General features: G+C 39.3%; 3 protein-coding genes across 3 annotated transcripts; all 3 read right to left on the reverse strand.

The window, feature by feature from the left end:
• Positions 1–5,072: 5,072 nt before the first annotated feature.
• On the reverse strand, positions 5,073–6,439 carry LOC131246664 (protein CURLY FLAG LEAF 1-like). Its single transcript, XM_058247015.1, has 2 exons — positions 6,173–6,439; positions 5,073–5,476 (listed from the first exon to the last, which is right to left on the reverse strand). Exons 1-2 carry the CDS (start codon positions 6,386–6,388, stop codon positions 5,162–5,164), a joined length of 531 nt encoding a protein of 176 aa, XP_058102998.1. The 5' UTR covers positions 6,389–6,439; the 3' UTR covers positions 5,073–5,161.
• A 12,090-nt stretch (positions 6,440–18,529) lies between these two features.
• LOC131247149 (uncharacterized) lies at positions 18,530–19,972 on the reverse strand. Its single transcript, XM_058247582.1, has one exon. The coding sequence runs from the start codon at positions 19,970–19,972 to the stop codon at positions 18,530–18,532; it is 1,443 nt and encodes a 480-aa protein (XP_058103565.1).
• Positions 19,973–40,752: 20,780 nt separating this feature from the next.
• LOC131246665 (uncharacterized) lies at positions 40,753–57,224 on the reverse strand. The gene is made up of 5 exons (XM_058247016.1): positions 56,888–57,224; positions 42,946–43,044; positions 42,736–42,844; positions 42,209–42,280; positions 40,753–41,141 (listed from the first exon to the last, which is right to left on the reverse strand). Exons 1-5 carry the CDS (start codon positions 57,052–57,054, stop codon positions 41,022–41,024), a joined length of 567 nt encoding a protein of 188 aa, XP_058102999.1. The 5' UTR covers positions 57,055–57,224; the 3' UTR covers positions 40,753–41,021.
• Positions 57,225–72,089: the final 14,865 nt, after the last annotated feature.

Below are 72,089 nucleotides of genomic sequence, written 5' to 3' on the forward strand. Positions count from 1 at the left end.
TCTTTTAATCTGTAAAATCAAATGTATATAGGGTTTATTTGACTCTTACAAGGTCTTGGAAGGCAGTAATAGAGAAAGTAGTATGAAAATGTCTCCAGCTGGACGGCACAGCCGTGTGGTGATAAGACCCCACTTCGAGTCTTAGTGCCTTTTGATGGGTGAGACCTCCAAGCCCATTAAAGGAGATAGAAAATTTTCAGAAGAGGACGCCACCTTTATGCATTGGGATAGAAAATTTTCGGAAGAGGACGACACCTTTGTGCATTGTTTTAAAAGGCTATTTGTTTTTCTATGGTGACTTAGTTCTGACCTGCAATTTCTCGTCCACGGTTGTGTACTGCTTCAACTAATAAGGTACACATCACTTTGTTTTTTTGTTTCTAATTTTCATACTCATAGTGTGTAATATTTTAAAATATTCTTTTACTACTCAAAAAATTATTTATTTATTTATTGAGTTTTTGGTGCAAAATTCTATTAGGTGGGCCATACATGATTATCAGCTTATATTTGACCGTTGGATTGTTCAAATTGAGCGATTCAGTAGTCCTCACTACAGTTGCGATAATTGCAAATAAGTTTGGGATGAGACACTTGAACCGTGGTCCCTATAGATAGTTATTAAGCCGGATATGAAAACCTATGATGTGGAAACCCTAAATGAGAGAAATATAATGGATAAGCTTTTCTAATCCTCTCTCCTATAAATATATGTTTTGGTCCCATCGTAAACACATAAGAAAAAACTCTAGTCCCATTGAAAATTTTTCTAAAAGTGTGATGCATGGAAGACCTTGCATCCCTCGACTACGACACAGTATTAGGAATGTCTTCCCAATTAGATACATCTTTAAAAATTAAGTATTGAACTTATATTATTGATGCATAGATCATCTGTTAATTACACAATATACAATTCATAATTTGGAGTCTAGGTGGATAGAGTCTTTGAGTTGCTTGGGTCTAGTTCCATAGCTCATGGTAGGTAGGCTACATTTCGACATTGAGATTATCAGTTCGAGTGCTCTTGTGGTGGGTGTGTAAAAACGAATTAAAAAATTAAAAATTAAAAAGAAAAAAAAGAAAAAGTTCTTCTAGTCAATTTAACTCGGGTGAACATCAAGTCAAGCTTTTAGGTTTTTAGCTAGACTTGTGCCAACTGCACTGTGTGAGGTCCAACCACTAGTAATCATATGAGCAGGCCCACATTGGCCATGTTTGACAAAGATGGTGTAATCAAAGGGAGAAATTCTTTGACCTTGGCAAGTGTAATAATGGGTTTCTACTATTATCATATGCGAAAATTTAATTGAAAAATGGCTTAGCATTTTGCCCTAGTTCTAGCCTAGAGTCCTTATATTTTTGAGCACTTGATAACTAATTTTGATGATTGACTATTAAAAGAGAGTCCGCATGCTCCTGATGGACCACAACATGAATTAATGGTGTTCCATTCCTTTGCTTTGTGCAAGTGTGGCCCATGCTTTTGTTATCCCTGAATAATTATCTAAATGGGCTCAATTATAGTTGGGGATGCCCTAAGTTTCTCCCATGCTGAAATAATCATAACCCTCGATCAGTGGTCCACAAATGAATCACAAAAATTCCATCAGAATTTAGCAATCCGGAAGATATATACTTCATGTGGTATCGGTCACCAGTGGCTGGTCCCATCAATTCAACCGTCTAGATTATCTAATCGGGGGCCCTTGTGTATATGGAGGCGCATGAGGAAACTATTAATGTTGGACGCACCGTCAGGACCGTACATTCAAAAGATCAGCCCAATTAAAAAAACTCAGATGGGCCAGACTAATAGAAACAATGCAAGGGCCAAAACCTCTAAGTCCACGCGTTGTGGCCCGCATGAGTTTTGAATCCAGCTGAGTTTCATTTATCTTCCCTTCATCCTGATGACCCACACCTGATGAACGGGTTCGATGAAAGATGCACATCATAGTGGCCCCACAAACAAAACGACAGTTAGTGAGTCATCCCCATAGATTGTTCCAGGTTTTGTGGCCCCCTGAGTTGTGGGTCTGCATAATTTTTTTGGATCCATGGCCTAAAACGAGGAACACACCTGATGGACGGAGTGGATTTCAAAGATAAGATAGGTGTTGTAGAGGATTCCTGTCCTTACATAAACGAGTTACTCATACCATATGCCTAGAAGTTCGGTAAAACTATTCGTCTCAATGCATATACATCCCATCACGCGAGGTTGGCGAGCGGAACGGCTAGATTCTACACGCATTCACATGTGCCAAACTGGCACATGTCTAGGTGGACCACCGTACCGACTATTTGGCCAAAAACACGTGGATTTAACCATAAGGTAGACCACATATGCCATCTCTACCTGAAAATTGAAGACCCTGAAATTTTGAGTTGTTGACCTGATCAGGTATTTGATGGGTCCCACCTGATGCATGGATCGGATGTGGTGTACACATTGTATAGAGGGTTGTGATTGGTTGCACCAAATATCACGAAATGTCATGATATCTCGGTCTAATTGGATCAAAATTTCATGATATCTGATGCAGCCAAACACACCGCAGGAAAAAAAAAAAAAAAAAAAAAAATTCTAAATTACGTGGCATAAATAAAATTCAAATTAAACTGTCCAAATCATGTGAACCAGTTTAGATGTACTGTGAACCAAATATTAGGCTTATTTTATTATCAGACTATCAGATTAGTAGACATTTATTGGACGGTTGAAAATGAAAATTATCCAATGATCCTATTTTAACAAGCAGGTGTACACGATTTAGAGGTTATAATTTTTTTATTTTTTTCTTATTATTATTATTTTTTTAATAACTTAGCCAAAGTGAGCTCCACAATTTAGTCAGTGAATTCCGCGTATACAATGTCTAAGTGCCTGTGCATGAAGTGTCGTGGTCAGCCAGAGCATCAAACAATTTCCCTGAGTTTATGAAAAAACAGGAGGTGGTTTTAAATAATGAAAAGTGGGCTTGTAGAACAGTGATCTGGACCATTGACCTGTTGCATCCCACCACGGACAGGTGGAAGATCTTGGCCATCAATTTTGAATTTTTTAAGTTGAATGTTGATGGTTGTTGTAATCTCAATCATTTATCCATGGGCCACAACTCCAAAGGTAGAGATTGTCCATGGGTTAGATTCTTGGAGGCATTGTCCATCTACAAAGGAGATACAACGGATGAACAGACCAACAGTCCATATTCAATGGACTCGTTCGGCCCTCCTGATAAGTGGGCCATCTACTAGAAAATGTTCCATAAGATAACTGTCCAAAGTGGCTTGATCGAGTATGGATAGGCCGGACTGTAAAACCGTTTTGGTCCGGTCTAGGCCGAACCGACCTAATGTGGTCCAATTCTCGTTTGCTTTTCCATAAGCTGTTCTAACCTCTATTTGTATGCCACTAATCAGAAGGTTAGGATCTTCAAATTGAGATGGTTTTTCACCGTCAACAGTGATAAGATCAACGGTCTGGATCACTGAACCATCAGCTCCATCTGCTTGGGTTGGCTAAAGCCTACAGACGTCCGTTATGAATATAATCGTGTACGAAAACCGTAGCAAGACCAATATTCATAGTACATAAAAAAACTGGATGGTTAGGATCTTCCAATCTGCTTTTTATTTATTTATTTATTTTTTATAGCATGCACCATTCAGGTGGGGTCCATCAGATCAATCTTCCAGATCACAGGATATGGAGCCCACGTAAATGGGATCACGCGCATCGTGGAACTACCGTAGGCTGACGGCCCTTAAAGCATTGTAAGTTATAGTGCTCGTAGTTGCACGGGAACACTTGGAACAGTCTAACCAATCCATCCGAACCGTCCAAAAAGTCCAGCACACATTTCTCAGGATACCATCCTATCCATTCATACACTGTACTTCTTTTTTATGGCATCCAACCGTTAGTATTTTCTTTAACATATTTTTCGGCTGGAAACTCTTATAAACATATAAGAGATCTCGACCTTCCATGTGATTTTTGTACGACAACCATGAAATGTGGGCTTATGCCAAATGGTCGGTCCGGATCGACCGATAGGACCGTCCAAATGCCCCCATGCACGTAGGAAAACTGAGAGCACTGTATCATCTCTCTGCACTGACGTACACGGATTGCCACCGACGTCCTTGCAGAGTACACGCGAGTTGAAATCCTGACAAGTGGGACCCATGGTTAGCTAATCCAACCATCGGTCTATTTAAACTACGGTGGATGTACTTCGACTCAAGAACCACGTCAGTACCATTATCCTAACCTTACTAATTATGTCCTACATATAGACGGTTGAAAACAGAAACACAACATTCAACGTCCAAACTCAAGGAAATTTTCGGGAACATGGTCCACCAACATCAGGCCCAGTAGAATAACGGTCTGGATTATTGATCTGTGGGCCCCAGTTGTCAGAAATGAAAACGCACGTAGACTGTGCGAAGAAGCATGTTTTAGTTTTCTTCAGAATCAAACGCAGAACGAGGCGAATATATTCACAAGAATAACAACAACGAGAGAAAACTAACATGCGCATGACAATGGCAACAGAAAAAAATAATAGTATTTGGAATATAATACTAGAAGTTGAGAAAGAGGGCTATATAAAAAGTGAGGCCCATTACTGGGTGATCTGGATCGTTCAACTTACTTTTCTCACTACAGATGGACGAGGACCCATGAATCTCCAAGATAAGAAGATCCTACGTATCTGATATTTTGCCCTTTTCTCTATTGAATCTGGACCGCTGAATATTTTCTTGACCGTTTATTTTTAGATACTGACAAAGCACAAACAGTTTCATAGCAGAATGTGGTCCACCAACTTCATGGCCCACCTGATGGACATCTTGGGCGGCAGAAAGGTGGGCCCCACTTTTGGAAAATCAGGAAGTATTCCATGGGAGTACAGAAGGAAGACCACGCGTCGCAATCATTAGCAATTTTCTTCTTTTTATATTGTATTCAGTCCGTTCTCATTGACCATTTTGCCCCTAGCTCTCTCTGCAGCTCCAATGGCGCCAGAAAGAAAGAAAAAAAAAAAAAACAAAAAACAAAAACAAGAAAACCCAATTCGCTTCACTTCAAGCCACACTCAAAAATCCAAAAATAAGATCAAACAACTGACAAAAGTAAGAAAAAATCTCATAGATATCCGTTTTCGGACCGATCGAAATGCAGGAGTATGCCATTGCATTTGGGGCATTCTTCTGCTGTTTTCGGCAGCATGAAATACATCAGACAGCTCTTGCAACCTGCAACAACAAGTACATGGTTGTCTTCATCTTCATCTTCATCTTCATAGCGATGATAATCGTCTCGCGAAGAAGAAGAGCTCTTGTCACTTTCATCCGAACTGTCTTCTTCAGAATAAAAATCTCCTTCAAATCTTCTTGCTTTCCTGGGATCTTCCGTCAATTTCGTACCGTTCCCCCAATCTATGTAGTAAATCTCCCCCGTCTGTAAAAACAAGTCCATCAAAAACAGAAAAAACGCAACAAGCGTCAAAAGATCAATAAAAATGACTTAGAAAAATAAGAAAAGACAATAAAAAAGTCGACGAATAAGATGAAGATCAAAGACCCAAGAAGATAAAAATATCAAAGATTCGAAAGCCAGAAAAATCAAAGCTTTTCTTCCCTTTGCTTCTGAATATATGCAGCAAGAATCTTGAATTAAAAGGACCCAGAAAAAGGAAAAGAAAGAAGAAAATCTGAAAAGCTTTTTCTTTTAAAAATGCTTCTGACAGAAATATATGCAATTGAAAATAGCAAAAAGACCATTTTGGCCTTTTTTTATGTGTTGGAAATATAATGAAATCATTCAATAAACCCAACAAAAATCCTGAATAAAAAAGACCCAACCAAGTAAAAATCTCAAAGATTGAAAACCCACAAAAAAAAAAAAAAAAAAAAAAAGAAAAAAAGAAAAAAAAAAGAAAAAAGGAAGAAGTAGAAGAAGAGACATCCGAAAAGCTTATATCCCTTTTCCCTCTTCTCTGTTTTTCTGCTTTTATCAGAGAGAGAGAGAGAGAGAGAGAGAGAGAGAGAGACTAATGAATGCAATACAAAAGAACAAAAAGGCTATCTTGACAAAGGGGTTCCAGCAAAGGAAAGGAGTTGCATTTATTTGAGGGGAATGGGCATTTTGGGTAACCTTTAAATCGAGGAATTGCTCCCATCGGTATGGAAGAGAGATGTCTGAATTGAGTTCTAAGGTGGTGAAAGCAGCAGCATCGGCATCAGAAGCATCAGAGCCGTCCATTGAATGATGATGGTTTTGTGTGGGAGGAGATGTGGGGTCGCTGAGGGAGCATTTCTGGAGAGATCTCTCCAAGGAGGCTGTAACCGTCGCCATGTTTGGAGCTGTCATTGGAAGAGAGAGAAAGAGAAAGAGATGGAAAGCAGAAAGAAATGAAAAGGATACGGGGTTTTAAAGAGGAAAAGAAAAAAGAAAAAAAAAAAAAAACGATGGGCTACTTTGGGACATCCCTGGGAATATTTTTAAAGTTGCGCTCAAAAGATGGAAAGATAAGTTATAGGGTGCTGATGAATTAGTAAGCGTACGGTGTACAAGTGGGGCCCATTTTAAGTGATCCATACCGTTGAATTTATGGGCCCCATTGTGGATGGTCGAACTACCTCAAATTTTCTAAATTCAAAATGATATCCATCAAATATTTAACCTTTTTTCTCGACCATTGTTTGATTTTTTCTTGACCGTCTATTTGAGGACCAGTGATCTAACGGTTAGAATCTTATGAATGAGTGGTTTCTTTTTATGTGTCTCCCATCAACATTGGAATTCATTATATATATGTTTCGATGATTAGGTTACCTAATGGTGGGCCCCACTTGCATGGACTGGCGCATCAGTGCGTGACAATCCATCGGGCCTTTATAATTTCTGAGAGAGAGGGGGCAAGGAAGAGATACAGGAATGGTTATTGCAAACGGTTTCTCGCGCGTGGAAATAGGTCACAGTTATATAAGATCAGAGCCGCTTGTTAGGAAATCCAGACAATGTAGATGACACATCCAAAAATCAGGACCGTCCCATTTTTAGATGGGCCAGAATTATATAAAAAAATAATAACGATTCAAGGAATTTACCAATGGTTCAGAATAATTTACGTTTGTGGCCCACCTGATGATGTATTTCCTAAATTTTAGAAGTATTGTATCTACAAAAATTTACGATTGCCTTCCGTACAATCCAAGACACGTTTGGCTCTTTTGCACGTGCTAGGCGAATCACTCGAGCGAATACCATTAGCAGAACATGCGCTACCAGCACATGTATTCGCGCGCTCGGTCTATACAGCTGGGGTCCTGATTTTATGATCAGCACCGTTGATCTGCTGGGCCCAATGTGGGGGATGGTTGATTCCTAGAAGATTTTCTTTAGTGAGGTGGTACTAATTATTTAATTCTTGCCCCACATATAGACGGTTAAGAAAAGAAACAAAATGATCCATTCAACTGAAAAGAACCATATATTAGTGGCCAGGATCTTTTAATTTCATGGTTCATCTAGATGGGCTCGCCATATTAATCCTCTAGATTACACATAATTTCTAAATCATGGCCCCATTTCTAATATTCATGATTAAAAAAGAAACACAATCCTACCTGCAATTGACCGTTCGTTTTTATTTACACAGGTTCTCAGATCAAGGGGTTGCGATTTTCCGATCCTCTTCAATTTTTGGCTACCCTCAATTCAAAGTAGGACCTACCTGATGATCGGTTCAGATCTTATATGTGTTGGTAAGGAGTAAATAATAGCTTTAAAAGGGCAAACTCTTATTTTATTTTATTTTTGTTAAAAAATGTAATTTTTCTTCTTTTTCGGCCGTTGGTGATTACTGTTATTTTCCTCCGAGTTTTACGTGCTCGAAACTCGGACCAAGTTCGGCTGACTAGGTAAAAAACGAAAATTACCTTAGTACCCTTCAATTCACCTACGTTACGTGCGCATCAATGCAGTGAAAGGTAAATAAGCTTCTTCTCTTTTTTCTTTTTTTTTCTTTTTTTTTTTTCAAGTGGGTGGATCAAGTTGGGCCTACCACAGCTGGGCCACATTGAATCTCGGCCATCAACGAATCAGATGGATGACTGACGGTGCAGATGGTCACAGGGGTAATTTTGTCATTTTAGAAATACATATGTTATTATATGTTCGGAACTTTGAATAGCCTGTGGAAAATTGCAAGTAAATCAATATCTTCTTTTGAGGCAATGAAGAAACTTTCACTCGTTTTACAAAAGCAGATGAGTGCTTAGTCAATGAGATTTGGTAAATGACCAAACTACCCATCTTGGTTTCAACGGAGTAGATGACTTGTTTTATATTGTTTTAGAGAGTGAGAGGATGGGGTTAGGTAATCCTCCAATATGATGTAGAAAGCGACATAAACACATGGACGGTCTTAATCAACTGATTTTGAACGTCCATCCACTCTAACCCATTATTCAAGGGCTGAATCTAAAAAATAATAAGCTGATCCAATGATCATTTCTGTCCCATTTCTATTTTCCAACTCATGAACTGATTTTGAGATCATTTATCTAATCCAAGTGAATCTTGAGACCCATAAACAATTTAAGGTTAGACCCACTGATTGGACGCTTAAGATTTGTGTGATGAAGAGTGGCTACCATGTGGCCCCACTATCCATGCATCTACCCACAAAACCATGGTGATTCAATGTGTGCCATTCTAGGAGCTGTATTATAAAACTTTTTTTTTTTTTTGCCTTTTCTTTGAGTAGCTTGTTGGACCACTAATATTTTTATTTTACACATTTACACATACTGAAGTTGGTAATTAATTTGAAAAGCGAAAAAAACTACACACACACATATGACATATGTATATATGTATACATGTGTGTGTGTGTATAGACACACACACACACACATACATACATATATATACATACATACATACATATATACATACATACATACATACACACACATACATACATACACACACATACATATATACATACATACATATATGTATGTATGTATGTATGTATGTATGTATGCATGCAAGTATATGTATATATGTATATATATGTATATATGTATATGTATGTATGTATGTATACACACACACACATATAGGAAGCTCACTAGCTTTCTTTTATTTTGTTAGGAAGATAATCTTGAGTGAGAAGAGCATAGTGAGTTATTTGAGCCCTAATCTTTGTAACTCGGTTTGAGTTGACTCGGTGGAACTAGTTAGCCAACAAAATCGCGCACAATGGAACCTTCTCGTGACCGAATATGTTAATTATAGAAAATGAAAGAGAGGTGGTGTGGTAGTCCAGCCAGGTGCATTGTGGCGCAATTATTTTCAAGATTTTTTTATGATTATTACCAGTGCGTTGGTGTGATATCTTCAAGGAATTAAAATGAATATTGCGGTGCATACATCGCCTTGTAATTATTGCTATCCGCGTTTTCTAAGTTTAGGTCATATAACCTCTCCGAGTAAGTGTATTGGATTCCTTCAAAGGCTATGGACACATGTAGAGCTTGACGATTTTTAGGGTGATGACTAAAGGAAGAGATTCTATTAACTTAAAACCATTCAAATTCCTTCGTGGGCTCAATTGGGTCACCTGATCACTATGGACCATTTGATGTACAGAGGGTCAGGATCGAAAGAAATTGAGCTATTAAGGTTGAGATAGGGCAAAAGTTACCAAAGAATAACATTATGACTTGCTATGAACATAATTTGTGATTAGTTATTGAAATCGTTCATATAAGATATTATTAAAAATATATTGTACCCTCAAATACTTTAATGGACAAAGTTAGCTGGCTCCAAAAATGTCGTTTTTAGGTTAGGAGTTTCATTTGAATTTAAATTTTATTACTATTAGTAAAATGCAATTTTACTATTTAGCTATTTTAAGTTTGAAGAAATCAATCTTATTTTAAGATCCTTTTCAAGTCATCTAAGAGAGTTTGAGTTAATTTAAATGTCTTTTACATTTTAAAAGTTAACATCTAGAGAACAGTTGGGAGTTAATAACTTAAATAAGCCATATTAACTCTGTTAGAACGAACAAATCATTTTCACCAAGTTTATTTGAATTTTAATGATCTTTCTCTTCGAGCCAGTTTGTTTCACCAATTACTATAGCAAATTTTTTTAAAGTACAATGATAACAAAATAACTTTACCACTTTCTTAACAACATTTACATTTGTCTGCCTATTATTGTACTTTATATTGTGGTGATGGTAAAATTGCAGTGATGACATTTTTATATTATTTTAATATTAAATCATCATAAAAAATATGGTGATATCATTGTTTAAATTTGAGATTTTTATAATAATATCTTGAAAAATTACTATAATTATAAATTCTTTTTCATGTCTCTTCAATATATTTGTATTTAATTAATGATTTTTGTGTTCAATTTGATATTGGTAAAACCGTAATGATGGCATGTTTCCTTTACATTAGTGGGGGCATAGGTGAGACAAACAGACCTTTTGATGATTCAAGGTTCCATATGTATTCGATGCTTATCAGAATATGATGAACTTTTTCTCTCGTTCTTTCCATACTCCTGCTACATACTGTTGGATGGAATGTGATCATGTGGATTTCACACCAGGTTCCAAAGTATCCTACTTAGATAATCACATGCCTTTGATTTAGGATTTCTAAAATAGACAATAAATCCATTTTTTACTTTTACATTCCATTTTGTAAGGACTCTTGTGGACTGTTCTTGGCCCTCAAAAATCATGATCAGATTATCACAAACATCTTATTAAGGGCTTATAAAATTGATGGTAAAACCATTTTCAGTCTTACCATCTACATTGTAATCATCCAATAATAGCGATTTTTATGCATTGGCCCACCATCATAGCAAAAGGGCCTAACTTAGCTTCTACTCCCTGCAATACGGCCCAAAGAATCAATCTGAAAATAACCTAAAAGAAATCTGACCTTGGATATTCCCTACTGCCTCCCCTTTCGATTTTGCTGCCTTTTTAATATTTTTGGCTTCCTCTTTTCACACACCCAACAATGTCTAAGACTCTAGCATGACTCAAGTAGTTGAGCTTTTTGTTTATTATTTATTTATTTATTGTAAACAATTACACTCACACCCACACATACTACATGGGCACTTTAAGTAGTTTAGTTTTTTTTTCAGACACAACCCTTTCTTTTCAGCTATGTAAGGTTATCCTGCCCGTGTAAAAGATAGGCCACACCATGATGGTAATTTGGTCTGAAAATCAGTCCTAGTGGAACACAATGCTCAAATGAATACAAAGCTTACAGGTATGGTGATCCACCTGAGCAGTACTGCCACCGTTTGCATTAATAAGATTCAATGCATGTGATGTAAGACAGTCTTGGAATGACTCGATTGAGCGCCAAGACGGCATAAATTTGGGCGGGAGAGGTTTCAAACTATTAAAAAAAAAAAAAAAACCTAAATGGGCACAATAGCTTCTAGCAGCTATAACTTTGTAATTAGTTCATTGACTTTTAATTGGCTATACAAAATTCTTCCGCTTCAAAGATTAAATAAGAGTTCGAAGTTAAAATTTACTATTTTTAATTAAGTTATATTTTTTAAATGTTTGTAGGGTTTTAAGAGTCTAGAATTTTAACATTTAATTAACACTTCATTCGGTAATATTATTTTTAATTTTTATTTTAGAGATTTATCTTTACTTATTGAGTGAGGCTTATTCTTGAAAAGAGGATAGTGATTTTGTTATATATTACCTCAATGGGATCATATGCATAGGAAAGAATTTAAAACAAGTGATTTGGGTTCCTCTATAAGTCTTGTAGAGTAAGGTCGCTTTGAAGTGTCATGTGTGGGGCCTATAGAGTTGTGTGTATGGTGTCCAACTTGTATAGCAAAGTCTAGCCATAAAATATGGACACCTAAATAAGGAGGCTGATCTTTACAATAAGGTGGGCACCGCCTGAGTGTGGAGGTTCTTGGATGGTTGTCCATTATTGTCTATTATGAGGCCCACCATGTCAGATGATGGGATGTCTCGAAAATATTTGTTTTAATCATTAGGTGGGTCACACCATAGTAAACAATGGAAACCATCCAAAAAAAACCTTCAAATTCATGTGGTGGCCTAAATGATGATGGTTGGATTGGCCTGATCTTTGGGGCGTCCAAATTTCACGATGGGATTGATCTGTTGGATAGGTTGAATGCCATACAAACACCCTAGTAGGCCCCACATACAACCTGTAGAATAAAGCTTATTCTACAAAAACTTGCTGAGGAACCGGCCTCAATGCATCTATTGTATTTTATTTTTAAGATTACAACTAATTGCTTTGGCCACCCACGATGTAGAACGGATCACAGGCACTTTCATGCAAAGATGGACCAGCGAAGGAGAGGTAGAAATGATCCGGATAATTATAACCTTAAAACAGTCCTATCTCACATATCGGAATGGGTTTTTGGGCGTATCATTTTGAAATATGAGAAGCTACTTTAGCGAACCAACCCCGATATTTCAGGTTTCCCATACCAGATCTGTGAGATTCCATCAGATCAACGGTCAAAAGTCTATTTTATTTTCATTTTTACTATAAATAATAAGTTTTAATTTCATCGTAACCTTCGATCCTTTTTGTTTTAGGAGTGGTGCCCAACATAAAAAAGGGCTTAGAAAAATCGGCCAAATCACGTCCTTCCCTGCATCAATCCAGGTCGACAGACTGATCATCATCTAAACTTTCCATTCGTTTCATACTTGTAGAACTATCGTGCGAAAATTAAAGAAGCCACCAATCACTAGTAGATCTCTTTTTTTTTTCCCTGTTAGCTTGTTAGTACGCCCACTGACAGTTCACACGTCACTGTTAGCCACCCCTCCTACTAGGGAATCGATATCAAGACTTCAGTGTTGAAACGAGGTATCTTTCGCTCAGTCTACCGCCTGAGCTATGGATCACTAGTTAGATCTTGACCACACGACCAATAACATGCAAAAATAGATGGTCAAGATCAATCAGAGAAAAATAGGCCCGATCATCAACTTGGAGCATGTTATCTGTGAACCCCACTTCGTATTGCGTATGACTTCGGAGAGACAATTCGGTCAGACGATGGTAGCCATCTGATCTGTGACTGGTAACATGAACGGTTAGAACAAAGTATACCAACAATCAAAGGGTCAGGATAATCCGATTGGTGTAGTTTTGCATCGTAACCTGAAAAATACCGTCAGCTAGACCCGTACGCACCTTCTCCACATGCAGCACACGTGACAACTAATCAGTGCAGAACATTGGCTTTGCTTTTAAACCATCCATTCTTTTTGTACAGGGTGGCCCACCTGACCACTGGACGAGCCTAATTCTTACATATGACAATCATCATGGTGGGGGCCACCTTATGCACTGCTTGGATGTAAATGCATGTTTGGGGGCTAGTTTATCTCTTACCTTTCATTTATCGTCCAAAAGAAGCCGAGGATGGACGGTTAAGAACATTACCATGCGATATCTAGGTTATTATGACCGTTGATTAAGTGGTCAGAGCCTATGGACATGCACAAAAATTGGATGATCGTAACATTTATATGGATGGATCATCCAAAACTTGACTCTGGATCGGAGGGTTAGTAAGATATAATATAGAGGTTTGCCAAGCGTAGAGGTCGGCATCGAGTTGAGTCGGACTGAGTTGGGGCTGATCTGACTCAATCCAGTTTTGAAATAGGCTTGACCTGAACTTGACCCGACTCGGTACCAAGTCCAACATGCCTGACCCAATTCGAGTCCAGGTACGGATTGAGTCAAATTGAGTCGGCATCGAGTCAGTGGATATCTACGGTCTGAAATCACAACTCGAAACCAGTATTCACTTGCCAGCATTGCAGCCTCTCCATCAGCCACACGGCATCACAGATTTGCAACGTAAGATCTGAGTATTTTTTTAATATATATGTATGAGTCGAGTTTTGGATTGAGTCGAGTCATTAGGTGACTTGAACTCGACTGGATTTGAGTTCGGATTGGACGAAGTCAACTCGACTCGGATTGAGTCAGATCTAAACGAGTGGGACGAGTCAAGTTTATCAAGTCAAGTCGTCCCATGCCCAGCTCTAGCCAAGGGTGCGTTTGGTTGCACAAATATAATGAAATTTTATGATATTTCAAAATTAACTGATATTTTATGAAATTTGGTGCGACCAAACATACCCAATGTGTGTATAAGATTGTTCATGTACGCTCCATGTATATCCACTTTCTCAGAGTCATCAGTACTCTCGTCATGTTCTCCAAAATGTTTGAAATAATTTCACAGCTTATAAAAACTTGCCAAAAATGATTTCAGCAGTCCATATATTTTATAAAGTGGGACCCACTTGTTGATTTGACTTGTCCTGATTTTATTGAGCATGGAAATAATTCACCCTACCTACTATAGGGCTTGGAACTCATGATAATCAGCCACACATGGATATGTGAATTGTAGACAATTAAGATAGCTTATCCACACCTTTATGGGCTTAGCAAAGCTTTCTAATTTATGTAGGGTTCACAAAATTCAAAACCTGGATGGTCGAAAACCTGAATGATTGATCAAACGGTGGTAGATGGACGGGACGTGTTGACACATTAGAGGTGGAAATAGTCAACATGAGAGGTTTTGTCTATTTGTTTTAGAGTTTGGAAAATATTAGGTAGGAAATGAAACGAGGCTTTCATTGTTTGGAACTTTAATTAGTTTTTGTTTGAAAGAAAAATCAAAGAAAGTGATTTTGTTGAAAGCCCACGCCAGTCGCTTTCTAAGAAATTTTTTGACCTTAGGCTTCCATTTCTTCCTCTGATATGATTGTTTTACCTACGCTTCTAGTATAATCAGCATCGAGCCTCCATTCTCGTAGGAGTTGATTGAAGCGTTGGGATCAACCCATCAAAGTGATTTTGAAAGGGATAGACCCGGCCCAAAGGTGGGACATACATCATAGATGGTCCTCATTGATTATTGAACCTTTTCTAGTATATATAATAAAGTCATTGTTGGGGCCCGCCCGAAGGATTGTTCACCTTAGTTTCTCTTGAATAAAGCTTTATATTAAAAAAATTAATTAAAAATAAAAATAAAATCAAGTCATTGATCATGCAGTTGGGATTATCCCATCAATGTGACTCTTGTTAGGAGTGGACCATCAAAAGTGGCTACTTTCTATATTATCAAAATCAATATTGATGACACAGAGCAGGGAATGAAATAATGAGAAAAAGATTATTGTCTTCCTCAAGTAGATAAAACCTTGAATCTATAAGGCAGTTCTTTAATGTACAAGATGAAAAAGAAAAATTCAAATTGTATTATTCAATAATTCATCTAGAATACTTGATTACACCGTTTGTGTGAAAGACTCAAATCCTAATAGAAATCCTTATTTAATTAGAATAGAAATTATTTAAAATATTATTTTCTTTCAAAAATAAATTTTTATATTAATTTTAGCATATTTAGGAGTAATTTATAAAAAAGATGAAATCATAAAATTTTAAAAATAAAGAGATACAACAAAAATAGAAATTATTAAAAATAATTTTTTTTTTCTAAAATCATATTTTTGAAATGGAAGTATACGTTTTCTCATGAAATAGATAGACATGACCCACTATGGGTTAGTTGACCTCGGATGGCCTGCTACATAAAAATTTATACGTCATGCGTTATGTGACGATACTCAAATTAAAAGTTACGATTGATTTATGGTCCAAACTTTGATTGACGATATCTCCCTATTTAGAGTAAATTTCTTCAATTTGAACATGCCTGATGCCCAGTTACATCATGCCTTATTTAAGACTAGGCTTGGATCTAATGGACTATGTTGCCTTATTCAAGACTAGGCTTGGATCTAATGGACTATGTCCATTTCCGTTTGGGCTTCTTTCAGTCTAATAATGTAAAGAAGGCATATGTAGCATGTCCTACATCAAATGATCGTACCATTTCTAGTGTAATCAATATAGTTCATACATTTTTCAAACCATTGATTACATTGTTAGGATCACACATCCAAAGCAATTTTTGGTAGGCATTGGCCATCCAAGGTGCTGCCACATATGATGGACAGTTCGGATCAATAATTTAACATGCATTTTTACTATAATTAATATAAATCTTGCATTTTCTAAGCTATTAATTAACGGTTAAGATCATCCAATCCAAGTGGTTTTTTTATAAGGACGCACCATCAAAGATCGTGCACATGCTAGATTTTTTTGGTGGAATCAACATGATTCACAAAGCCATTGATTAAATGATTAGGATCATCCAATCAAAATGATTTTTAAGAATGATGGGCCACATATGATGGAAGGTTCAAAACAATTATTAGCCCATTATATTATAATAAAAATGAACAATCCATTCTCCAAACCATTTTGATTAGATGGTTAGAATAACCCATCAAAGTAATTTTTAAGGAGGATGGCCATAAATGATGGACAATCCAAAAACCATTATCAAGCCCATTAAATAACCAATTTTAACCATTCATTCTCTAAACCATTGATCAGATGGTTAAGATCATCAAATCAAAATGATTTTTGAAAGGGATTGGCCATCAAAGGTGGGCTGCACATACTATATAAAGATGGTCTACATAAATGATTAATCCTTAGTATTATCAACATGATATTTCATTCTCTAAACAATGTATTAAAGGGTTAGGATCATCCTATCAAAATGATTTTTGAGAAGGATGGATCATCAAAGGTGGTTTGCACATTATGAATGGACCAACTCAACAGTTTAACTTTTCCAGTGTAATCAATATGGGCATTCCATTCTCCAACCCATTAGTCAAATAGTTAGTATCATATTAATAAGGATTGGCCATTAAAGGTAGGCAGTATTGGTCCAACAGGGTGGATAATCCATATCAATGATCATACCTTTTCTACTGCTATAATTAATATGGGTCGTCCATTCTCGAGACCTACGCCTATTTAGTGGTATTAACATAGCTAGGGCAAAGAAAATAATTGGTAGACTATAGAAAGGAGAAAAGGAGAAAAAGTTTGCCAAGAAACTTCTGTGCACCATCAAATAAGTTAAAATATTTTACTTCCCACTTTTTTATTTCTAGAAAAGTCACATTTTCTACAAAGAAACTTCCTAGCTCCCAAACAGATGGAAACTGATTTTCCAACTTGGCTTTTTATGCCCTCTCCTTTCTCCTTTGGATTTTTCTTCTTATTTATTTATTTATTGATTTTCAAAAGGAGAGAGAAGTTTGATTGCATACATACATCCACACATATATATTGCTATATTGTATGCTGAGGTTTTAGCTTTTGGATATGGGTATTCTTCAAATTGTTTGTGCCACGTTCCTCACCTTAATGGGGTGTAGCCACAAAAATAAAAAATTAAATTTTTTAAAAAAAAAAAAAAAACAAGAGAGAGAGAGAGAGAGAGAGAGAGAGAGAGAGAGAGAGAGATTTTAAATTTGTAACCCTTTAATTATTTGACTATATTAACAATCTGTCTAGATTTTAAATAATGAATGGTGTTAGTGAGATGATACATTTTCGTAATATTTTATTAATATAAATAAGAGAGAGAGAGAGAGAGAGAGAGAGAGAGAGGGAGGTGTTTATAATGGCCTCACATAGTAATCATGTATAAAAAAATTTACACTTACGAGGCATTCTTATCCAATGCCTTGCTCCGCTGCATCAATTAGACTATAAAAACAAAACCATATGGTGACATATATATATATATATATATATATATATATATATAGAGTAGTCATGCTCACGTACACACCTGTGTCATGGGTGCCTAATCCGAACAGTCCATGTGATGCGGAATCCCATGAAATCATAGGGGACAAATTTTCACTCTTATCTAAAATTCTGATGGGTCATAGTAAAGAGAATTGCAAATCAAGGGATGAAACTATTTTCATTTTTCATGGCCTAATAAAGTTTTTGATCAAACCAAAAAAAAAAAAAAAAAGGGGCTCATGAGGTTTCATGAGGTGCTACTTCACATGGACTATTCAAATTTTGGAGTCACATTACGTATGATGAGTTCTCCAAAGAGTTCACATGAGTTCTGTGTGAATTGGTGCGTAGCTGAGCATTTGGTTGTATGTGTGTGTACACACACACACACACACACACACACACACACACACACACACATATACACACATGATCTAGCAATTTTACAATTTGACTTTTTTTTTTTTTTTTTTCTTTTACTGACAAAATTTCATTATTGGAAAAGATTTAACTTACAGAGCACTGCACAATAATTTCAGGTCCCCTCGCAACCAAAATAAATTGAGAGGACCTATCATAAGAGGACACATTACGTCCACATATATACAAGAAAAGCCAGGAAATGAAGAATGTGAAGAAGCTCAAAACTCTATCTGGAGGTTCTAATCGACCCTAGCCCGACCCTATCCAAGAAGATCATCCCCCGGACCTAAAGAGGAAGCGTCCTAGAGTTGTGGTGAATTGAAGATTGTTGGAGCAGACTCCCAAGACGGGCCAGATCGTTCGCAGGACCATTATCTTCTCTGAGAGTGTGAGAGAAGGAAAAGTGGCCCAGCCGGCGTAAACAATTAATTCTGGATATCCAAGGTTCCCGCTTCCATGGAGTCTTGGACTGAGTGGTGAGGCTAGCAATCACCAAATTGGAATCAGACTCTACTATAATCTTATCCAAATCTTTTTCCAAACAGAGTAGCATCCAATCATGAATAGCACGAAGTTTCGCCAAGTTGATAGAGTCAACCCCATAGGCCGCAGAAAAACCCAATAAAAAGGCCCCGATGTCATTCCCGCAGATTCCACCCCCACCTGAGGGGCTAGGATTAGATAATGCCGAGCCATCAACATTTAATTTGACCCATCCAGGGGACGACAATCTCCATTTGACAAGGACAGAGGCAGCACGCGTCTGAGTAAAAATCGACTTCAGGGGAGGAACTCTGCGAGGCCATTCTAGACTGTCCATTTTCTCTGTGCCAATTACCAGCTTAGCCCACCATCTGACACGGACCACAGACTTCATGATGGTCATTGGCGAGTTGTCAAAAACCGCCTCATTCCTAGAGCGCCAGAGCTCCCAAAGAATGAGGATAAGGAGCAGGAATCTGACTATTTTGGGCGCAGCTTCTGGCGCCGCTGCAGATCTCCAATGGGCCAGTTTACCTTCAACTGTGTTGTGGATCAGAGGAGGGACTCCACACAGCCTACCGAACGTGGTCCATAGGACTCTTGCATGATGACCGAACAGAAAAAGGTGAGCAATTAACTCCGATTGCGGACTAGCGTTCTCATCTTCAAAGCAGCAGCAACACCTGGAGGCGAGGGCAACACCTTTAGCTTGGACTCGGTTATTGACCGGGGTAGCATTCTGCAACACTCTCCATATGAAGACGGAAAATTTTGGAGGGAGCGGGGCTTGCCAGATCCAGCTAGCCCATTGAATAAAAGGGGATGAAGCTCTCGACAGATTCCAAGCTGACCGCAGGGAGAATGTACCTGAAGTTTCGAGCGGCCAAATACAATCAGAGATAACATCAGACGTTGTAAATCCTCCATTGAAGATCTCGTCAATAAGCTGCTGAGGAAGGAAAGAGAACACCCGGGAGGGGGGAAGAGGCCCTGAGAGGCCAAAGACATCTTTTACTTGAAGATTTTGCAGCTCTGGGGGAATCGGGCTGTCAACCAGACGCTGGAGGGGGTCCCTGACCATCCAGTTATCGGTCCAGAAATTCAAATCTCCACGGCCAACACCCCACTTGACCGTTTCCATCAGGAGAGGCAGCAGGGATCTAACTCTTTTCCAAAGGGGCGACAGGTTAGCGGAGGGCGGTGGAAGAACATTGGAAAGGATGTCTCTGTTATGTTTACTTCGCATGAGTTTCCCCCAAGGACCCGAATGGTCTCCAAATTTAACTAACCAAGCTAACTTTAGACGGTGTGCATCCATGACTTCTTTCAATTTTCTTACTCCCAGCCCTCCTTCCTCGGTGGGTCGGGTGATCTTTTTCCACGCCACCCAGTCGTGTTTTCTTTTCCCTTCAACCCAGTCCCAAAAGAAATTAGAAAAGCTTTTTTCTATCTTTTTAATCACCTAACTTAGGATATGCATCGCTAACATGATATGAATGGGAAAACTTCCCAGAACATGCCGAATTAACGTGACCCTACCTGCTTGGGAAATTTTGCAATTTGACTTGGATTATGAATAGAACTTCTTATTCAATCGGAGATTAAGGTGAAGCCCCCCATCGCAGACCCTATGGCCCCGCATCTGGAGGGCCGGATGGTCTAGGATACACTAAAGAGGAATGGCCAAAAAGCTGTTTGATCAGCAAGCCAAGCATCATACCATATGGACCATCCATTGGCAAGCCAGGGGGCTCTGTGCAATTTTGACAGATATCCCAGGGTTGTGGAGGAAAATTCCACGCCTGCCAGTGGTTTTGTGCAGATATCTTAGTGTAGGAGAAGAACTTTTCATTACAAAAACGGGGGACTCCGTGCTGTTTTGACAAAGATCCAGGGATGGCAGAGGAACTTTCTCTACTAGGCAGGAGGCTCTGGGTTAACATTTTTCCTACTTTTTGGCTTAACTACAAGGCCATTTTGGTACTTTCACTTTCTTTTCAGGTAGAGGCATGGATATAAGATTGTTTAGACGTTTGATGAATTGAGAAGAGGAGAGATTTAAGCTTTTCTCTTCCTTCCTCGTTGGATGAGCAAAATCTTTTATCCCACTTTCACTGCCCTTTTAGCATGTTGCAATTTCTTTTGTTTGTTAATGTTTTTATAAATTCCCTTATAAAAACATTATCAAAACAGATTTTTTTTTATTCGCAATTTGAAAGGGTTGTTGGAATGATAAAAATATAAAATTACAGTGTTGTCCTCATAAACAAATTGTACATTTTGTTAAACTTTTTTGTATATAGAAAATGAATATACCATGTCTCCAAATATTACTCTTAAAAAAATGTTTTGTTATATTGCTTACTCAAATAGATTAAACATGTTAAAAGTCTTGCATGATGCATGCAAAAATAAAAAATAAAAAATCAGTGCTAAGTATTCGGCATGCATGCATAGTCATCCATACTTAAAAACTTAAATTATCACATGTGCTCATCTTAATCTTCAAGTGCATCGCATATACCGTGTGTATCAATCAGTATGCAAATGCACTATAATACCATGTGTATCACCAGCCAATATCTTAGGGGTCATTTGGCAGCATAGATTGCTTCTTCTTTTTTTCTTTTCTTTTTTTAATTTTTACGCACACATCCCACACGGGCACTCAAACACAAAACTTTATGGTCGAAACATTGAGTATATACCACTAAGCTATGCATTGAGACCCTGACAACATGGCTTTGGTATGAATTATTGGTCATGAAATCCATATGAATTGGAATTCTCAGTGGTAATTGTTATTATGCATTATGCAGATGGAATCCATCAGCAAAAAAATTGTTGGAGTGAAACCACGTTAGCATGCATCAAATAGATTCTATAAATTCCAACGTGTGGCCCACTTTTATGTGAAATCCACCCTACTCACACCATTTTAGTCATAAGGCTCAAAAATTGGCCTGGTCTACATGAGTAGGTGGGACATATAATGGAAAATAGTAGAAAAATGGACAATCATTCTTAATTTTTTTTTAGGCCCACCACAATGATTATATGAAATCTACTTCAATTGTATGGCAAACTAAAATTTAAGTATTCGGATAGAAAAAGTAAAAAAAAAAAAAAATCAACCTCCCTACATTATTTTGATTCATAAGACCTAAATGAATCATAAACCAAGTTATTTTTTGCATCCTGTGGCTAAAATGAGATGACACACCTAGTGATCAAAGTGGATTTCACATAAACATCAAGATTGAGCCCATTAATTCTCGAAGTCAAATTAGGATGATTTTCTTGACGAAGTTGTGATGCACATGGTCTATCGTGATTTATGCAAAATACACCTTGATCACCAGGCACATTACCCTACTTTAGTGGTAAGGCCCAAAAATCAGCCTGGTTTATGATTCGGGTGAATCACACGATTAGAAACCATACACCCTTCAAACTATTTCCCTTCATATGGCCCACCTAAATCACAATAGGCCTAATTTTATCCCATTGCTTAAATTTTAGCTTAACATCTAATGGCTGAAGTGAATTTCACATAATTATTATGGCGGTCCTAAAAAACCAAGGGTGGGCGCATTCCTCTCTCAACTAGTTCTCTTCATATAGCTCATTTGAATCACAAATTAAGCTGATATTTAAACCTCATGGCTAAAATGGAGGTGACTCAGTTAGGGATCGAGGTTGATTTCACCTAAGCATTATAATGGGCCCACTAATTCTTAAAGCCCAATTCAGGTGATTTTCATGAGTGACGCACCATATAGAATTTATAGTAATTGGTCCATTTACCATCTCTATATACCCCTTCCAAACACTATCACTTTTTGCTATTAACCATCAATTATCACTAAATCTATAATGCCAAATAACCCCTTAATCTCCTTTCGCATTTCAATCGCATGGAACAATACACCAACGGTCCAAATTCAACTAAGAATGATTCTTCTAATACGAAAGCTTCTAGAAAAGGGTAGGGCACAACAGACCAACGGTTCATGTACCAAACCATACCATGGGCCCCACTTGTTATGAAAGTATTGTGGGAGACGTGAGTGGAATAAGATAGTTGAAATGACTGAACCGCATTAGGGGTGTGGACTATACATGTGCTATCGACACGTCGACTAAACAAAAGATCTTCCTTCCCGCCACTAAGGGAACATTCCGACATGTTTTCCAAATTCGAAAAAGGGAAATGGTTTGATACTCTGGCAGCGTATGCCGCTTCATAAACAGCACTCAGTTGTTGTACATGTGGTTTGAATTAACTCTAAAGTAATTTATGGAATCACTGTCTTTCAGCCATTTTCCCAAAATCGGAATGGTTGAACAATCCTATCCTACGATTCGTGCACATTTGTAATACTTTTCATTACCAACCGTCCAATCAGTGTCCACCAATCTCTGATAGCCACATGATCAATTATTTTAAAATTTTTGCTTGTTACAGATTTATACTGGGACCCATAATTTGAAATGTTTATTTTAATTATTATATGCCAATATCCAATTTTTAAAGTAATTTCTAAAGGCCTACCTATCGGGAGCGGATTAGGTGCAGCCCTTGCTGTGGGGCCCACCTTGATGTATGTATTCTACATTTACATTTACGCCGTTCATCTGTTTTTACAGGTGATTTTAAGAGATGAGCCCAAAAGTGAAGTAGATCTAAACACTGGTGATTGAAGGATCTACTATTAAAAAAAAATTCCCAGGGCTCACTGTAACGTTTATGTAATGTTCAGTTGCCATGTAACCTGTTGTTAAGATCACATGTACATGGATGAAGGCAAAAATCAAATATTAGCTAGCTTGATCCAAAGCTTAACTATGTTGCAAATTAATGGACCGTCTTCCTGAGGTATGCTCCACTTGAGAATTGGATTTGCTCCATTTTCAGGATCATACTCTAAACTAATATGAAAAAAAGGATGGATGGCATTGATATAGAATACATACATCAAGGTAGGCCCCATGATAAGCGTTACACTATCTTAGATGAATCCGGGGTCTCACTTAATTTAAGCCATCCATATGAATAGGATTTTAATTACATGTCATTTGCTTAAGTTTAAGGGCAAACTCGTGATAGATAAACTACACTAGAAGAAACAATTTGAAATTAATTCACAACATTAGTATAATTATGGACCACAAATAATTCTTCTTCTTCTTCTTCTTCTTTTTAAAAAATTATTATCTTATCGTAAGTTCAAGACTAACTGATTAAAGTAAACAGATTATATCAGCCGAGGGGTGACCCTAATAATTGATTTAGTGGGTGCGTACCCCATTCTCAAAAAGCCTTCTTGAGTACAAGGAAATGATTGGCAAAGGAGTATTTTCATCCGAAGCATGTCAAAAAGTGCTTATAAGACTAAAAGGATATAGCTTAAAATTTTGATGCCAACACTTACATTACATCATAATTCACGGCTATTTATAATTAATGACTCTAGCTCATTCATGGCACTCTAGAATAGATGAGACCCCAACCTCACCGGAGAGGTGCGACCCTTATCATTGGGCCCACATTAATGTATCTAATCTCTCTATATGTTGTCCATCCTTCTTTTTTTCAAATAATTGTAATGCGTGCTTAAAAAAAAATGAAATAGATCCAATTATTAGATGGACCATACCATAGGAAAAAGTGGTGATTGACTATTAATGAGCTACAAAAGTTTTGGATGAAGCTAATATTTGTTTTTACCCTTTGTCTAGGCTTATATATCCTTATCAATGGATTGCCATGAAAATAAACACTATGAAAACATTAAGGTACGCCCTAAGAAGTTTTTAATGGTAGGACATTTATTTAATCACCATTGTTTCCTAGAGTATAGTCCACCAATGATTTGGATCTTCTTCATTTTTTTGGATCATACCCTATAATGATCTAGAAAAACAAATGGACATGATAGATATGGAATAGATACATTAAGTTCGGCCACATAGTAAGGACTGCACTGTCTTGGGTGAGGCTGGGTCTCACCAAATCTGCTCCCCAAACTTTTTCATGGTAGAATATTAATATCATCCTCCATGTGACAGTGTAATGCATCAATCTGAGACATTTATCTACTGGGCTACTTTTTCAGGGAAAAAATCATTCTATAGTAAAATCCCTTTGGTAGGGCTTGCTGAAAAGCATTGGGAGCATATTAGGTGCAGCCCTAGCGATGGCCCACCTTGGTGTATGTATTCTACATCTATACTGCCCATCCGTTTTTTTCCTTATTATTGGGCATGAGCCCAAAAAGGTAGCAGATCCAAATCTCAGGTAGACCATACAAGAGAAACAATGGCGATTGAACGCCTCACCATTAAAAACTTCCTGACTCACCGTAATGTTTTGGTATTTTTTTTTTTTTTCCATACAACCTGTTGATAAGGTGAAACAAAACTAGATAAAATGAAAAGACAAATATCAGCATGATCCAAAACTTTTGTGGTGCACAAGAATTTTTTTTTTTAATGATTAATTACCACTATTTCCTATGGTATGGTCCACTTGAGATTTGGATATGCTTTGTTTTTTGTATCATGTGATAGAATGATACGGAAAAAGGGATGGATGGAGTGGATGTAGAATACACACATAAAGGTAGGCTCTACAATAAGGGCCACACGTGATCCAATGCTCAACCTGATGAATGTGTTTGAGTTGGGCATGTGAGTGAATAGGGGAGGCCCATGTGAAGATGACCGTACACCCCAAGGCAAGCCATCAGCCAACCTGTTGGATTATGTGTTGAAATAGGAGATAGATGACTAGTAAATTTTGAGCCGAATTGTGACTGAGTTTCTCAGCTTGAAACAAAATTTGCTATTCTTGCATAGCATCCCAAGTGTAATAGGAATTATGGACAATAGGCCTCCAAAACACAAAAATTATTACCCAATCTTAACAGTGCACTCGTTGTACACAAGCTCAAAGTAGCATGATCAAAAGCATAGACCGAAATGAGTTAACTCAACAAATGAACTCAATTACCCATATACTTGTTTAAAGAAGCAAGAGAACAAATTTTGAACTAATAAACTAGATTAGAGTAAATCTAGCTATAGACCAAAATTAGGTGCATAAAGAACCGTTTCTAAAGATTAGGATAGTTGGGCTTAAAGCTATTTAGTGCAATCATTCAAATAGGCGCATCTCTAATTTAAAATTTTATGCAAAAATAATAGTTCAAGTCTACTCTTATGGTAAATTGTCAAGGTGAGTGTACTCTCAATTCACACATAGATCCAAATTCGACCTGAACTGACATGTGTGACATAGGTTAGGATTAATGGCATAGCCCTAGTGTGACCAAATTCAAGCGAAAAGACAGAAAAAGCAAAAACACATTTTCCACAAAAAATATATATAATAATAATAATAAAATTAAAAAATTAAATTAAATTAAATAATAAAATTTATTTAAAATTTCTTTTAAATACAGCACAACAAAGCATGCCACAGGGGTGGGTTGAATGAGGACGTGGTGGCAAGTCTTTCTAGCTGTGCATTCATTTGTGGCCCACCAAGCATGAAGCGTGTCCAGAAAAGTCTCCTTTAAAACCTGCTCCCATTCATGGAACCACTTATACAGTGTTACAGATTGATTCTACACTACTCTTTGGGGCCACCATGTTTTATACGTGAAATCCACTCCGTCCATCAGTTTATAGCCATCATGTTAACCGTACATACTCATTCTAATAAAATCTCAGATGGACCACGCAAAGTTCATTGTGTACGGCTGAGTATTGGATCGGGCTGATTCTCACGTGATGACGAGTTTGATGAAAAATACACCGCCATGGTGGCCTCCACACATAAACCTATGGTTAGCATCCATCCACATTGTTCACTGTGGTATGGCCCACTTTCATTGTGGCCGCAGAGTGCCTGTGTGTAAGATGTTGCAGAGATTCTTGTACGAATTTTCGGATCTCGGTCGGAGGCTCTCGAGTCTAGAACCACAAGCAGAAAGAAGGTGCAACAACCGAGCTCCTTGGACCGACTGTGATGTATTTTTCAAATCCAGTCCGTCCATCATCCGTGAATAATAATTTTAGGAAATTATTCGAAAAATAAATCCAATTCAATAATCAGGTGGGACACATCACTGGGTACAATAGGAACGGGAAGACTTACCATAGGGATCTTCCTGGGGTAATCTCGTTATTTATAGGTCATCCAAACCTTTCACCAGGTGATATCCACCAGGAACAAGAGATATTAAAAAATTATTCTGATCAATGATTCATGTGGACCACACTGCACGAAATTAAAGGGATCGGTAGTGATTTTACATTGTTCCCATTGTACGTCCCACCTGAGTTTTGTATCCTTCTTTTTCTATGTACCTTCAATGTAAGGTGGCGCATGCGCAACTAAAGGATGGAGTGGATATCAGGTGAACATCGTGGTGGGCCCCACAGAACTCGGCTGCTGTACCTGCTACCTACAACAGGTGTGCATCCCAGCGGATTAGGTGCGGCCTGGCCTCACCCAACACGGTGCGGCCCTAACAGTGGGTCACACCTTGATATATATGTAGTATATCCACGCCGTCCATCCGTTTTTCCAGATCATTTTAGGCACGGCACAAAAAATGAAGCAAATATAAATATCAGTTCGACCGCTACAGGAAACAGTAGTGATTGAACGCCAATTGTTAAAAACTTCTTAGCCCACCGTAATGTTTATTTTCCATCCAAATTATTGATAAGGTCACACATACCTCGATGAAGAAGAAAAAAACAAATACAGCTTGATTCAAAACTCCTGTAGCCCATAAAATGTTCTTAATAGTCAATCACAACCGTTTACTGTTGTGTGGTCCACCTGAGATGTGGATCTGCTTCATTTTTTGATCCATGCCCTAAAATGATATGGAAAAACAGATGGACAGCATGGATATACCATACATACATTAAGGAAGGCCCCATGGTTAGGGCCGCACCCAATCGGCTCCTGTAAAATGATACGAGGTTTAAACGATGGATGGCTTGAAATAGTTCAATTAAAAGATTCTCTTGAGAACAAGTCTCATCGTATAACCGGTTTGCATCATTAAACCATGACCCAGATCCAAATCATTGGACTACACAATTATGATGAATTGAAACAGCTCAGTGTATTTAAACCGTACATTCTTTATCTATAATAATGGGCCACTTGATGATTGGACTGGCCGGGTCAAGTTTTGGGGCCTAAGGTGGGCCATGACCTAACTGTGGGGCCCACCATGATGTATGTGCTTTACATCTAGGATGTCCATTTATTTTGATGGCTCAATTCAAGGCATGCGTCGAAAAATGTAGATCCAAATCTTAGGTGGACCACACCACAGGAAATGGTGGTGATTGAATACCCACCATTAAAAACATCTTATGGGCCACTAGAAATTTTATTCGCAATCCAACTTGAATGACAAAACCACACAAATAATAGCTTGATTCAAAACTTTTGTGACCCACAAATTTTTGAATCTGCTTTATTTTAGGGTTCACGTCATGAAATGAGCTGTCAAAACAGGACAGTATAGGTGTGAGGTACACATCATAGTAGGTCGCACCTGCCCAAGCCCTTGCCAAAGTAGATTGGAAAATGCTACCATGTAAACCTCCCTAGCATCCGGGCGATGTTTATACTCTGTCTATATAGACCATAGGTAGAGTTGTACACGAGTCAAGCTTGGCACAACTCAACATGGCTCAGCCACTAGCTAACCCCACCTTGAACTCGAATTGGCTCGGTCCTTGAGCTTGATTGGCCAGGTTTAGCCGAGTTCATCCATCCAACGTTTTCACAAACACATAAAGTGCACCTTCAATTTCTTATTATATGTAAAATAACATGTATTTCATCAGACACTCAATATGCAACATCAAAATCAAGACACAAGGGTAATTATTTCATATCCATGCCTTCCTCGCCACTAGCCAATACTTTGTTGAGTCATTTCATCGAACACTTGTTGAGCTTCATCAATATCAAAATAACCTAGTCACTGAACTAGTTCGATCTGATTTCGATTCATGTTGAGGTTCAATCCGAGTTGAGTCGAGCAAGCTCGAACTCGGTTTAAAAAATTTTCGAGCTCAAAAAATCAGCTCGACACAGCACGAACTCAATTTCGAACTGAGTCTAGTCGAGCAAGCTAACCGAGCTAACTCGGTTGGTGTGCAGTCCTAACCATAAGGTCATTTTTATTAGGATAAACTGAAAACACAAAAATATTTTAATGGTAAACATTCAATTCTCAATGTTTCTTAACTTGAGGTTTAGACCTGTTTCATTTTTGGGCTTATTTCCTAGAATGATATGTTAAAACAAATGAATGGAGTGGATTTCTCACAAACGTCACTGGGCCCACCAAACTTCCTGTCTCAGGAAATCCACCTTCAGCCCCAGTCATGCACGGTTGGACCGCTGGCGCGTTATCACTTTTAGTAAATTCCAAGATGAGTGAATCGCAGCTCAAGAATATCTTGATAAAAGATTGTGACCCTTCGATTTGTGTCCTACAAATAGACGGTTAATGAAATAAATACAAAAATTACCTACGTCTTTAATGGTTAGAATCTTGCAATATTGTGCGGAGCGGATTGCGTACAACACCGCCCGGACATTAATCCATCCATATAGGACCTTCTGTGGGGCCCACTATGATTTATCTATTTATCCAAGCCACGTAGTAGCCCAAAAATGAGTCAAATCCTACACTCCACTTGAGCGTTGGATCTGACTCATTTTTGGACTTATACTTTAAAATTATCTAAGAAAATGGATGGACCACGTGGATAACCAGATACATCATGGTGGGCTCCACAGGAGCTGGATGTATTATTGTCCGGTGGTTAGGAAGCAATCCATTTCCGTATTGCGGTGAGAGTGGGCAAACATCCTAATTCTTAGCTCATTGAGCTGACCTTGATGTGCATGTGACATCTATTCCGTGACTCAAATGCAGCATCTCATGTTAGGACCTGACCTAAAATATTAGACCGATCCAGAATTCCAAGTGGGTCATACCATCCGTAACAATGGAGATAGGTACATCCACGTACCATGGAAACCTTTCTAAGGCCACCATGTTGCTTCTATGCCATCTCATCCATAAATCACGTATGCCCCACCAAGATAACGATATATTCCAAAAGCCAGTTGGCTACAAAAATCAGGCTGATCACACTGCATGAATTAGAGGCTTTAGGTGTGATTTTATATTGTTCAGCTGTGTGCCCCCATTAGATGAAGAGACAATCTAATCCCTTCATCAGGTGAGCCCCACCATGATGAAGAGATCCAAAATTCAGCTTCATCCAAAACTTATGTGGGCTACTCTACCCATTTTGCTTTTTTTCTTCTCACTAAAATAAAATATATAGAAGTTCAAGACTTATTTCTCTTAATTTTTTTTATTTCCCATATACAATAACTTTCACTAAAGAATATTCAAAATATAATATGAAAATATATCTCTTTATTGTGCCCTTTCAACATAAACCATACAAGAAAAAACACACGGAGTTCTTAGGATTTGCTACATTCTCCCTCTTGTGTGCCATATATATATATATATATATATATATATATGGGAAATGATTCTACGTTGATCGACCTCATGGGAACTTCCCATGAGGTCACGCTGTGTGGCCCCACCGTGATGGGTGTCCAACATGTACTCCATCAGTCAAATGTACCATTCCATGGGAGGCCTCAGGCTTAAAAATCAAGTCAATCCATGACTTGTGTGGGCCACGCTACGTACAAAAGTTGAGAGGGTTTATCTCCCGTTTAAACGTTTATAATCATTTGTTAGGCCCACCCAAATGTGGTTCACAAATCCAGCTCATCCATTATGTGTGTCCCACTTGGATGAGGGGTCAAATCAAATTTCAAACACATTCAAATTTTAAGTGAGCCCTACCAAGTACTTTTATATGTTTTAGACATGTCTTCGTATGATTTCAAATGGTATGATGCACCTAAGTTCCATAAATGGCCGATTTTTGAGATATCTTATAATTTAAAGGATGCACAATGTTGATGTTTGACACGCATTATGGTGGGGCCCACATATCTCAAAGTTCCCGTGCGTTCGACTGCATAGGACCATTTCCATATATATATATATATATATATATATATATATATATATATATATATATATATATAAAAGAGCAAAAAATGATTAAGAGATTTTTAAAAAGGGACCAAAGTCCTGATACAAAAAGTTGGACGATAAGGATGTTGAAGCGCAAGATCAACAGCCACATCATGTTTTAATGAGGGAAAAAAAAAAAAAAAAAAAGACTAACAATGTAGTCTTATGAAATAAGACTATATATTATCGAATTATATAAGGTCGGCCCCACAGAGCTCGGGTGTTGCAGGGGGTCCCTACAGCAAGTGTTGCAGGGAATTTCCGTACAACATGTTAAGATAGTTCACGTTCGTGCACGGACATCCAAACCATTGAAAATCCATGTGCTCACACTGCGACAGCTGTGTAGCTTGGAAGTCACATAATCCACCAACCGCTAACCGTACAATACGTGACTATCAAATGGATGGTCAGAAATAAAATGGTCAACGGTCCCATTTCAACGTGTGAAATTATATGGTTAAGATCATCTTATCAGTGCTCTTTTAAGCTTCCTTGCATCCAAAGGGGCCCCTTGATTTGGATGGTTTTTATTTCAGTCCACTGCACACATGGCAGATCATTTGGAAAGAGAACGAATCAGGAAATACTAACATCGACGGCATATGACATATCCACGTAAGACTAGGGCCGGAAATGATTGGGCCACGCAAAATCAAAATTTTGAATGGGCCCATCCCTACCAGATCAACATCCAGGCCTGGGCCCACCCATTGGAGTGTTCCAGGTTCAAGAGTCTATCCGGGTTTTAACTTAATCTCTCACAATCAATCAGACCCGACCAGAAACCCAGACCCGATTTTAAATGGACCTGGGAAAAAATGCGCACAGTAGAGGCTTCCCTTCCATGCATTTTTTCTCCTCCGGTCGAAAACTTAGGCTATGGAAGTAAATTTTTAGGGTACGGAAAAAGGATTTCGGATAAAAATACCTTTAATTTTAGGATAAAGCAGTTGAAAAAAGTAAGAATATTTTTATCTTCATAGGTTCGCCATTATTAGTAAAAGTCTAATTTGATAAGTTTTGCCTGAGTCGAATATAAAAAGATAGATGATCCGTTACATCTATAGTAAAAAAATTACCCGGGACCTTGACTAATCCAATGCTAGCATGAACTAGACCCGGATCCATTTGAGAGCCCAACCTTCAAAGTTCAATGACGGGTCGGTGATTCCCAACACAAAGGCATATCCATCTCATCGATGAGCCCTTGGTTACATCAAATAAGGATCATGGTTCAAAGATTTAGACCGTTGATCACCAATGGAAAAGCTTCCAATGTAGGAGATCCTAATCCTTTGTTGGTATCTTGCAAATAGACGGTTGAGGGAAAAGCAGCGATGGTCCACGTTCAACAAGAAAATGATAAAACTAAGGGATGGATACCATATTACTGTGCATCGGATACATCCATCCATTTGGAGGGCCATCTCATATCAACAGTCCGGATCACGCGGGTCCCACTCGAAGGAACTTATGAGTCGAGGATGCTATGCATAGAAGACAGTGTACAAGATCAGGACTGTTCATTGGTGTGGCCCCGTTATGTGTAAGCTATTGAGATTTTATTTTGATTAATTAAAATAATAAAAATATTAAAGTTTTACCTATGCATTTTTTTCTATTTAAATTAAAAATATATGAATTTTGATTTCCCTCTAAAACTTTATTTGAAAAGTGAAAATTTCTTTAAAATCTTTAGCATCGTATTATCAGGAGAGAGAATTACGAGAAGAGTTTATAAGTTTTAAGTTTTTTAGTATTCTTATTTGAGAATGAATAAATAAAAAGGTACACGCACGACCCCAACAGTGGGATGTAAGGTAGTAGAAATGCTAACGGCATAATTTGAAATTTGAGGGTGGTACTCCCACATGACCGACGTATGCGAGCCGGGGTGGCTAGGCTAAACTATTGCTAGAATGCCCATAGCGAGTAAGTCTATCACAAGATTAGCTATTTCAATAATCAACTAATAGGAATCGATGAATTGAGAAAATCAGTCAGCTGTCAACGGTCATTCCAACATTTGTTTAGCAGATTTTGACCGTTGCGTAAACTAGCCGTTAGAGACCGGTCATTCTGCCAATCAAGCAGTAGATTTCAAGTATTACGAGTTTCGTTCAGCCATATATTACCATTGCACCTTTTATCCTTGAGAATGATTAGTTCGGCCAATTTGAGTTAAATCATGTCTTTTCATAAAAGTTGTTTTCAAGTTAAGCCGCTTCTCTTTATGACTGGTCTATGCGAGCCAGTGTGACTAGGCTAAACTATTGCTAAAATGCCCATAGCAAGTAAGTCTTTCAAGATCAGATATTTCAATAATCAACTAATAGGAATCCAAAAATTGTGAAAATCTGTCAGCTGTCAACGGTCATTCCGACATTTGTTTAGCAGATTTTGACCGTTGCGTAAACTGGCCGTTAGAGACCGATCATTCCACCAATCTAGCAGTAGATTTCAACTATTACAAGTTTCGTTCAGCCATATATTACCATTGCACCTTTTATCCTTGAGAATGATTAGTTAGGTCAATTTGAGTTAAATCATGTCTTTTCATAAAAGTTGTTTTCACGTTAATTCGCTTCTCTTTAGGGTAGATATGATTGTTATAAATGGTTTCATATGGATATTTAAAAACGCCTCTTTATAGAAATGCAAGATTCTTCATTCTCTATAGAAGTCTGTATAGATCAAAGATTTATCACAAGTGGCATTACTCTTTTTAAAGATAAATAACCTCTATTAAAATCTTTGTCATTTTCTCTTCATAAACATGTTTAATGGATTTTTTGGTTTTCACAATACACGGAGTTTATCAAGATTACAAACTATGTATTAAGTTCTAATTGTAGTATCTTTATGATTGTTGCATGCAGAACCATCAATACTTATCGTATCCTAAAAGCGTTTCATTAGTAATCCAACAATGATCTTATACTAACAAAAGAAAACAAATAATGCTTTAAAGAAAAACATGCTTCAAGCTAGTTTAATTCTCTGTTTTAACGGTTTTAAATTTTGGCCATTATTGATATTTTATCAACATAAGCTGTTGCAGTACTGATTGATGGATGCTAACCATCTGATTGAAGGACATTTACCAATTGAATGTGGGCCACTGATCTTTTGAAAGCAATGATCCAGTAGGAGTACGGATTCTTCCTATCTGTTATGGTGCAAATTCCTCCCTGGCCCCAACTGTGTCCACCTAGGAACATAGTGACCGTTGGATAGGTGGAGTCCACTACTAATTGCAAATGGCCCCAAAATCACCTTCCTTGGATAATCGCAGCCATCCGAATAAGACTTTCAAAATGGATGGTTAAACCCTTCTTTCTGTTGCTGTTCATTTTGCAATCTGGATAATTTTTGGGTGTGTGCGATCCAGACAGGACATGACCTGTCCACCACTAGTTACGATCATAAGTGGGCCTACGTGGGCCCCACATAAGAATCTGCACCTTTCACTACGTACGAAAATTCGACCTATTATCATCCACGGTGGACCCATTTGGATGAACAATCAATATCTCAAAAGTTTCTTGCAGGGAGCCAGTGCAACGAAAAGTTCTGTGGGGCCCACCATGATGTGTGTGACATCAATTCCATCCATCATTTGCAATAGCTCCTGATAACAAGTCAGTTTAAAAATCAGACCTATCCAAAGCTCAGGTGGGCCACACCAGTGGGAGCAAAGGGTAAATCCTACCATTGAAACATTCCTGGGGCCCATCGTGACGTTAGTACGTCATCCAATCCGTTCATAAGGTGATTCCCACCACGATGAATGGAAAAAACCAAAAATGGGTCTGATCAAAAGCTTCACTGGGCCCCAAGAATTTTTTAATTGTACACATCCCATTCCTAAATTTTCACTGCAGTGTGGCCTACTTAATATTTTTATCCACCTCGAATTTTGTATCATTCCTAACATGACCTGGATCAAATGATGGACGGACTGGATTTCACATAAACTCCATGGTGGACCCCACAGAACGGACTCCTTACAATACACTGCTGTGGGAAATTCGCGTCTGTGATTGGAAACTGTACACTTGAGGTAAATTAAACCTACTCTCGGTGATTGGAAAGGTCCATCTAGATGGCCATATAATGGATGGTCCACATTGCAAGAGTCTCATCATCTATATACTCCTTTATATCAAGCGAATCAACTTATGATTGTTGAAAGTCATCAATTGAAAAACATTAGGGCCCACCGAGATATCCAAAGGTAAAATCCGTTCCACGTGGCATCCACTACTTATCTGACTAAACTAACAGTAGGATCGACTAAGGAGGGATGCACATACAGAAGAGGGCTGTGAAGACTACGTTTTGAAGTAGTCATGTGGACTACCTTCAGAATCTACCTGATAAGTAGAGCCGACAAGCCGAATGTTTGGGAACCCAAAAAGCTCAGGAATCTCTCTGCATTTTTACCGTTTCCAGTGTCATGACATTCTCTTTCAAGGACGAGAAAATGCTTTATTACTCTGACGGAACGTGATCATCCCATATGCATGCACCTGGAAATTGTACAAATTTCGTACATGAAACGCAAGATAAACATTCCAATTCGTGAGCCCCACTTTAGGTTGATTAGAAACCAAATAGTACGCTGAAATAATGTCCTAACTGGCATCTAGATATACATAAAATGGACGGTCGAGATTATCAAAGTTAAGTGTCTGAATTCAAGGAACAAATGTTTGTTGATCAACGGTTAGGATCATCTAATCAATATGATTTTGTGTTTGATCTATCTATAGTGGATTTGCGGAGTTTGGATGGTTAATTATTTTACATTTTGATCGTTTATTAGATGTCCACCAATCAGATAATTGAAGTCATGTCTTCATTGGATTTCCAGGGATTATGACCCATCTATCATGTGGCCGGTGATTTGGACGGTTTAATTTGAATTAATTGAATTTCAGATGTAGGGTTTATATATGCATGTTTATGGAGCATCACGTACTGCCAGATTATCAAAGTTTTTCTCTTTCAACCGAACAAAAATTGCAAAAGAGATTTTTGCGACGGTGTATCTCATCTTTACCCACGGGCTTATGAGAACCACCCATACTTTACTCTCTGCAACTAAACTACTGTTGTCCAGATTAGAGCGGGGCATCAGTTCCAGTTCTACGTGGCCTGACTCGAACTCGATCCAATCTGAGACCGAGTATAGGTCATCTGACTTGAACCAATCCAAACCCATGCTGGCCTGAACCAATCCGAGTTCGACTCGGTCAGGAAAACCGAGTCAGAACGGATTGGACAAGGTTCGGATTAGTCCATTTTTGAGAAAGTCAGGATGCAATCTCTACTCACTCTTCCCACCAGTAAGGGAGCAAAAACTCTACAATCTCTGTCCTTACAAAGCACTCAACAGCTCCAAGGAGTGGGCCCCACACAGCTTCCCATTAAAGCCATGGGAAGAAGAGGGTTCCACACCCTCTGCAGCAATCATGTCATTGCTATTGTTGTTGTTGTTGTTGTCTCCAACATTTGGATTCCTAGCGATGGGAAAGGAAGGAGAAGGAGAAATAGAAATTCATCAGCTGCAGTTTCGACCGCTGCTAACAGTTAAAGCGACATCAGCAGCAGCGGCGGCGGCATTGATATACTTGGGCGGATAGCTTCAGCTGGAGAGCTTATATCAATGGCATTCCCGATGTGGATTGCATGGACATGCGTTGTCAGCCTCTTCAGACCTTCCTCCTTTTGGTTGGATTCCAAATGACAGATCCCTGGCATCACCCTCACCATGATCAGTATGAATTATATACCATTTGATCATCTTCTTCTTTTTTTGTCCAGTTATGTAAAAACAGAGTCCACAACTCATTGATTGTAGATATGGATTCAGTGATCTTGATAGCCGATGACGGAAATGATGAAACTGATTTTGAGCAAAATCTACTGAAAGACCAGTTAGAAACCTAAAACTCTTGCAATTTGATTTGAAAAAGTCCGGGAACTAGAGATCCGACAAGTGATTTAGTGATGGAGAAGGAAGGTATTAGACTACTTTTTGACGGAGCCTACTTTCTATGAAATGTATGCGAACTTCTACTTCCATCTTGCATGTGAGTTGCCTGATTTCAGTGAGGACAATGAGAAGATCACTTTCAAAATATTGCTTTTGAACAAGTAATACATCCGGTCCGGTCCAAATCAGATTGGATCGGATTTTGGATCAGTCTGGTCCGAATTGACATTAACCCGAACTCGATCCGATTAACAGTCGGATTTACCTGATCCTGCTTGAACCTGACTGATCCATGCTTTCGGTTCACTTCGAATCGAGTCGGATCTAGTCAAATCTAGTCAGATCCACCGGATCGGGGCCAACATGCCCAGCTCTAGTACGGATACATAGTCGGCGTATGAAAATACCCTTCCATCCTTGCCCATCCGACCCGGTCGACCGGGTCAACCAGAAATAGATTGGCTACTCCCCCTTGCCACCGGCCAATGGCTAGTGGTTAGTGCTTTGTGGGCCCTACCATGATGTATGTGTTTCATCCATGCCGTCCATCTATTTTTCTAGATCATGTTATGGTATGATACTAAAATGAGGTATATCCCTAGAGCTGGGCAGGATCCGACCTAATTGAATCGGTCGGAGACAATTTGACCTGAATCAAAGGCCAGGATCGGGTCGGATTGAGTAGGCCCACTCAGATTCAACTGCACAACGAGTCGAGTTTGGGTCAGTAGCCAATCCGAACTGATCCGAGATCTGATCCGCACAACGTTCATGCAACACTGCTTCCTGTAATATTGTCCACTTGAGATTGGGATATACCTCATTTTTTGTTTTAATATCATAAAACGATCTAGAAAGTAGATGGACAACATGTATGAAATAAATACATCATGGTGGGGTCCACAGAGCACCAACCACCAGCCAATGGAGTAACCAATCCGTCTCCTCTCAGCTCATGGCTGAAGGTGCCTTGAGCACCAAGTTCTAACTCCTGACACTGGTGTATTGACGTGACGTTAGGAAGTGGATTGGTAGGTGTACCAGGCACCAGTTGCTGTATTGATGTCACCAAGTTCTGTGGGTCCCATCATGAGGTATGTGTTATATCCAAACCGTTCATCCATTTGGCGAGCTCGTCTTAAGGCTCGAGCCAAAAGATAAGACAGATTTAAAGATCAAGTGGACCACATTGCAAAAAGCAGTGGGGGGTTGAACGTCTACCATTGAAACTCTTTTAGGGGTCACAGAAGTTTCGGATCAATATGAAATTTGTTTTCCTCTTCATCCATGTAGTTATGACATTATTAACAGATTAGATGGAAAATAAACATTATGGTAGGCCTTATGAATTTTTTAACAGTGAAAATCATTGTCCTTGGTGTGGTCCATTTGAGCTTTGGATATGATTCGTTTTTTCCCTAATGCTTTAAAATGATCTCAAAAAATGGCTAAACAATCTAGATATAATAAATACATCACTGTGAGGCCATGTAAGTTTGATCTCCTTTGAACCGTTTGTACAACTCGAAGCGTTGGCGCTGTCTTTGCACGACACGTATCCTTTTTCATCTCTACCAGCTTCCTTCTGAAATGTGACACTTGTTTGATCTGATCCGAACAAAGGCCAACTCGATCCGACTCAATATCTCTGACCGAGTCAGACTTGGTTCGGGTCAGTCCAGTCAAGATTTAGTTCAGATCAAGTCACGCCGGCTGGACTCAGTCCTAAGTCGGATCGAGTTCGGATCAAAGTTTTGACAATACCAGATCGAGTCGAGTTGGACCTAACTTGGTTTGACTCGACTCGATGCCCACCTCTATATATCCCAATCTCAAGTGGACCACGTTACAAGAAATAGTGTTGAATGAACGTTGACCATTAAAAACTTTTTGGGGCCATAAAAGTTTTGGATCAATCTGATCTTTGTTTTTTCCCTTCATTGGATTGTATGAACTAATCAATAGATTGAATGTCAAATAAACAGTACAATGGGCCTTAGGAGGATTTTAATGGTGGATATTCAACCACTATTGTTTTCCCGTGGTGTGGTCCACCTAAGATTTATATTTGTCTCATTTTTTGGATCAAGCCCTAAAATGATCAAATGGATGAACGGAATGGATGAAACATATACATCATGGTGGGGCCCACAGAGCACCGACCACCAGCCATTGAGCTAGTGGAAGGGAGAGTAGCCAATCTGTTTCTAGTCCAACCCGGTCAACCCCGTCTTACCGTCCAATTAGACATGGATTAGCTACTAACAAGTTGAGTAGCGAGACTCACTACTAAAGCAACGTTACCAAGTTATGTAGGTCCCACCATGATGTCTGTTTTGTATCCACACCGTTCATCCATTTGGAGAGATCACTTAGGAAGGTTTCAACGGTGGGCATCACTCTCTCCACTGTTTTTTGTGGTGGGGTCCACTTGAGCTTTGGATCTGACTTATTCTTTGGCTAATCCCCTTGAATGAAATTGAGTGAGCTTCATATGAAATTGAACGGAAAACACAAATACAAGCTTAATCCAAAACTTTTATGATCCACGGGAAATTTTTTCAGTTTAAGATTTATGAAAATTTGTTCAAATATACTTGTAGTGCATGCTTTCTTCAATGGATGCACCATTTTCGTCCTTTTTTGATAAACTAAAACGAAGACAAAGAAGTAACGGTTTGGTGGAAGAGTATTCTTACACGAAGAAGAAAAGATTTTAGGAAATGGAAGGTAAATGGGTATTTCGTACAGAATAGAAAATTTCAGAAAATAGATTTTAGGTAGAGGGTTATTGCTTATATGTGGTAAAAAAAAATAAAAAAAAATAAAGAGGCATGGACCATCCATTATCGGGCCTACTGATGGATGGTGTCAATTGACACATCACCCTGCCAGGTGAACTGTAGGTCCACAGAATTCTTGTGCACTGTAATCTGGATTTTTTTGCATTCAACCGTGTGGATGGACCCCGGCCCAAAAACTCTCCCAGATTAGAAGATTCTAGCCACTGATTATTGCACTCTCTTCAGTTGAATGTGGACCGTCGTTGCATTGCTATTCTTAACCGTCTAGTTCTTTTTTTTTAGGGCCAATAAAGCTACAGTGGCCCCGAAGATAAATTTCTGGTCAGATCCCAAGGAGGGGAAATTCAATAGAAAAGCGGGCAAGATCACCAAAGCATTGGCCCCCACTGACCAGAGTCCCAAACCCATGTGATGGTACCATTGGATAGCACGTGAAGAGGCCTTGGGATTCGTGTGCCTACCTCAAATTGTGGCATCTGTCGGCCCATCCTACGTGTAGGGTAAGCAATTGGAGTGGAAGCGTGTTGCGTGGTGGCAGGTGTGCCACTGACCTCGTTGGTGGGTTGACGTCACCAGTTCCATGGGCCCCACTACGATGTAAGTGTAATGTCAACACCGTCCATCCATTTTGCTAGTTCATGTTAGGGCATGAGCCCAAAAATGAGACAGATCCAAAGCTCAAGTGGACCACACCACAAAAGGGAGTGGGGGACAATGGCTACCATTGTTGAAACCTTCCTGGGGTCGTCCACCGCGATGTTTATTTGAAAAACGCAAACATCAGCTTGATCCAAAACTCCTGCAGCCCCCAACAAGCCTTCAATGGTATAGTAGGCGTTCAATTCTTCTCAGATTCTGCACTATTTTCATAAATGTGGGTCCCACCTGATGAATGGTCTAGATGTCACAAGCGCGCTTCAAATTACCTTCTACATGTTGATCCGCACAAATCACCTTAGCATTTCTCACTGTTATGCATCCATATCACTGCCTCCAACAGTCATGAAAATGAGCCCTGCTCTCAAATGACAGATTGAACACAATGGTTAAGGCCAGAGTACTGACCATGTATAGCTTAACTGTCTCAAAAAATCATAATCCGAAATTATACCCCATTTTGTTTAGCTGGTCCACCAAATAACAAGAATGTCAATGCCTGGGCGATGAGCTAATGGAAGCTCATCTCTACAGTTTCTCATTATCACTAGCAATTAAAACAACAATCCGAATTGGTAAGTTTTCTCACAGAATTTGCAAGGGCATGATGTCACCTCAAGATCAACTGTAGAAAGATCGTAGTGGTCAGCGCCTTTTCTTGCTTGCTTTTCCAGCACTAGATTTCGACGGGCTTATGACCGCGTATACAAACAGGCCGACAATGGAAAGCACGGAAACCAGTGACCCATATTTCGCTAACAGCCTCTGCATGCCAAAAATGGTTTTTTGCATTAGATGTATAGAGCAATGACACATTGAGATTCTTCTTACCTTATTATGAGCAAATTCCTCTGCTACACAGGCGGACCACCCTACAATCACCTTGATCAGAATCAAGGGCCCACAAAATGAATGGTGATGCCATTTTTAGTTTTACCACCCATGTTGCAAGCCCTAAATCACATGACCAGGGTTAACTGATCATGGTGATTTTGGGACCATGTGCAATCCATGATAGGCCCATCATTGGTGATCATAGGTGGGGAGGTTTTAAGGTGAGAAACACACACATACACTACCACCCCATGCACGCATGGGTTCTCGAACCTTTGACCTCAGAATAAAGAACTACACTTACTGGATCATTGCCCAAGCTGTGTAATCCAGCAAATGGTGCCAAAACCTCAGCTTCCTACTAACATAATCATAATAGTAAGAGGCCTGATCCTCTACAACCTTTGTAGAAAAAGCTTTATTCCACAAGTCTGCTAATTGGACCCACTGGTTTTTCTACATAACCAAACCTGCCCAGAATGATTGCCCCACCAAAAAAGTGGGACACCCCAAAAGTAAGGCCGCCATGTCAATTTGGTAGTCTTTGAGTGGATTCCATTGTTTTCAATGGTGTGGCCCACCTAATGATTATATAGACCTGATTTTTTTGGCATCCTATCATCATAGTGGAAATAACCTAACGTGCAGGTAGGATGGCATACATCACAGCGGACCCCAAGCAGACGGTTGGATAACATTTACTTGTTGATCCATGCACGTTAACAACTTCTACACTCATGTTAATGACCTTTACATGCAGGTGAATAAGACTCATAGATCGTAGAAAAAGCTTTTCCTACAATCGATTGTATAGGTTCCAAGCTCTAATAATAATAATAATACTAATTGCATGAGTCTTACCTTGACCTGCAATCATTCGGTCCCCGCAGAAGACAATTTCATGAAAAGAAAGCAAAACAGCATTTGCAATGGACATTAGAGATCGTCTAAGAGTCTTCAAGAACTAAAAAGATGGCTAGTCAAAGGGAAGCTCTTACCCATTCAAATTTCTTTTCCGGAGGTCTCTCTGCTAGGATATCTAAAGGCAGTATGGGGGTCGAAAATGCCTCCTACAACAGTTCAGATACCAAAGTCAAAGATCACATAGGAATTCCTCACATGTCAACAAAAGATCCAGAGGAGATAATGTCCAATTGAGCATTTGCGCAGCCCAGAAAACTGTACATGTTGGTCCCCTCTTCCAGCAATCCAAATCGTTCATATGGAAGGTAGCATGCTGGATTGAAGATACTTTGAGTAAATCCCCAATCAGATTATCCTTGTTGGACTAGGCCTTCCATAAATTGTGGACAGTTGATTTTTAACAGTCCATTTTCAAAGGATGGCCAGGTTGATCTTGATAGGGAAGTATTAGGGCATGCACCATCCCATGATTAACCCCACTGGATTATAGGTTACCATAGTGAAAAGCGGGCTCCACTTGTACCAGTTACAGAGTAGAAAAAATACATTTCTTTCAATCAAGCATCATATGCTCCAGTATCTGGGGAGATTGTATCCAAACCTGCAGTGCTGCCCTTGAAGGGATGCGGAATTTGATAACCGCAGGTGCACCGTGGTACATGCCTTTGACTTTGGATTCCAGAATGAATGAATGAGACACAACAGCTCCACTGCAAAGTGCATAGATTAGTTTCGGTCAGGACTGGGACAAAATCTGTACAACAAAGGCCTCCCAATAACAAGGCCGTTAATGGTATATGACGAAACTCACGCATCAAGCCTTTCCCATGAATTGGAAGTGTTGCCGGAGACCAGATCGAATATGTCTTGAGACCAATTATCGTCGACGAGGCTTACATCATATGCAGTCCTGAAGGAATCACAAAAGGATATGCTAATTAACAAGTTCACATGAAATCCTAATCATGCAATAAAGAGAGACTAATAAACATGCGAGGGGACTGCTTAATTAGGTGGTTTGATTATAGGATCGATAAAGAACAAAGAGGATCTCGATAAGATAAAGAATCCAAATGAAAATTTAATTGAAACCCAAAAATCTAAATTTGTTTGATTTCATAGTCAGTTCCGCTGTGAGGAAGCCAATGGATGTGGATGATGTAGTGGCATGCTTGGTCCATACAAGTGGGGCACATGGTGGAGCGATTCAAACTGTTGATCTGATGAACCCCACTGGATGGGGAAAGCCCAGGTTATCTTCCAGATTAGAAGACATAAAGAGCAAATCTCCACCTTTTTTCTTTCTGGCTTGTTATGTTTATTATCTATTATTATTTTTTGTTCTTCTTACCACCTATTTGTAGGACACTGGTTGAATGTTAGGATCTTCCAACATGGGACGGTATTGGGCATCCCATAAACAGGGGGCCATTGTGCCAATGATGCGGATCACCAAACTGGAGGCCCCGGATGCAACAACATTTCCTCTTATCATCTATTTGTAGGATACTGGTTGAGGGTTAGGATCTTCCAATGGGGGAAGGGTGGGGAGGGGTTTGGGCATCCCCAGCCACACTGGGCCATCATACCATTGTGTGGGGTCCATTGATTCACCGGACCACCATTAGGGGCCAGCAGACTGTTTGGATAGATTATCGAACCCAGATCAATGATCAGTTTATTCTCTAATTGGACAGATCATCAGACCCACTCCTGGAATTTGATGGACCTGCACAGGTTGCATTAGGGAAGCACTCCAAAGATGATTTTCCACCTCTTCTTGTAGTAGACAGAAAAATAAGTTTGCCAATACTCACTCCTCTCACTTGTTCCAAAATTTCCCTTTCAAGTCTCCTCTCAACTTTCCAAGGCAACCTTTAGGCATCACAATACCATCTTTGCGGCTATCCTCTCTTAAGGTAGCAGCACTGTATTCCAAAATGGTTACGTATGTTACATAACAGTAATGGTGGTAACCGCTATGCGTTATGAGGTCGTAATGGCTGTTATGGAAAAAAAAAAACCTGTAATTGTCTGTTATTGAGCCAAAATAAACATAACGGCCATTATGGCCTGCATCATAACGGTAATGGCAGTGGCCATTACGGCCACCATTATTGTTATGGAATACTTCCGTAGCAGTCCTTGTGAGTTCCTTATGGTCATAGAGATTTTGAAGAGTTCCCACATTTTTAATTCAGGTTCTCTTGGATTAAAAGTTCCACTAGATGTTGTCCAGATCATGGTTTTAAGACTTGTCTGAGTCGGGTGTGACTTGGACGAGCAGACTCAGACTTGGTGAGCCCCGATGCGGTTCAACACCACAAGTCACATCGCTCGGCGAGTAGCAAATTGACTCAGGGCCAGATGAGCCAATCCAAGTTGCTGAGTCTTTTAACAATGGTCTAGATGCATATCCAATTTAATTATTCCAACAAATTAATGCATATAGGCAACCTAGCTTTCATAGGGTTCCCCAGCAAAGCCACATAATACAAGCACCATCAGCTTCTATGACCAAAAGAATAAAGAACACGCCAAAAGGTGCATGTACATGACCACAACAACCGAAAGTGTGAAACAAAAATCATGCCTTTGCATAATTCCACCACAACCCAATAATTGTGTGTTATACCCTAACTATTGTTCAGGGTTAGGCAGCTTAAGATGCACAACCTAGCTCTCTACCCGCAGAAGCATTTCGAGATTGTGTGTGTAAGTTGACCATGCAAAGATACACATAAACAAACACTACCATGCATTTTAGCATACCAGCAAAATAAATACAGAACTCATTCCCCAATAGATATACATCAATGAAAAAGCCAACAAATCAATCAACTAGCAAAATAAGGAAATTACAATCCAACAAAGAACAAAGGAAAATATAAAGGCAAAATACAAAAGCAGAACTCTCCACTAAGGCAGTGGATAGCTAGTGCCAGATACAAGACAACACTTTAAATAAACAAATCTTTGGCCAAGCTATAAGCTAAGGCATTGATATCTCAAGGAATATCCTGAAAATAAGTGTGCCGGCTGCAGCCATTGATATAATCTCAATCACGGTGAAAAGCCTTTTTCCAAAGGGCCTTGCATGAGGGGGACGAGGAAATAGTGAATACTAGGCTTCCCCCTTCCACAATAAGATGACTGGAGAAACTTTCCCTCACCAGCTTAATGCCCACAGGAATCACTAGGATCTCAGCTCTGTAAAGGTCACCTGAGCCAATCTGGCACAAGAAGACCTGCTTCATCTTGCCATGCCCATCCAGACTCCCAAGCAACCCCACCGAATCCATACATACAGGGGTTAATAACAGTCTATATTCAACTTCCACAAATTGCTAGGAAGAGGCTGCCATGTAGACCCTACTCTTGGGGTTCAAGCTTAAGATTATTGATAGTCTTCATCCACTTCCTCAAAATCACCAAAGGAGAGACACCTGTCATGGACCTGCTGACTCCTTAGATCCTTCACCCATGTGGCACTTGTGCAACACCCCAACCTACTTGAGTCGGCCTATTTCACACTTGCACCACAAGTACTACACCCCAAGACTTATGAAATTTCAAGAGAACTCACCAGAGCACCAATAGAATGAATAAGAAAGCTTGTATTGCACTATGAAGAGAAGATTACAACTCTTAAGAAGTTGAGTCCTAAATGAGGGTGACTCCTTATATAGGCATAAGAAATCTCCCAAAGCTCGCATCAATGGCTATGACAGTGCCATGTGGCACTCATCCAACAGCCAGGAAGTTCATGATATGTTAACTGAGATGGATGAGTACATTTGAAAAGTGGCGAAAGATGTTTTAAGGGTACCAAGAGGGAAAAGTTACTCATATAAGGAAACTTGGTGGTGAATGATGAGGTACAAGAGGCTATTAGCAAGAAAAGATCATGTTTCAAAGCCTAGAAAGGAACTAGAAACAAGGAAATTTTGGAAGAATACAGACATGCCAAAAAGGATGCTAAGAAACCATTAAGTGAGGCTAAATTTAAGGCACGTGATGATCTTTACAACATATTGGAGAGAGAGAGAGAGAGAGAGAGAGAGGAAATTTTACAAGAATATAGACATGCTAAAAAGGATGCTAAGAAACCATTAAGTGAGGCTAAACTTAAGGCACGTGATGATCTTTACAACATATTGAAGGGAGGGAGGGAGGGAGGGAGAGAGAGAGAGGGTAGGGAATTAGATCAAGTCAAATGCATTAAAAGGAATGACCAGAGGGCATTGGTTACGGGCGATGAGATTACTGAGAGGTGGAGAAGTTGTTTCTAGGACTTGTTCAATGGGGGCCACTCTAAGAGCTTAGGTATAGACGGCTGAGGTTAAGGAGGCAATCTGTGCCTTGTCAGGTGACAAAGCCCCAGGCCTAGATGGATTCCCAATTCTTTTCTTTCAGTCTTTTTGGGGAGTTTTACAGGGAGACATCATGGCCTTTATCTTGGAATTTCAAGACAGAAGCTGTCTGTCAAAAGAACTGGGAGCCTCTTTCATTGCCCTGATTCCAAAAATTCCGGGAGTTGTGGCCTTGAAGGATTTCAGACCTATTAGCTTGTTAGGAGGGCTTTATAAGATTCTGGCGAAAATTCTTGCGTCTCATTTAAGAGGGGTGATGGGGAATATTATTTCGGATAATCAAAGTGCTTTTATTCCAGGCAGGCAGATTATTGATAGCACTTTGATTGCGTCCGAATGTCTTGACTCCATCAACAAAGCCAAGTCTAAAAGTATTCTATGCAAACTGGATATCGAGAAGGCCTACAATCACGTCAATTGGGACTTTCTTCTTTATATGCTTCAGAGAATGGGATTTGGCGCTAGATGGTGCAGATGGATTAAGGAATGTGTGGGGTCAACTTCCTCCTTAGTGCTTCTTAACGGCTCCCCCAAGGGCTATTTTGCCAACTCCAAAGGTCTCCGCCAGGGAGATCCTCTGTCTCCTTTTCTCTTCTTAATCGTGGGAGAAGCCCTGTCCAAGATGCTGCTCAAAGGCTTAGGGTGGAAGAATTGGTGGCCGCCAAATCAGTGGAATGCCCCCTATATCCCATATCTAGTATGCTGATGATACATTGCTCTTCTGTGAAGCCAATCTGGATAAGGCCAGTAATCTTCGCACCATTATTTGCTGTTTTGAAGCGGTGTCGGGCCTCAGAGTCAATTTGGCCAAGTCCACTATTTTTGGCATTCATATGGATGAGGAGGAGCTAGCCGAGTTTGCAGCAATCTTCAACTGCTCGACAAGATCCCTTCTCACCACGTTTGTTGGTCTTCCCCTCTCTGTGGGTAAGCCCCCAAAAAATTCCTATGGGACAAAGTCATAGATAGATTTGAGAAGCACCTTGCTTCTTGGAAATGCAAGTATCTTTCTATAGGGGGTCGTCTAACTATGATTAAAGCAGTCTTGTCCAGCTTGCCCCTCTATCATATGTCATTATTCAAATGCCCGAAACTCAACCTCGACAAGCTCGAAAGCTTAAGAAGGTACTTTCTTTGGTATGGCAAGGGCGATAAGAAGAATTTTCATTTGGTGGATTGGAAAACAGTGTGTTTGCATACTCAAGATGGTGGTGCTGGCGTCAAAAATCTGAAGTTAATGAACCGGGCCCTCCTCGACAAATGGACCTGGAGACTTGGGACAGAATCTGGCTCCCTCTGGAATTCCCTGTTCAAATGCAAATACGGCCAGTCAGATGGAGGATGGTGGACTAGAGACTATTCTGCTTATAGAGCCTCAGCGATTTGGAAGGGGGTGCTCGAAATGAAGTAGGAGGTTCTTAACGGGATTCGTTTCTGTTGGAAATGGCAAGAATATTTCTTTTTGGAATCATGTATGGATCGGAGATTCCCCTCTTAAAGAAGCTTTCCCATCCATCTTTCGGCTAGCTCCTAAGTGGGGCATCTTGGTGGCTGATTGTGTCTCACTTTCCGGCTCTAACCTCATGTGGAATATTCGATGCTGCAGAAATCTTCATGATTATGAGATTAATCAGTTTGCGGGGCTGTTATCCCTTCTCAACAGTAATCCCATTGATCAGCAGGCCCATGACAGTCTTAAATGGTTTCACGATAAGAAGGGCATTTTTTCAATTAAATCCCTATATAATCACATATATAGAAATTTTGTCCTTCCTTCAGTCCCTAGGTTGGATCATCTGTGGCAGTTCAGAATTCCCCCCAAGTTTGTGGTGTTAAGCTGGTTGGTTAGCATGAGGAAGGTGTTGACGGTAGATAATCTTAGGAAAAGAGGTATGTGCATCCCCAACATGTCTTTGCTGCATGGGAGATGCCGAATCAGTAAACCACATCTTCATTCACTGCCTGCTAATCCAGCAGATCTGGCCCATCGTCTTCTCTTGGTTCAACACTGTTTGGGTCCATCCTTCTGATTCTCTGGTCTCTTCTTGGCATGGAACAGACTTTGGGAAGCAGGAAAATGTTGTCTGGAGAATGTCTTTAGTGGTTGTGTGATGGACGGTCTGGGAAGAACGTAATGGGAGGTGCATCAAAGGGGAATCCCATGAAGTGGGGCATCTGATAAAAAGAATTCATTTTCTTGTTGTGGAATGGGCCTCCCTAGTGCTGCCTAGCAGCTGTTGTAATCTGTTCTTGTCTCCGTTTTCTTAGGCGTCATGGCTCGCTAGCTCAGCGGGCTATGTCTCCCTCCTTTTGTTTTGCTTTTTCCTCGATATATATAATATATTGTCACTTCTCCAAAAAAAATAAATAAATAAAAATTGTAAGATTGAAGAATGCTAGATGAATGGAAGAAAAGTACCATTGTACATATTTATAACAATAAAAGAGAAAGCGACACCATCTGAGAATTAAAAACTCATGAATCATACTATAAAACTTTGGGCGAGAGTGATCGAAGCAAAGATTAAGGCATGAGACAAACTTATCAAAAGATCAATCTTGATTTATACTAGGAAGGTCAACCATTGAGGTTATTTTCCTACTTAGACAGTTGATGGAGAGATACAAAGACGAAGGATCTCCACATGGTCCTACTGACTTGGAGAAAGCATACGCTAGGATTAATCTAGTGAGAGTTGGGAAAGAAAGAGTCCCAAGATGATATATATTAACATGTTTAAGGATGTGTATAAAGGAGCGGTACCACATGTGAAGACCACTAATAGAGAGATAAGTGTGTTTCCAATTATTGTAAGCATACTAAGGGTTAGCATTGAGCCTGCGACCTTTTGCATTGGTCATGGACAAGTTAACGAGGCACTAACAAGAAGAGGTCCCATGGTGTATGTTGTCTGCAACTGGTATAGTTTTTATTAACAAGATGAGGGAGGAAGTACAAAGCTAGAACCATGGAGGGATGCTTTAAAATCTAAAGGCTTGTTTGGATCATGGACTACCAAAGCAGTGTAAAACTCACATCATTACTTCTTACCTTTGTTTGGATATAGCCAACTGTCAAATCACTGTAATCCTTCGGAATCACCATATGACATGGATTGGAGGAGCTGTGTTGACATGGCATAGTTTCATGGGCCCCACCATAATGTATGTGTTATATCCGCACTACCCATCCCTCTTATGTGATCACTCTATGGAATGAGACAAAAAATGAGGCAAATCCAAAATGGAAATGTAACACACCACAGCTAGCAATGGGGATTGAACGCTTGCCATTGAAAACTTCTTTGGGTCCACAGAAGTGTTGGATCAAGCTTATATTTGTGTTTTCCCTTCATCTAGGTTTGTATGACCTTATAAACAAGTTGGATGGAAAATAAACATCCTGTTGGGCCCTAGGAAGGTTTCAGCGGTGGGCGTCATTGTCCCCAATGCTTTTTGTGGGGTGGGTCACTTGAGCTTTGGATCTTCCTCATTTTTGGGGACATGGCCTATAATGATGTTGCAAAATGGATGGACGGTGTGGATATAACCAGTGTTCATATTGTCGACGATATTATCACTAATATTGCGATAATATCGGCATTGACGACTCACCAACATCGACTCCCCCGTATATCGCATCCCTTCGGGGTTTCGGCGAGTTTTCGGCAATTTTATTGCTGAAACGATAAAATGGAGATACTTTCGATATTATTGGGCACGATCAACACCCAAAACACCCATGCACCATTGTCACACAACAATTTCGACAATATTATCGTTAAATATCACGAAAAGATCGGTCCAGCAACATTCGACTTCCACCAATTGCTTTGTGTGTAAATACCAGAAAAATCGAAAAAAATTTTAAAAAATAGAAAATGGATGTGTTGAAATTGCTTCAGATCTAGTTTGGGTTGTCAATTCCGGCACCTCTTACTGCATTTATTTGGATATTCGAGCATTTGATTTGGGGCGACTCCACCGTCAATGGCTTTTGGGGCAAAAATCTGATTCTTCATCTTCTTCTTCTTCTTCCTCCTTACAAGTTGCAACGTCTCTCTCTCTCTCTCTCTCTCTCTCTCTCTAACCAAAATTAACGACTCTTTACTCTCTCTGTCAGTTTCAACTTCCAAGGCTCTGTTTCCGTCAATTTCCAAAACAAGATATAAAGCAGCTATATGATACTCGGCAATGTATGATGATCTGATACACCGGCACTTAAAAATTGTAGACGTGGCATACATATTAACTCATAATACACCAATTAAATAAAACAATCCAAACCTCTAATTCATGGACACATTAAAATAAAATAAAATTTTATTTAAATATTTTTAAAAATTATTTGGATGTATAGGATGGATGTATGGATGTTTGAATGGCGTGGATGAGTGGTTGGATCAATAAAGGGAGGGATGGAATAGTCGGATGGGTGGATGGATGTTTGGATGATTGGATGGGATGGCTAGATGGCCGGTTGGAGGGACGGATGGATTTTGGATGATTGGATGAATAATTGGATGGATGGATACTTGGATGCTTGGGTGGATGGTTAATTGGATGAATGAATAGGTGGATCGGATGAGATGGATGGATGGTTGGATAATTGGATGGATGGACGGATGGGATGGGATGGGATGGTTGGATGGATAGATGGGATAGATGGATGGATGTTTAGATGATTGAATGAGATGGTTGGATGGTTGGATGGATGGATGGATGTTTGGGTGGGCAATTGGATGGATGGATGTTTGGGTGGGCAGTTGGATGGATGGATGATTGTATGGGATGGTTGGATGTTCGGGTGGATGGATGATTGGATGATTTGATGGGATGGAAATATGGGACGGTTGGATGGTTGGATGGATGATTGGATGGGATGGATGAATGTTTAGATGATTAGATGGTTGGACGGATGGATGGATTTGGATGGTTGGATGGGATGGTTGGATGGAAGGATGGGATAGTTGAATGATTGGATAGATTAATTGATTGTTGGATGGATGGATGGATGTTTCGATGATTAGATGGGATGGTTGGATGTTCGGGTGGATGGATGATTGGATGATTTGATGGGATGGAAATATGGGACGGTTGGATGGTTGGATGGATGATTGGATAGGATGGATGATTGGATGGGATGGATGAATGTTTAGATGATTAGATGGTTGGACGGATGGATGGATTAGGATGGTTGGATGGGATGGTTGGATGGAAGGATGGGATAGTTGAATGATTGGATAGATTAATTGATTGTTGGATGGATGGATGGATGTTTCGATGATTAGATGGGATGGTTGGTTTGTTAGATGTATGTTTGGATGATTGGATAGGATGAATGGATGGTTAGACGTTAAATGGATGGATGGGATGGTTGGATTGTTAGATGTATGTTTGGATGATTGGATGGGATGGATGGATGGTTAGATGTTAGATGGATGGATGGGATGGGATGGTTAGATGGATGGATGTTTGGATTATTGGATGGGATGGTTGGATTGTTAGATGTGTGTTTGGATGATTGGATGGGATGGATGGATGGTTAGATGTTAAATGGATGGATGGGATGGGATGGTTAGATGGATGGATAGATGAGATGGTTGGATGGATGGATGTGATGGATGGTGGATGGTTGGATGGATGAATGGGTGGATGGTTGGATCATCGTGCATGTGTATTGTGTTTATATGCATATTTATGCATGTTTATTTGCTTGTTAATTAGTTTAATAAGATTTAAGTGATTGTAGTTTTACTATTGGACTGATTTCTCACGACAACATATACTTTTAGGTCCTATTAATGAAAATTTATTACGTATGCATTCTTTTTACAATGTTTTGATTCCTAAATATGCAAATATCTGTATTTTAGCATCTCCTAAAGTTTCACTAAAAAATTCCACCATTATTCTTATGTTTCACCATTTTTCCCCACATTTCCGGTTATCGGCGAAAACGATATTATATCTTTATCTCTGGCCAGCAAAACTTGTTGCAATAACGACAACTCGAACACTGGATATAACACATTGACGAAATTACATCCAAGTGTATCTAACCAATAAAAGCACTTTACATGTCGAAAATGGAGATGCAAGAGGAGTATTGCATATAGTCACTACCCTATTTTACTTTTGACTACAATAGTAATGGTAATCATTACTCTTTTACCCCACATTACAGCACATTACTGTGGTAATCAGTACTCCAAATAGGGCCAAGGGTTTTAAAATTAGTCTGACTAAAACAAAGTATACGAAACGCAATTTTAGTAGCAATAAGATTGAAATGATTAAGTAATTAAGATTGCTCACCAAGAAATACCCAAAATGATCATTTCGATATCTTTGATCGATAATCCAAAAGAGCAAAGCGATTGAGAAGGATGTAGCTCGTAGAATTAGAGCTAAGTGGATGAAATGGAGATGTGTTTCTAGAGTTATGTGATGGATGTTGAGATGGATGAGTGTCAATACAAGTAGAGATTGAATTAGAAATGAATGCATTCGAAGGAACTTAGGAGTAGCACCAATAGGTAATAATATGAGAGGAAGTAAACCTAGATGGTGAACAATGGAGATTAAGAATTGCACCGATTAGGAGTGAGTTGGTTCGAGTTGAAGGCTCTAAAAGGGCAAGAGGAAAGCCCAAAAGGATGTGGGTGGCGATAATAAAAAATGACTCGTTGACCTATGGTCTAACTGAGAATATGGTCCTTGATGGAGTGGACCAGTGGAACACGATTCATGTAGCTGACCCAAATTAGTTAGGATGAGGCTTAAATGATGATGTATTGCTACTAGTCGTGAGCAAAACTGCATCGCCCTTGAACAGGTGAAAATTATTCAACTTATCTCATTATATATATGTAATTCTATACATTTCTTAATTAGGAAAATATTAGTTCAGGTAGATACATAAAAAAGAGAGATAAACTTGAGCAAAAGAAATTGAATGTCCTTGTTTTTTGTCAAATATAATCTTCAGCATAAAGTGTTTCATGCGAAAAGAGCAAAAATAAGGATGCAATCCACTTTGCTTATTAAATATGGACTTCAACGATGAGTGGACGACCAAGGAGGATCCTACTCTTATTACAGACAACGCCTAGATGAACATGGGTGAATGTTTTATCGAGATGATAGGGGCTGATGAAGGTGCAGGATCTTCATCTAACTCACAACAAGACATGTGATTTGGTATGATTTATTGTATGTTGTAGACTTGTAATGAAACTGATTCAAAGACTAAATTTGTGATGAATCTCGTGATAAGAGACGAGTGAATACTAAATATTGATTTAATTATGCTAAATTCATAAGCATCCCTAGAAAACTCTCCATTAGAAGTAAAGCAACAGTGGGAAGCAGAGGAAGAAGAGTTTCTTTCAACCTCAAATTCTGAAGAAGATCATGCCAACATTGATATTAGCGATGAGGATTATAGGCAGGATTCCTTTTAGACATTTTGTTTCCTTTTTTAATTATACGTTTATATTCAAAGATGAATACATGTAAATGTGCAAAGGGTTGAGTGTTTTGAACTTCATTATGACACATTGACCGGTCTATAGACACACATAAAAAATAAAAAAAATAAAAACCCACACTGTCTATAGACTAACATATATACTATATATAGTCGTTCAAATGATAATATCACTAGTATTATTGTTTTAGGAGCATTGCTAAAGCCCATGCGCGTGTAAAGTCAGCTAATGCACACCCCACGACATATGCCAGCATGGCCAATAGGTGTAATATCCCAATAATCAAGTTGGTACACTTCTCAAGAGTGCTACAATTCGTGAATAAATGTACAGTTGTGGAAAATTAGCCGAAATTTTCACCCACCAAGTTCTTTCTAATATCATGGCATACCTATTGAACAGACCACCTTTATCTATGGGTAGTAACATCTCACGGTGAGGTCCACCTAATGGCTGGCTTAGATATTTCACCTACCCGCAACGCTAGCATATTTGGTGGCATGTGCATTAGCTGACTTGTACACGTGTGTGGGTTAGCAAAGTGGATCTCATGTTCAGAAGTTGAAGAGGAAAAGGTGAGAGGGATTATATCTAAGTGTTTCTCATCTACAATGTAGTTCCATGAAGGTGAAGAGAAGTAGTAAAAAATTTTGCAAGAATGATGAAGCGTTTGTTTCAAAATGTTCACAAGTGTAAACAGCTTTGAAGTCAGAGGATGAGTGCACGTTAGAAGTGTGATTCGAAGTGTGAACAAGATTCTGAAGCGTGATTTGAAATGGGAGTGTCACATGGGTGGAAGCTTCATGCAATTAAAGTGTACAAGGTGAGAGAAAAAGTCACAAGGCTTATGTTTAAGCTTCTCTTGACCCATATGCAATCCAACATGGCTCTTCCTAAGGTGGAATTCTGATCATTGGTTGACAAACCAGCCAGCGTTCCATGTGTTAGAAAGTATGTGGCAATGTGATGATGTCAAATTATGATGCATGCAATTGCATGAATATCATACAATTGGCTAAATGGTAAGAACGCATTCAGGGCCGATGATACAACAACAAACAAAATAAGTGATGGACAACAGCAATAGTGAGATAAATGTTGCATGGAATCATAGATGTTGACTTTGTAAGGCTGCAAAAGAATTTGGCAAATCCTCTAAGCAAAGGACTCTTTAAAAGGTTAATCATTGATATATCAAAGGGAATGGAGCTGAGCCTATAATATGAGCTACTAATGTCTGCAACACAACCTATACAAGTGCAGATCCTTTCATGAGATAAGTTCAATAGGTAAACAATAAGATACAAGGAGATGGTTGAGCATTGCAATGAATTTGCCCGTTTTATGGTGTAGGCAGTGCAAGCAACAATGAGTGTTAATGAGTTTTTGAACTCTAAATGAATTCATAGCCATATATTGGTTATCGAATTGTGGGTTACACCAATTGCAGGTACACTTGATGGAATTCACCTATATGAGTGTGGAGGTGGGGCTACTTCTAATGAGAATATAGGCTAATTCTCTGGAGCATTCATAAAATTTAGGTAATGGCGCATGGCCAAAATGCATTGAACAACAAAACCACTTATAGCATAAAGTAACCGACTTACACTAAAAGAGTCATATTCAAGACCGTTTGTCACTTGTCTTGCTTACTTTAATGTCAATTAAAGTCTGATAGACATTGACGCCAATGCACAACTCTTCCACCTTAACCTTAAATGTCATAAATTTTTAAACATGTGGGTGATTGTTGTATTATGTTTCAGAATCCCCCCTATGGCTTTCTCTCTGTGCATATATGCGTGCATCATGCCGAGCTAGAGCTAGTGCAGGTGTGGATGCGTGCGTGGGTGCGTGCTTGCATGGATGTGTTTTTTCACTGCGAGTATACTTGTGCAAGCCCGAAGGGTGACGTCCCTTCCTTTTTTGTTTGGATAAGTTGTGTCTATTCGGGCTCAACGGTCACACCAATTGGGTTTAAACCCAATGGTCATAGCCCTTTTCTAAAAGGTGTCTCCACACCCTTAGGGTCTCCATTCAAAGCCTATAAAAAGACTTCTCATCATTTGTTTTTTAAAAACAAAAAAAAAAAAAAGAAAAAGCTTTCTCTTTGGTTCTCTGGTTTTCAAAATTCTCTTACTGGTTTCGGTTGAGGTTGCAAGTAGTTTGAGCCTGTTTATGTTGAGTGCACCGTTGTGACCAGGTGATAGTCATTGTATGTTGGAAGTCGATTGCCCAAGACCTATTGCACTTGGGATGCGGTCCAAGGAGGGCAAATTTGATTTCAAGGCAAGTGATTCCAAGTCACACCTCAAATTCTACAATCCAATAAGTACTCTCTTATTCTAAATTTTATATTTTCCACATAGTTCCCTAAACCCCAAACCCAACATAATCACCTTGCCCACGCAAGTCATAGATGCATTGTATTGTACCCCAAAATCAGACTGATTGGACGATCCTAGATGTCGATTAGTTAACATGAGTTTCTTGAATTTGGAACCTTGACTAGCTTTCATCCTAGTAGTCGGTTTGATGATCACCGACATGATGGTCAGTAGGATCATACAATTACCATTATTCAAGAGTACCAATCCATGATTGGTTTCAACGTTCTACTGTCTAGATTGAAGTACATGCATGCCATATCTGAAGTGCCTGGGCGCATGTGTATGAATTTCCAACTGCGCCTGTTTATAAAGTGAATTATATCCTTTTGAGAGCGGAAAAAAAAAAAAAAAATCATTCAAACGAAAAAAAATTGAAAATTTTTCAGATATCGCCGAGGGAGGACAAAAAAAGAAAAGAGGGTTCGATCGACCGATTGAATGATTTTTTATTTTTTAAATCCGAAATTGAAGAATGAGATCACGCAGAGACGTACGCAGATCCTCGGTTGTAGACGTCGATCGAGACGGAGACTCGCTCGGCGCCCGATTTCAGCTTGGAGAGGCTGACCTTCTTGTGCCCGAGTATGAAGGACGAGTCGGAGATCGCAGCCGTCGAAGAGAAGAGGAGGGCGAGAGAGAGGAGAACGAGAGCCTGCGCCATGGATGCGAGTAGATCTTGCAATGGACTGGCACTGGAAATGCTGCAAGCTGAGAGAAGAGAGGGGAAGTAGGGGTTCTGGCTCAGGAGGAAGAGTCAACGAGCACGGACCTGCGACGGGAGTCTAGGTGGGGCCCACCGTGATGTTTGTGAGAAATCTACCACTTCCATCCGTTAGGAAGTGATCACAAAAAATGAGGCAGATCCAAAACTCAAGTGGGCCTCACGACAGGAAAGAGCGAGGATTGAACGTCCACCGTTGAAACATTCGCGGGGCCACATAAGTTTTGGACTAGTCATCGCTCCGAGATCAGAACGGATTGGGCGATTCGCGCGACGAGAGACATGGAAAAGCACACGTGGCATTCACGTGCGAGTTTCAGGCCGTTCGTCGGGTGGGGGCCACGGTGATCATGCACTTGCCGAAAATCAGGCCGGTCCCATCATTAGTTGGCGACACGTGATCTCTATCCTTCATCTGACTCACAGCGGCGGATTCTGGATCGGAAATTTTTAATCAGGTGGCCCCACCGTGCAGGTGTTCCGGGCCTGAATCCTCTGCACACCATGTTGTACATGTAAAATCCACTCCGTCCATCAGGTTCCATCCTCAATGTTAGGCTCTGAGGCCAAAAATCATATAGACTCACAACTTGGATGGGCCACACTACATGGAACAAATGAGATGTGATGCCAATCATAGGTTTTTTATGGGCCACGATAGTGTCTTCCTATGATCAAACCCCTTAATCAAAGGTAAATCACCACGATGAAGATAAGGTACAGAAGAAAGACCGAAAGAAAACGCAGGTCGACCACACCCTGTGAACTTAGTGATTCTATCAGCTTTACCTTGTTTCCCTTAAGTGTGGCCACGTATTTTTAATTAATCTTCGGTCTAAATAATGATTCTCACCTGATGAACGGGTTGGATTTTATATTTACAACATGTAACCGTGGGTTTTTTACGCATGCATAAAACAGGCGGTGGAGACGATTCCGAACAGAGAATCAGGCCACTTGGTCATCATGGGGATGTGAACGGACGCGACTTGCCCGGTTACAGTGGATAGCTCTGTAGGGCCCACCGTGATTTTTGTGTTATATCCACTCCGTCCATCCAATTTACCAACTCATATGAGGACCTGAGCCAAAACATGAGGGAGATCCAAATGTCTAACGGGCCACGCCACGAGAAAGACGGGCTTGAACGCTTACCGTTGGAACTTTTTCTGCAGGGCCACAAACGTCTAGGATCAAGCCAAAAAAAAAATTTCTCCTTCATCCAGGTGGGAACCACCTTTATGAACGGTTAGATGGCATAGGAACATCATGGTAGCCTCCAGGCTCATGGCTAGCCAAACCCATGTTCTTCACAATTGTTAGATCCTGTGGGTGTTGCACAAAACCACAAGATCCAGTTCGTCCATTCAAAGGTGGAGGGAATTTACAAATAGATGGTTGAAAAAAGGAGACGATCCTCACCGTTCAATACGTGGCCCACGAATAGCTGATGGAGAGACGTACCTCATTGTTGCACATTCAGCTAAAAATGGCCTAAGATGTGCGGGGCTAGGGTAATCCAATCCGGGATAGTCCTGAGACATGGTGGATCAATAGTAGCTTCGTTAAGACTGGGTCCACAGGGGCATAAGAAGCACTCCATCCCATGTACATGGGTCTTATACTGAAAGGGGCAAAATCATTATTCCATATAAAATATCTCTATTTTTTCATCACAGGTCCAAACGTGATCCGCTTACTCATGCTTTCGAATCACCATACGACGAATTGTATATATCTGCATCCAATAGTTAGGGCTTCTTTGGCCGGGCGGATTGGATGGGATTGGATGGTACTAAAGTAGATTGCACGGATTTCAAGGTAATGATAATTGTGTTAGTGGATTAGTGCAAGATCCATGGGATTGCTGTATAGCGGGATTGCTATACCCGGTGTGTTTGGTAGGCCAGCCAATCTCGGGATTAAACCTTCCAATGTCTTTCAATCCCTTGGGCCAAACACATCCCAGGCAAGTTTGAAAGGATTAGGGTGGATTAGATGGGATTTAAAGGTAATGATGGTAATGTCAATGAATTGTCTTAAGATCCATGGGATTGCTATATCCCGAAATAAGGATCCCATGTGATTGGGATATGAATATAGATATGGATATCTCTCTCTCTCTCTCTCTCTCTCTATAGGGAAAAGGTTTAAGCTATGTGGGCCTTACCATGATGTATGTCATCAACACTTTGTATTTGATGGGTCCCCTTTAAATTATGAGATATTTCAAAAATCAGATGTATACGAAACTCAAGTGAGCCATACCATCTAAAATTATATGAAGAAATGCCTAAAACATATAAAAGCACTTGGTGGGGCCCACCTGAAATTTGGATGCATCTAAAACTTGGTCTAACCTCTCACCCAATTGGCACACACATAATGGATGGGCTAGATTTGTGAACCACATCTTAGTGAGCCCAAAAAATGATTATGAATGTTTTAATGGAGGGTAACCCCTCTCAACTTTTGTATGTGGTGTGGCCCACACAGCTCAACCTTGCGAGATCTTTTTCTTATATATATAGGAAAAAGTTTTATGCAATCGAGCTCATGGAAACTTCCCATGAGGTCGAGCTATGTAGGCCCACCGTGATGCGTGTCGAAAATTAACACCATAAATTTGATGGGTACCCTTTAAATAACGGGATATTCTAAAAATAAGCATACCTAGAACTCAAGTGACTCATACCATAAAAAATCATGTATAGACATGCTTAAAACATATAAAAGCACTTGGTGGGGCCCACTTAAAATTTGGATGCATCTGAAACTTGGTCTAATCCCTTATCCAAGTGAGACACATATAATGGATTGGCTGGATTTATGAACCACACATCGATGGGCCCAACAAATGATTACGAATGTTTTAATGAGAGGATAACCCGTCTCAACTTTTGTACCTAGTGTGGCCCACAAAAGTCATCGATTGACTTGGTTTTTGAGCCCGAGGCCCAACATGGAACGGTACATTTGGTTGATGGGTACATGGTTGAATCATAGTGGGGCCACATAGCTCGACCTCACAAAAAGTTCCCAAGAGCTCGACCCCACACACACGCACATATATATCCATTTACGCTAATGTCAAAAATTTTATTTGAATTTAATAAAAAAGCGTCATGTACATATGCAAGGTAAAATCTTCCCTTTGCACATGTAAAATCTACCCTTGTAAAAATAATAAAAGATAAAACTTAGCTGACATCCTTATCTTCTTCTCCATAGGTTCCACACACGATAAGTGCATATGATGCCTTTTCATTCACACGGGCCCACAACTAAAATCCCACCGGACGCGGATTGCGTACTACCCCTGCCCGTCCCTAGCTCCAAACGCGCAGTTCTGTGGGTAGGCCCACCGTGATGTATCTATAAATCCAAACCATCTATCCCTTTTCTCATATTATTTTAAGGCATCAAAACAAAAATAAGGCAGATCCAACGATCAAATGGACCACACCACAGATGACTTTTGCATTTAATGCAACTGACATTTAACCAAGCTTATTATTTGGTGTGGTCCGCTTGATCGTTGGATCTGCCACATTTCTGTTCTAATACCTTAAAATAATCTGATAAAAGGAATAGACGGTTTGGATGTACAGATACACCACGGTAGACCCGCCCACAGAACTGCCCGTTCGGAGCTAGTACGCAATCCGCGTCCAATCCCACCCACTTGAACTATCCACGTGGAAACCCACTAGTCGCTACGGAGTACGATTTTGAGTAAGTCCAAAAGGTCTCTACCGTCTACATTGCTCAAACTACACCCAAACATACCCAGGCAAGTGTATGTCCTCGAGTTCTTACTTTATATAACTTGAGCCCATGACCCAGCTTTCAAGACCGATGATCTAATGGCAGACAATGTGAATGGACTGTGTCCAAAAATCTCTAGGATTGGACGGTCCTATCAGTCACGTCTTCAGCCATGTTTCAGTTGAATGTGGACCATTTATGTACTTCTTCTAAACCTTTTATTTGCATCCCACTAATTTAAGCGTTAGGATTTCTCTACGGAGGAAGTATAGTGTATTCGTGGTGGGCCCATCATACCAACGGTCTGGATCACTGGATCATGGACCCCACTTGTCCAAACTGAAAACATGAGCGTGCATCTCATTAGGTCGAACCGCGGATCGCATACTTCCTCAGTTATCCTTCCGGTTTGAAGTTAACCAAACAAGCCTCACACGCGCACAGCATACACGTGTGAGAGATTCAGCGCACTCACTCCCACATAAGATGACACGAATAAAGAAAGACGAACTATATTCTGCCAGCCTACAACGGTTCTATGGGCATGCCCAGAAGATCCCACACGTGCCACACAGGTAACTCAAATCAAACCGTTCAAATGGGGGGACCCACTTTAGATGCGAAGTACAGTAAATATTCCACTAAAATACTTCTTTAAATGGCCGATTGGTAGGCATCAAATGGACGGTAAATATGAAAAATACTCAACGATCCTAATCCGACAAACAAATCTACAATTTAGAATCGCACAATCAATCCAATTCTTAGATTATGACATCTCCAAAGTGGGCCCCACCATTTGAATGGTTGGATTTGAGTTTCATTGACGTCACATGTTCAAATCCAAAGGCCATGAGCATGAACTACCCCTAGTATGCGAATGTATCCAATAAATCCGCTAAAATGCAAACATATCACAATTCATCCAACATGCATCGAAGAGCATCTGATCCCACCATTCTAATTCATGCATGCATGCATGAATCATTCATGAATTTGCATGCATGCATGCCATGCAAGCATCACGTACCTTTCTAGCTCTCCCTTTCAAAGGCCTTATCCAAGTTGAAACCACGGAACTCGTCTAAGAAGAAAAGCAGGTCTAGCATGAAAAACAAGAGCATGTTGCGAAAGCCAAGGACGATTGCCTATGATCCACATGAACGGTTCAGATATCATAACATCATATCTCAATTTGGGTACGTTTGGAAGCCCCCCAAATCGCGATTTCCCAACTCCAAATTCGATACCCAAGTGAAATCCAACTCGTCTAAATTGCGTTTGGATGAGTAAAATGCAGAAAAATGGAAGCCCACTTAATCAAGTTCCATTTTCTGCAACACTACAAATGAAAACCGCAGTTCTGCAGGATTGAAAATCTCACCAAATACTATTTGGGGTACGTCCAAACGCGCCCTAAAACAGCTGAGAGGACATAGGCAAGTCATCCTTGGCTTACACAGGGAGACTCTTATCTTCATGTAAGACCTCTCTTCCTCACACCACATATTGCACTGCGAATGACCCATGATCGATCAGTTCGTCGGCTTTTATTTATAGCCATCCCACAAAGGACATAGGATCGGGCCCACCACAAAGATCAGATGGTTGGCAATTTGCAATCACGAACTTTTCAATCCTATGGTGCATGTAGGGAATATATTCTCATTTTACATGATGTCTATGTTGATGATGACCATCACCATCATGGGCCAGCAACATCGAAGATTAATGATCTGAACCATCCATCTAGTGGGCTCTAACACTTGTTTGGCTAGCCTTGCATTGAATAATCATGATGAAATGAAGATCCTGACTTTTATGAATGTGAACTGTTTAAATCAAAATTTCATGTTTACCTATTAAATTTGATGCTAGGATCATCCATTCTGTGCGAATTTTCGATTGTTTTATATCCATTGTAGTGTCTGAAAGATGGATGGTTCTGATAATCTGATCATCTCCTAATTTGGGCCTCAGGAGATGATGGACCATGGATGAGCATGCAATCCGGGAGAAAGAACAGCAAGTTGTATTGAACAAGTGGCATCTGACCTTTGACCTCCTTCGAATGGCCAATCAAGCTTTGACCATTCTTCAAGAAGAAGATGCAACAAAGTCTCCTCGTAAATCTGACTTGGGATTGCATTTCCAACCATCTCTTAAATGGTTGTGACTTCCATATCATATATCTTGTGCATGTACGTTGATCCAAACCGTCCAAATCATGGACCTGGTCATGGATAGTTTAAAAACCCAAATATTACACTGATTGGACCATCTAACAATCAGATATGGGTGTTGATTTTGGTCCATTGGTTATTTTTTTTCCTAAATTGTACCTTCGATGGCACCATTTTGACAGCAAAGGAATATGCAATCTGTGTAGTTCTCCAGACATATTCCATCCACAACATGGCCCATGATTTGAATGGCCTAGATTAATGAATGTGGATCAGTCACCGCCATAGTAGCCTAAACTATCTGACTCTGAACTACTGTTGAAAATGCCGGATTGAGAAGAATTTATGGTCTCATTATTCCATTGCCAACATCATCTCATCTAATATGGCCCACCCAAATAATGTCAATGCTCTTTGCCGCTAACAAAGCTATCGTCCATCCAATTGCGTTTGACTTCTGTTTCACTCACATGGCCCATTGCAATTTCAAAAATTCTAGAGTCTTGATGTTTTATAATGTGGCCCATGGTTCGGTAATCCAAATCCGTTCATCTGATGGGCCCCATCACGGATGGTGGATTCACCAAAAAATTCTCCCAGATTAGAGGTTCCTGGCCATTTGGTCTCTGCACTACAAAATAAACTTAAGAGGAAGCTACAGAAACAGTCAGGAAAGGTATCAAAGATTGGATGGCTAGGATCTTCAAAATCTGGAAAATTTTGACTTATCACCCATCTGTAGTGGTCCCCACAAGTTAAATGGTCCAGATCAACGAACCACAGCCCAAACTGCTCAGGACTTTGGCACACCGGCTTACTGTTCACATTTCCATGCATGGGATTCTATTAATTATTTTTGAGAAAAAGACGCTAAAATTAAATCTTACGTAATATTCCAAGCTTCTTCATTAAAAAAGGCAATCTTTGAAAGTGATAAACATGACTGGCAGGTGTCATTTGATGCGCTATCTGATTGAATTTCAATAGCGGTTAATCTTACCAAACGGAAATAACCAACTAGCTTAGAAGTCGATGTAACTGAAAATTCGAATTTGAGAGACTATCTCTTATCTATCTTCTATCTTATCTCATATCTTGTACTTTATCTTATTTCTATGGTATTTATATTTCATCTCTATATCTAATCATTTTTCCTTTTATATATATACCTTCGTTTAGTAAGGGTATCGCGAGAGAGAGTGAGAGTATTTTGTTGAGCTTAAATTCAGTAAATTTATTATCATTCTTTTTTTTTTTGTGCATTTAATATAATTTGAGTCGATATATATAATGAATGGTGTGGATTGGCAACACGTTAATTACATTGATCTGTGGTTAGATATGATGTAATGATTATAGAAGTCTAAAATTTCATGTGAAGTTTATTGTCACAGAGATTGATTGGTGTGTATCCAATCAAATCAAATTAGATCTGCATAGATTATACAATTCCTAAGTCCAAAATATACAAGGGCCCTAACTTCTAGATCAATCTAATTATCGGATAGGCCACACTAATCAGATCTGTGAGTGTTAAAGCACAGATTTCTATGTAAGTGTTGGTATCATTTGGCATAGAATGTCGAGATGGGTCATTAATGTATATGTGGTTAGATCCATACAATTTATCCAAGTATAGAGGCAAAATATACCAAGACCTCAAAAATCTACATGATTCAATCATCCGGTGTGCCACCCCGATCAATCATTGCCATTCGATTTCATAATCTAAAAGAAAAAATATATATAAATTTTGATAGTTGAATTTAATGAAAATTTTAATTATTTAGTCATTTAAGGTTTGGGCACGTAGGACCTTAATAAAAAATGAGCCCCACCTTGTAATATATATAAATAAATGAATAACATGGATATAATTGATAAAATTTTTGAATTCAAACTAGCCTAATTACATTGTGGATTCTACAGTACTAGACTCATATGAGTAATCTTAACGTGTCTCGTGTATATTAGAATTAAAATAAATTATTTGTGATGGTTTGAATGATTGATGTATTGATTGAAGTATTTTGTTACGATATTGTTGATTTGACTATTGTAAATGTATGCTATGATAAATCGCATGTTAATCTGTATCAAATTATATGAATTATGATAATTGTACGTTAAATTCACAAATCAAAGTTCTGATCAGAATAATTAACTATGACAATTATGAAAATGATGCATTTATATATCATCCATCATACATTGCATTGTCGATTGAAGGATCCTCCTTAAAAGAAATATCGATCCAGGTAGAGCATTACTTGATGTGGGCTAAGCTCAAGCCTATCGAAAGGTGGAAGATTACCCAACAAGTATATGCGGGTTAATAATCTCCAACCTTAGTAGATGGATGATCATCTTATCTAATGCATTCATACACCATTTATATTTATATCATTATGCATACTTTGTTTCTATTATATATTAACTTCGATAAGCATGAACCATACTGGGTTTTCTTACTAAGCCTGGCAACTTACATTTTTATTAATGGAAAAACCATACAGATGAACAATTAATTAATGAGTTGGCGCATGAATAAGAAATTGTGGCTGAACTAATGCATGGCACATGCGAGACGTGGTCATATCTATCATAAGAGAAATTGACTGTATTTGAACCGTTCCTAATTATTTAATTAGAATTTTAATTCTTAGGATAGTATATATAATAATTCGTATATAGTGAATGATGGTATTAGTTATAAAATTTTAAGCATTTGATTGATTTTATTTAATTAAATTGTTGTAGGTCTATAGTAAGTATTCATTGGTAAGTTGTATTGACAGATGAATAATACTTAATTTATACTGATCGAATATTTATAAATGTTGAGAATAGACAGATGTTAATGCTAAAGTCATTTTGTGTGAACAAACATATTTGGAATGTAAAAATGAATATTACTTTTGATTCTAAATAATCGTATAATGGAATGAGTTAAGTACATAATATACAAGTTATGAATCGAAACTCAAGTCGCACACTCTATACTTGAATTTCGAATCATGACAACTTATCCAAATTACATTACTTTCAAATGAGACTTGAAATGGCTTTAAATGCAATTTGAACGCTACTTCTTCCTGAAGACTGGAAAACTCCATTTAGGACATGTTTGGGTGCCACTGAGATTGAGTTTTAGCATATTTTTCTCCTAAGAAGCATTGACAATGCCAGTTGGAAGCATACTAGAGCTGGGATTTAAGCTCTAGATTGTGGCCCACTCAAGTGTGCAATAAATCTGAAATTTCAACAAGATGTGTGTTTTTGTGATGCCGAGTTTAATGAATGTGGTTTAGATTTTAGAACGCATGGAACATGTGTGCAAGAGGTTCAATCCTTGCCTAGGTGACATTAATAAGAAATGAACAACTGGTGGCATCCAAACACACCCTTGTTCAACTTAGACTTAACCAATGACTGCTCATCCACCGTGGAAATGGCATACATGTATGCCAACTGATGCAGTCAACATGGGGAGCGGATTAGGTGCAGCCCTTAATGTAGGGCCCACCTTGATATATAAATTCTATATCCACACCATCCATCCATTTTTCTGGATCATTTTACAGCATCAGCCCAAAAATAAAGCAGATCCAATTCTCAGGTGGACCATACTATCTGAAACAGTAATGATTGACCACTAATGGGCCACAAAAGTTTTGGGTCAAGCTGATATTTGTTTTATCCATTTATGCAGGTTTATGTGGCCTCATCAACAGGTTGGATGGAAAATAAACATCACGGAAACCTTATGGTGGGCCATAGGAATTTTTTTTTATGGTAGGGCATTTAATCACCTTTGTTTCCTATAGTATGGTCCACCTGAGATTCAGATATTATTCATTTTTTGGGCTCATGTCCTAAAATGATCTGGAAAAACAGATTGATGGCCTGGATATAGAATATAGACATCAAGGTGGGCCCCATATTAAGGGGGGCACCATATATTTTAGGTGAGCTAGGTTGGGGCTGCACCTAATCTGCTCCAGTCAGTATCTGGGTCCAGTTCCCTGCATTGATTTCAGCATGGCCAGTGATTGAATTGACAAAGGGCCCAAAATTAAGCTTGATGAATGAGTCTAATGGAGCTTGAGGAATGAGCATTAAGTTTATTGGATTGATCAGTGGCCTCTTTTCATGAATTTGGAAGGAGAATTGTTAGTTCTGATCGATCCATCCTCGTGTGTGAGCCACAAGTACTTAAGCCATGTTGATTTATTTATTTTTATATATGTGTATGAGGGTGAATAAGACTGAAAAAAAAAAAACTTCTTTCTTTCTTGAGAGAGAGAGAGTGTGTGTGTTATAAATAACTATATTTAAAGAAATCCTAGAGAAATTTGATTTTCCTCTTACATTAAAAAATACTCAAAAACAGATTTCGTGCATATAAAAATAAAACTCTCATGTTAGGCTTGAGAGAAAGCTTATAATTCCCAAATTATTATATAGTGGAATTTTTTATTAATAGCCTTTTAAATTTTAATCTCATATTGAAATATTTTCCACACACTGTTCATTTTTTTTGTCTCTCACCCCTCTCATTTTCTTTTCATTTTATGCTTATTGTGATTTTGTAGGTTGATTTACACAATTAATATACTCTGATTTTTTATTTTTATTTTTACAAGTGCTTTACAAAGAGAAAGAGTTATGTGTCTTCCCCAACATAAATCAAGCCGATCCACTCATCAGGTCACATGCACATTGAAAGTGGACTGTTGGTACGTTTTTTAACTTGTCCGCTTCGATGGTGACTCATCTGATGACTGAACAGTCTCTGACACAGAGGGGTCCATCTTATGTGCAGATCTTATGCGCCACATGCTTGTTGTGCTGTCACGTGTGCCATGTGATCATGCAAGCAACATCACAGGCAACATTTGTGGCATTTTCTTCTCCACCATTGATGTATGCATGGCCGGGAAACACCTAATCTGCTCCCTTTCTATCCCACCATTCAGCTTAAAATTGGACCCTGTAACCTCAAGTGACTACTGGCTCCACACCATGGACGATATGAACCATCAGATCTTGTAAATTGTGGACCCCATTTAAGTTGGTCATCACACGTGTTGCTTGATTCCTTGTGGTGATGTGTAGGCTACGCAAGCATTGAAGAAAAGATGCCCACAAAAAGTAAACTAGAAGCAAGGACAAGGGTCTTGTCAAGAGTCACAATAGATGTTAGAAGAACATTACATGAGCTAGTAATAGGGGTAAGGTTTTCATCTACTAACTTAACAGAATCTAAAGTAGAATTGGGAGTAAATCAGGAGAAAATGTAAGACATACTAGTCATATAGTCAGTGGCCCCCATGTCAATGATCCAGGGCTGGGAAGAGAGAGTAATGGTGAATTTACCTTGCACAGCAGAATTGAAAGTAGTTGAAGATTTTGAAACAGATAGACCAATCTTCTGAGCGACAAGACGCTCATATTCTTCTTGAGAAATTTAAACCATACTAGGAGAGGAATCAAATGGATCTTTCTCAGATTCAGTAGTAGAAAAATATGTACCACGACCACCAAACGAACGACTTCGTCCGCGAGAAAAACCTCCACGCCTTGGAGGTCTGCCATGAAGAATCTAATAGATATCAACCATATGATTGGTGTGTTTGCAATGAGTGCAAAAAAAAAAAAAAAAAAAAGATTTGCGACCACGACCACGGGCTCCAGAACCACATCCTCGATTAACATAAGTACGAACATTTGTAAGGTAGACTGAGTGATCGAGATGGATGGAGTCATAACCTGCTTCCTCTTCTCTTCTCTAGCTAGAATAGCATACGTCTGATTCAATGTCATGGACTCAGCATTATGGATAATTTGTTGCCTGAGTGTGTCATATTCATCATTTAGACCGTCTAAAACTTGAAGATCCACCGTCGCTCCTGCCGTTTCTTGATAAGAACCACTTCGTGAGTACAATAAGTATCCTCCTCGTCATGGTAGATGAGTTCCTCCCATAAACTATGAAGTTTGGCATAATATTTCATGAGGCTCTTGTCATTTTGTTGGAGAGATGCAATCTCCTTCTCCAACTAGAAGATGCGGGCCATGTTTTATGCATCGCTGTAAAGTTCGCGGATAGTGTCCCAAATTTCTGTTGTTGTCTTTAAGAAGAGAAGGTCACTCCGAACATTGTCGTCCATGGAGTTACATAGTCATGACATGACAATCATATCATCTGATTCCCAATCCACCTGTTTCGGATTTCCATCATCAGGACGAGAAGGGTCCCAATGATGTGGCCGAGTTTACGCTTGCCGCCAATAAAGATACGGACAGCCTATTACCATCGTAGAAAGTTGAGACCAGTGAGAAGAGATGATGTAATCTTAAGACCTGGAATCTCAGATTATCTAAGATCAACATCAAGAGGAAGCAAAGTAGAATTGTTGGAGTCCTTCGATGGAGCCATGCGGAGAAAAAAATTGGACAAAGAGTTTGGAGAAGAAGTTAAAGAAAAAATTTTGATTGGATTTTTTTTTAAAAAAAAGAACCATCATGCTAGCCATATAAGGGACGACCAGCCAAACTATAAAAAGCACAAAATAAAAAAAGAGGGGTTGTGAAGGTCGGTGGTGGTGGGGCGGCTGTGGTGGTGGTGATGAAAAGTTAAGAGATTAGAGTTTAGGAAGCGAGGGATCGAAATTTCTTTAATACCATGTTGATACTTTAAATGAGAAAAGAAAAAATGATAATTGAGTAATGTCCTCAATTTCTATATTATTTATATTAAAATACAACTATTATCCAATAAATAAATAAATTAAGACAAGAAATTTTAATAAAGGAGAGATAAGGAGATAAATATGAGTGTGGAGAGATAAGGACGAGCAACGTCTTCGATGGATGATGCGTCTTTTGCAATCCCTTGACCGCTTCTCATTCAATAGAAAGTGGGTCCCACCACCCCCACAACAATTGTACTAAAATCTATACAACACCTGCTTTTACCCTGTTCAAAAAACAACCATGTCTAGGCTCAACATGTTGCATATGTAAAATCTACCCCCTCTATCTATCAGGTCCCATCCCTGGTGTTAGACTCTAGGACCAAAACCCAAATAGATCCATAACTCATATGGGCCACACCACAAGGAATTATGGAATGACAACCATAAATTGGTGCAGGGCAACGTAGTGTTGCAAGCAAAAGCAACCGTTTGGCATCATATGTTATATTTTCTGCATTCCCATTTCCAATGAGATTTGCTAGCATACATCCTGGCTGGTCGGCCTATTGATTGTTAGGGTGTACCTCGGAAATTTGGACATGTTTTGGATACTGACCCCAACACCCACCAGCTAGCTGATGTCAAAGCTGTGTGGGTCCCACCATGATGTATATGTTTTATGCTGTCCATCCATTTTCAGCTCATTTTAGAGTATGAGCCCAAAATTGAGGCAAATCCAAATTTCAAGTGGGCCACACCATGGGAAAATAGTGTTGATTGAATACTCATCATTAAAAATTCCCTTGGGCCCACTGTAATGTTTATTTGTCATCCAACCTATTGATAAGGCCACACAGACCTTGATGAAGAGAAAACTCAAATATCAGCTTTATGCAAAACTTCTGTAGCCCTAAAAAAGTTCCAAACAACATGTGTTCAATCCCCACTATTCCCTGTGGGGTGGTCCACCAAAGATTTGTATTTGACTAATTTTTTCGATTATGCCCTAAAATAAGCAGGCAAAATGGATAGACTGAGTGGATATATAAAACATACACATCATGATGGGGCCTACAAAGCTTTGACACCAGCTAGCTGGATGGTGTTGGGGTCAGCTAGCCAAACCACCTCTTGGGAATGATACAATTTGATAGATAAGATGGTTCTATTTTAGATGGAGGAAAGCCAAAAATAACTTTTAGAATGGTATTTCAATTCTTTGATCGTTTAATATTTTTCCTTTGAACGTAGATGGTCTCTTTAACCTTTAAATACTCAAAAGGGTCAAATATTCTAATTAGAGTTCTTTTACTCCATCATGAAGAAGTTTGTTATATAAACGGTTTGGTTCATTGAAACATCCCAATCTTACAGCTAAAGTCCAGGCATATATTAACCCACTGCACTACATGGGGATGTGTTAGTAACTTGCATTTGATGCTCATGTATCTCACAAACTGTTGAAGACTATAATCCAATTTATGAACACAAAATCCCTCCAATCCATGTTCCCGATCCTTCCATCAATAGCCATCCATGATGTCACCCATCAATTAGAGAAGGGAAAAGGAGAGGAAAGAGAAGAAAGAGGAGGAAAGGGGTGGCCCAAAAATGAGAGAGAGATGGTTGGCCCGATGGAAAACAAGGGGGAGGAAGAGAAGAGAAAGGTAGAGTTTTCTTAGGCTCTGGTACCATATTTTTGTGTTAATTAGGGTTTTGATTGGGGTAAATATGGTTCTCCCCAAACCTTTTATTTATGGAAGAAGAGAGGCGGAAATGGACCTATACTAGTACACCAAACAGGCCTAATTAATGAGCCTATGCCTACGCACTAATAATAGATCAGTTCAAGGAGATGGTATGATTTTCTTTATTTGTATAAACCTGATGAAGTATCAAATCAAAACTACCAACTCGCAAGTTGAGTTGTCCAAGTCAATTGATCAGCTCAACTTGCCAAAACTTCAAATAAGTGAAGTTTTGAGTTTTAAAACATTATTTGTTTGTCTCTAACATCCATTGATATTAGAAGTACCTTGAGCATGTGAATGACTGCACTTGAGTAGGGCCCCAAACATCAATGAGCATGGTGACTAGCTCTTGAATTTACTCGTGTTGGATTTGTGGAGCCTGATCATTAGAAATGTACTAGTCATCCAACCAGCATTATTTTTTGTGTGTGTGTGTGCGCACGCATGAGAGAGAGAGAGAGAGAGAGAGAGAGAGAGTTGTCATTATATTGAGATCCACTTTTTCATTTTTTGCCTTTGAGCATAGTAAATTAGTGGATGTGCAAAAAACAGGAACCAGGTAAAATCTTTGT

Source organism: Magnolia sinica, chromosome 5 (assembly GCF_029962835.1).
Source record: "Magnolia sinica isolate HGM2019 chromosome 5, MsV1, whole genome shotgun sequence".
NCBI classification, from domain to species: Eukaryota; Viridiplantae; Streptophyta; class Magnoliopsida; order Magnoliales; family Magnoliaceae; genus Magnolia; species Magnolia sinica.

Excerpts from the sequence above, each read along its gene's own strand:
- LOC131247149 (XM_058247582.1), bottom strand. The coding sequence starts at position 19,972 with ATGCGAAGTAAACATAACAGAGACATCCTTTCCAATGTTCTTCCACCG.
- LOC131246664 (XM_058247015.1), bottom strand. The coding sequence starts at position 6,388 with ATGACAGCTCCAAACATGGCGACGGTTACAGCCTCCTTGGAGAGATCT. Across the intron at positions 5,477-6,172 it reads AGCAATTCCTCGATTTAAAG|ACGGGGGAGATTTACTACAT; the intron begins GTTACCCAAAAT and ends TTGTTTTTACAG.
- LOC131246665 (XM_058247016.1), bottom strand. The coding sequence starts at position 57,054 with ATGGCGCAGGCTCTCGTTCTCCTCTCTCTCGCCCTCCTCTTCTCTTCG. Across the intron at positions 43,045-56,887 it reads GTCTACAACCGAGGATCTGC|GACTGCATATGATGTAAGCC; the intron begins GTACGTCTCTGC and ends TGATTCCTTCAG. Across the intron at positions 41,142-42,208 it reads CGGAAAAGAAATTTGAATGG|AGGCTGTTAGCGAAATATGG; the intron begins GTAAGAGCTTCC and ends TTTGGCATGCAG.